The sequence below is a fragment of the Malaclemys terrapin genome, chromosome 1 (assembly GCF_027887155.1).
Source record: "Malaclemys terrapin pileata isolate rMalTer1 chromosome 1, rMalTer1.hap1, whole genome shotgun sequence".
Taxonomy (NCBI): domain Eukaryota; kingdom Metazoa; phylum Chordata; order Testudines; family Emydidae; genus Malaclemys; species Malaclemys terrapin.
In genome coordinates, this window is record NC_071505.1 from 84,775,072 (window position 1) to 84,838,403 (window position 63,332).

At 41.8% G+C, this 63,332-nt stretch overlaps 1 protein-coding gene across 7 annotated transcripts; it reads left to right on the forward strand.

Moving 5' to 3' along the window:
* Nucleotides 1-5,073: 5,073 nt before the first annotated feature.
* Nucleotides 5,074-56,584, forward strand: TMPO (thymopoietin). 7 transcript variants are annotated; one of them, XM_054028625.1, is made up of 9 exons: nucleotides 5,074-5,391; nucleotides 28,895-29,021; nucleotides 33,884-34,042; nucleotides 45,062-45,162; nucleotides 49,000-49,119; nucleotides 49,233-49,328; nucleotides 49,896-50,009; nucleotides 51,303-51,397; nucleotides 54,194-56,584. In XM_054028625.1, exons 1-9 carry the CDS (start codon nucleotides 5,146-5,148, stop codon nucleotides 54,486-54,488), a joined length of 1,353 nt encoding a protein of 450 aa, XP_053884600.1. In that variant the 5' UTR covers nucleotides 5,074-5,145; the 3' UTR covers nucleotides 54,489-56,584. The 7 variants fall into 7 exon arrangements, with proteins under 7 accessions (XP_053884600.1, XP_053884551.1, XP_053884557.1 ...); XM_054028576.1 differs by having other exon boundaries at nucleotides 5,096-5,391; nucleotides 49,899-50,009; XM_054028582.1 differs by lacking the exon at nucleotides 49,896-50,009 and having other exon boundaries at nucleotides 5,096-5,391.
* The last annotated feature ends 6,748 nt before the right edge of the window (nucleotides 56,585-63,332 follow it).

Genomic DNA, 63,332 nt, shown 5'->3' on the forward strand with positions numbered 1-63,332 from the left:
ATAGCTAAATCTTATAAATCAAGGTATTTTTTTAAAAAATCACATTCTTAACATTTAAATTTGAAGCTCCCTGTTAAATGCTTTTCTCATCAGTAAGACATGGTGGGTGAGGTAATATCTTTTTTTGGACCAACTTCTGTTGGTGAGACAGACAAGCTTTCTATTTTATACAGAGCTCTTCTGCATTTATTGTTATCTTTACTTTGCACTTAGAGTTAAATAGAAAAAATACCTTTAAAATTTCTAACAGATTAAATCATCATCCAAAAATCTCCATTGGAAATGCATTCTGAATCATCTTTTAATACACAAACTTAGAAAGTAAAAATCTTATATTACAATGCAACATGAAATGTACTTTTTGTTTTATTCACAATGCTATAGAACAAGGGTCATCAATAAAGCAGAGGAAGCTCCCAGTAAACTCAAGATTTGAGATTATTCAAAAGCTAGTCAGCCTTGGCCCCTCGCATCAAAGAAAAGTCTTTGACTGGAAATCTCTTCTCACTTTCTGGAAAGCTGAGGAATTCTGGTAATTTGGAAGGGTCCTGTACAGAAAGTATTTTTGGCTTCTGCTTTCAACATATTTCACATTTTTAGGCAGGCTTACAGTAATTTTTCAGCAGTTGAAAATGGACATAATCTCACACTTGTATCCCTCTCTTCTGTTTTCCTCTTCTCGTTAGCATATATCTTGACAATAAGTAAAATACAAATACCTGTCTCTCAGGTAGAGACAGTGGAGAATGTGATTATTACTGATTCAGCCCTTGAAAAACAGAACTCACTGATAGATACAAATTTAGCCTTAATTTCAAATAACGTAATGCTTCACAAAAGGTGTCACCAGCCAATAGCTTTGCATTCAATACTCTATAGGATACAAGTTAGCTAATAAACCATGCTGGCAGTTTTTTCCTATAAAAACATTGGAAGCAGGGGGCCATTTGGGCTGGCTTGTAGTGACTTGATATGTTTTTCTAGCTACTGTCTGGTACTCCAGAATCTAAGCTCTCATTTAAAAAAAATAAGGGCCAGATCCTCAGGTGGACCTGATCTTTAATCCCAGAAGTAGCCACAGGCCTTCAAGGCCTCCAGTATAAATTATAATAGAAGCAGGAGATTCTGGACATATCACCTACTACTCTTTCCCTACCCCTGGCATGCCTCTAAACACCCATTACACCTAGGAGATGTAGAGCTGGCTATACCATCTTCATGCCATCCAGGGATTCCCCTGTACAAGGTGCACCTCAGGGGCCAAGAATCTGGCCCTAAGGACTTGTCTACATGAGGAAGTTTTACTGGTATGCATTAGAATGTGATTTAAAGTGTCATAGTTATACCTGGATAACACCCCATGTGGACACTCTTATTGCAGTAGAAGAGTACCCTTTTCCAATTTAGCTTATATTGCCTTCTAAGTAGTTTAAGCTAAACCAATAAAGCCACTCTTATCCCAGAATAAAAGGCATGTCTGCAGGCACTACAGCAGCACAGAAGTTTTTCCTTTGAGATAGGTAATCCACCTACCCGAGCAGCAGAGGAATTTTTCTATCAGTCTAGATGTCTACACTGGTGGTTAAATTGACTTAAATATGGCACTCAGGGGTCTGAATTTTTCAAACCCCTGAGTGATGTGTCTAGGTTGATCTAAATTTTAAGTGTAAACCAGGGATGAGTCCCTGCGTGGGGGAATTATACCAGTATAACTATAGTGGTTTAACCATACTGGTATAATTATACCAGTATAACTGGTATAATTATAGTGTACTAGTCTACACTTAAAAGTTAGGTCAACATAGCAACATTATTCAGTGGTGTGAAAAGTCTACGTTTCTTTTGACATAATTACCATAATTTGGGGAGGTGATGTTCCTACACCAATGGAAAAAAACAATGTCCTGTCGGTGTAAGCTGCATCTATGCTATGGGATGATGCCAGAGTAGCTACTGTCTCTGAGGCATAGATATACCTTGGGAAAAAAATGTTTTGTGCAGGCAATCCCTTAGCCTCTAGTTCATATGGTTGGGGAAATAACCTTCAAATTGTAAATTGAGTGTAAACCAATGCAGTGATGTCTACCATAGTCTATGTCTACACTGCCACTGCAGTTCCCGGGTATGAATAGCAATGCACACCAAAGTGTTGCGCTGTAACTCCCCTGTGTGAATGCTGTGGGCGTGAACTAGACAGGTCCTAGTGCGCAATAACGTAGTGCTCTTCATCCACATGGAGGAGTTACAATACAGCACTGTGGTGCTCACTGCTGTTCACAGCCCATAGTCCAAACTGTGGAGCAGTGTAGACAAGACCTGAGTCTGCAGATAGTCTTCAGAGTAGCAGCCGTGTTAGTCTGTATCCGCAAAATGTTCCATTCTATATGCATCCGAAGAAGTGGGCTGTAGTCCACGAAAGCTTATGTTCTAATAAATTTGTTAGTCTCTAAGGTGCCACAAGTACTCCTGTTCTTCTTTTTGCAGATAGTCTGTAATAATAGCCTTGAGAGGTGTGAAGTTTGCTTATTGACCACAATACTATGTTAACATGGAAGTATAACAATTACAAGTGCCAACATTTTAAACTATTTCACTGTTGGAGGAAGCACACACAGAAAAGAGAGAACCAATGATATTATGAAAATATGCACAGTCTAGTATGAGAAGCAGCTTAATCCTGCTAAGGGGCAGCAGGGGAAACCTAACTAGAGATCTTAAATACAGAAATCATGTTATTGTCTGCACAGACTTTCAATAGTATCAATGGCACTTTTTGTAAGATGAAGGGGTTTTCACTGATGGCTTTGATCAACATTTTCCAAAGACGATTCTCTCCTTGCAAGCTTTTAAGTCAGTGGTTCTCAAACTTTCGTACTGGTGACCCCTTTCACATAGCAAGCATTTGAGTGCGACCCCCGCCCCCTTATAAATTAAAAACACTTTTTTATATATCTACCACCATTATATATGCTGGAGGGAGGGAAAGCAGGGTTTGTGGTGGAGGCTGACAGCTCATGTCCCCCCCGTGTAATAACCTTGTGACCCCGAGGGGTCCCGACCCCCAGTTTGAGAACCCCCGTTTTAAGTAGTGTAACTCTGTTGACATCAGTGAATTATTCCTGGTTTACACTAGTGTGTAAGACCAGAACTAGCTTTCCGACACAGCTTTTGTGCAGTATGCTGTTTTGCTCTGCTGCTGCCTTCTTATCTCAGAGTTAGATGTAAGTCAATAGTGCTGCGTTTATGTATGCTTGCAGTTTTTGAAGCACTTTGAGGTTGTTCTGGATGAAAGATACTATTTACATTTTAAATTATTAATTTTACATTGGGGCAGGGATTCTGTTTTTCTTAAGCATTTCCAAGAACCCATTATGTGCTATCAAATCCGTATGAACCTTGGGTGAGGTTTAATAATGATTTGTTTCATACAAAGATGGAAATGGATGACAGTGGTCAATATACCTTTGTTTAGAAATATTTGCTTAAAGTGCTGTCAATAAGGAAAAACAGTCTCCATCCACAATTCAAATTAATTCTCTTACAAACTGACCTTAATACTGTAATCCTACTTGCTCTGTGACACTCTTTCTTCAATAGATGTGAAATTATTAAGAATGAAGGCACACAATCATAGTTCATTAATGGTTATTTGCACTGCAAGGTAACTGAAGTTCCCAAGCTAGCTTCAGCATGGACTTCATCTGGCACAACAACTGATTCACCAATGGCAGAAAATCTGTTCCGGGGTGGAGCTGTGATGGTGTATGGGGCAGTCAAAACTCCTTCTGTAAAGGGAGTCCTTAGCTGGTCAGCCCTGCCCTCGAAGTAGCTGTTGCTATGTGGGGAGGAATCATGAACAGTTTCTGATTCAGAAATCTATACACAGGTTTCTAAGGAGCCTCAAATGCAATTTAAAACTGACAGCTCTGGGAAACCCCAGAGGAAGATTAGGGGCCTAAAAATTGCCTGTCACATTGGGAATGAATCCACCAGAGTGCAGCAGCCCTCACTAGTTCTGGGAAGTGCAATTTTGGAAAAAGCTGTAAAAAAATCTAATTTAATTTTCATCACAGGCAGCCGCCCCTAGCCCAGGCTGTGGCCCCACCCTCATTCCTTTGAAGCCAGTGGGGTCTGATATAGGGCCAGTTGCATGGAGCTCAGGGTTCACTGCCCCAGGGACCTTGCAATCTAAGGTCCCAATCCTGCAGCCTATTCCCCATGGGCATGCGCCTGGGGAAGTTGTGGTATTGGAACTCAAGTAATGGGCAATGTCCCTTTCAAGCTTTGCAATACACTAGAAGGGATTTCTTTCTTTACTTTTTATATACTATTCACAGCTTTTAATGGCAAGGGCAATGTCTTGGCTGGATTTTATCTCCTCCGCCCGCTCGGTGCCCAGATCAAAGATGTTTCCTGAAGAATCCAGGAAGGCCAGGCCCGCGTGTGAGGAGGCACTTCACAATGCCTCTGAAAGTGACAGTTTTGAAAAGCAAAGGACACACATGGGACAAGCGGTGCTGTGTAGGGCTGATCGCGCCACTGGGGCTGGCTTCAGACGACCTGCCGCGGCCCCACGCGACCAATGGGAGACTTCAGCCGGGCTCTAGGAGGTTCTTAAATGTCTCACTGAAACACTGGCAGCAAAACCCTCTGTGCTCCTCTCCCAGACAGCGACTACAGAAGAGTCGGGCAATTCCTCCCCAGCCAGAGGGTCTCGCCCCCGCCCTTCTGCAGCTGCAAAGACCTCGACCTCCTCTGCGTATGGGCGGGGGGTTAGCGGCGGCGGGAGCATCTCCCCTGGGGGAGGCGTCTAGACCATGGCACCTCCCCGCCTGGGGGAGGGAGACGGCATAACGCCAGCGCCTCTCCCGCCTGAGCCGAATTTAAACTGCGTTACTACTCTTCGCGCAAAGCACTACTGCTGGTGGAGCCCTCGCGCCGCGCCCCACTCAAGCCCGCAGCCAATAGCAGCCCAACTTCGTGACTCGCCCGGCCAATCCGGACACGCTTTATTGGAGGTCGGCGAAGCTCTCGCCGAGCGCGCCGCGAGTTGTTGGGTTCATTGCGCTGGGCAGGGGAGACAATTCACCCCCCCCCCCCCCCCCTTTGTTGGTGTCTCTCCCGGGAGGGCGGCAGAGGCCGGCGATGCCCGAGTTCCTGGCGGACCCGTCGGTGCTGACCAAGGAGAAGCTGAAGAGTGAGCTGATCGCCAACAATGTGAGCCTGCCGGGCGGCGAGCAGCGCAAGGACGTGTATGTGCAGCTCTACCTACAGCACCTCACCGCCCGCAACGCGCCCGCCGCGCTCGTCCAGCCCGACTTCTCCAGCGACGAGGAGAGGGAGCCCACCCCGCTCGGCGCCAGAAGCAGAGGAGGAGCCGCCCCCGGCCGGGTAGGAGACCATCCCCCTGCCGCTCGGGTGACCCCAGCGCTGCAGTACAAAGGACTGGGGCGGACACTGACCGCCGCTCGTGCTCCCGCTCCTCAGCCCTTCCCTTCCCGCGCATGTAGACCCGTCCCCGGGGAGCTGGCCGTAGGCAGGCGGCGTGCGCCGCCTCCCGCTCTATCGGAGGTGCGGAGCGCGCCCTGGCGGCCCCGGCCTGTCTGCGGAGGTTTAACTCGGTTTAGGGGAGAGCTCGGTGCTTTCCTCTCACCCAGAGTTCCTGGCGGCCCCCGCGTGGGGCAACAGCGGCTCTCGGTGGCCGATACGAGCTCCTCGGCGCAGACGTCTTCCCCCGGGGGTCTTCACTCGGCGGGGCGCTCGGGTCTCTGCCCCGTGCTTAGGGAGAGGGGCGCTCTGCCAGAGGGATTTCCTTTCCTAGTAACTTCAAACTAGGACGTACTCCGTTGTCTGGCACAGCCCACTTCGCCCTGCAGCTCGGGGGCTCGCCGAGTGTCGGCTGCCAGCGCAAGGAGCATCTGCGGGACTAAGATGTTTGGCTAGGCTGGGAGATCGAGGTGTCTTGTTGATGCCTCTGTAAACTTTAGTAGTGAAGTTGCTGGATGGCAAATCGTCTGATGGATGCTTATTTATAACATGCAGAATAAAATAATATGGTAATAACTTCTTTCGTGTTTGTAGCATGCCAGGTTCTTATGCTGTAACTCAAGTTGGCTAAAGAAGTTGTCTTTGTGTGTGTTGTTTAAAAAGAAATGGAATAAGTAAGTAAGGTACTAATATTTAGACCAATTTGCCCATGACTTTAATGTCCCGAAACTTAAACTTCATCAAAGAAAGAGAGAGTCGGGCTTCTTTCCACAAGACTGTCTTTGTGATCTAAACAAACCTACAGCTCTCCTACAGAGTTTGTTGCATTGAAATAACTCAGACAAGTGTGAACGTTTCTGTTCACATTGGTGGATTGTTACTAAGTCTATTTTCTTTTCTTTTTGAAGGAAAAAAATACTTAATGATTTGATCTAAGGAATGCTTTAAGTGTGACTGTACTTACCTGTATCTGAGTGGATATGCTATAGGGAAGTGCCTTGTTCAGTGCACGTGTTTGGGTAAGAACCAGCAATCTAAGAAAGCCGGTTCAACCCGGCAAGTATGCATGCAAGGAGAAAGTGGGGTGATGGACATGCAGGCCTTGCCTATACTGGGTAAACTTTATTTAAACATTATTTGAGAGGAAATAATTTTGCTTGTAATCTAAAATACATCAAAATACCATGGGGATGGGCCTCATATAAAAGACTTGTAATAAATAATCAATCGTTGCTAGGTTGAGTTTTGAGTTGTAGTTCTTTTGATGTTTATAATCCAGGTGACTAAAATCCTGTATCTTTTAAAGGTGACTTGTGAAAGGGGAAACAAGAGAGTGTCCAGAACAAATCTATCCTCTTCTTCTTCTTTTTTAACACTAGAAATTCAGACAAGTAGTATAGTGAGTACACTAGTACAGCTTGGGTCAAGAAACTGAAAGCTGAGCAATTGAAAGAGGAAGGGATTTTTATGTGTTAAATTTACTTTTTGTTCTAATGCTGAAGTCAAATGCCTAAGTAGAAGCTGAGAGGCTGTCTTTCTTTAAAGCTTAATGTTTCTTCCTTCAAGAAAATTTCCTGCAAAACCAGGGAAAGCCGGACTTGACGTGCTTCACAATTCTGAGGCACCAAAAAAACCCAGCAGGAAAATATCAAATGTAGACAGATTTTTTTGGTCCTTTCTTGTACATCATAAAGAAACAAACATGTAGTACAGCTTGGGTCAAGAAACTAAAAAACTCCTTTGCAGGTGACCTTTTAAAACAACTGAACACACAGCTCCAATACTTTTCCTAAAAGACCAAAAAACCCCACACTGCTGCCGTGACTACAGTGAAGAATATTATTGCATGGGTTATGTAACAGTTGCAAGAACAATAAACTAGAGGTTTATTGTGTGTCTGATGGTGAAGTACTTTTAGCATAAAAATTACAATAAATTATCTTACTGGGAACTTGTTCCAGTTTGAAAACAGTACAGTTGGTTGTGGCTTACATAGTGGGATTAACACCTCAGTGCTTGGTAACTGATATAGCATGCTAATCTTTCCTTATTTTGGAGGGGGAGCTATTTAAGTAATAGTCTCCTGCTGTTGGGGATTCGTCATGGAGACAACTGAAATGTTAACTGTCTAGAGATAAATAATTGTAGTTTAGCAATCCAAAAAATTGTTGCTTTTTAATAGCATTGGTTAAAAATTAACATCTTAGGACCATGCAGCCTTACTAATATAGTTGCAGAACATAGAGCCCTAATATTAACTCAATAACTCGAGCTCTGTTTAGCCATAAGGGGCAGACTAAGTGTGTGGAAGCTTTCTGCTGTATTCCCTGTTCAAACTTCAATACAAGACTTCAGTTCATAGTTAACATAGTGAGTTTCTGGATCTCTAATGTGCTCTGGGTGCAGGAGTTGCTCTCAAGGGTTTTGATTTGTGTATGATCAGTCAGGTGTGCCTATTCACTTTCTCTTAATACAAGAAGTGGGGGGGCACAAAGTGGAAAGGCAAACTTAAAATATGTAGGAAAAAGAGAACTGTCAACTAATGATGGCTGGTTGAGCAGCACTTGAGAATGTAGATTTAAAAAAAATCTTCAAGGATTTACAATATCAGGCTGTGAATACAGTTAACTTATCTGTGATCTCATTACACTCCTCCTCTGCCCCTTTTCCCTCATACTGTTGCAGTTTGTTTCAAATTAAACTTGGTGTTTGGGGCAGGGATTTTTTTCTTTTCACAGGCCGCTTGTTCAGCATTACCCATGATCAGACCACTTTTTCATTTGCTTATAATTTTGCTGAACTTTAATCAGCTGGGCTGAAATTTTTCATGCTGGATGTCTGCCTCAGGCTGAGAGCAAGGAAACTGTGTCCTGTGTTCTCAGTGAACCTTCCCTAACTTCTGGGCTCAGGCAGTTTGGTGGAAGAAACTGTGTGATTCTAATGCAAAGGGGACAAGAGGGAGGCCTGCCTGAGGGTTGGGAGGGGAGTAGACTGAGACAAAGAGCCTGGAGGATTTTGGGAAAAGACTGGGAACCATTGGGGTGGAGGATAGAGAGCTCTACGAAGAGTCAGGGTATGGGGGGAGAACTGAGACCGATTGAACAAAGACTAGGACAAGGAGCTTGGGGAGTGGGCACACTTAGGGTACGTCTATACTTACCTCCGGGTCCGGCGGTAAGCAATTGATCTTCTGGGATCGATCCCGGAAGTGCTCACCGTCGACGCCGGTACTCCTGCTCGGCGAGAGGAGTCGACGGGGGAGCCTGCCCGCCGCGTGTGGACCCGCGGTAAGTTCGAACTAAGATAGTTCGACTTCAGCTACGTGAATAACGTAGCTGAAGTTTAGTATCTTAGTTCGAAGTGGGGGTTAGTGTGGACCAGCCCTTAGGGCTTGTCTACACTGGAAGTGTTAAAGTGCTGCCGCGGCAGCGCTTTAACATGCCTTGTGTGGTCACTCCCAGCGCTCTTAAAAAACACCTTAACGAGGGGCGCTGCTCCCAGCACTGGGTCAATGTTTACACTGGTGCTTTACAACTGCTGTGCTCAGGAGGTTGTTTTTTAACACCCCTGAGCGAGAAAGTTGCAGCGCTGTTAATTACCACTGTAGACAAGACCTGAGATTGTGAGCTGGTGGGGAAGGGGAATGTAGGTGGGTAGGAGGGTGTGACTGTAGATTGAGGGGGAGACGCATGCACAGGGTAGATCAGGGGTGGGCAAACTTTTTGGCCTGAGGACCACATCTGGGAATATAAATTGTATGACAGACCATGAATGCTCACAAAATTGAGGTTGGGCTGCGAGAGGGGGTGAGGGCTCCAGTTGGGGGATGTGGTCTCTGGGGTGGGGCTGAGGATGAGGAGTTTGGGGTCTAGGAGGGTGCTCTGGCTGGGTTTGGAGGGCAGGAGAGGGATCAGGGCTGGGGAAGGGGTTCAGGTTCTGGCTGGGGGTGTGGGCTCTGGGGTGGGGCTGGGGATGAGGAGTTTGGGGTGCAGGACGGTGCTCTAGGGGATTGAGGGGTTTGTAGAGCGGGAGGGGGATCACGGCAGGGGGTTGGGGCATGGGGAAAGGCTCAGGGGTGCTGTCTCTGAGCACCGCTTACCTCAAGCAGCTCCCAGAAGCAGTGGCATGTCCCTTCTCCGGCTCCTACACGGAGGTGCAGCCAGGTGGCTCTGCATGCTGCTCCATCTGCAGGCACCGCACCTGCAGCTCCCATTGGAGGAGCGGGCCATGCTATGGCTTCCAAGAGCCACGTGGAGTGGCCCCTGACTTAGCACTTGTTCAGTGTATGGCCCCATGGCTTATGGCACACTACTCAAACCCTGCTTCTGAAGACAGAATTATTAATTTCCTTATGGGGTTATCACTGTAGTATCTGAGAATTTCATTAAACTTGAAGTTCTCAGATATTTTCACAATGCACTGTGTGGTGAGTGAGCATTTTACAGATGCAAAACTGAGGCACAAAGACTAGCACAAAAGTATCCACTAACTTCGGGTGCTCAATTTGTGATGTATAGATCCTTATTTTTGATTCCAGAGCGACTAGCATTATATAAAGAACGAGGAGTACTTGTGGCACCTTAGAGACTAACAGGCTTATGTTAAATAAATCTGTTAGTCTCTAAGGTGCCACAAGTACTTAGTCTGTATCAGCAAAAAGAACAACACGGATACCACTCTGAAACCTAGCATTATATAGTACATCTCTACCCCGATATAACCAACCCGATGTAACATGAATTCTGATATAATGCGGTAAAGCAGTGCTTGGGGGGGGGAGCTGCACACTCTGGTGGATCAAAGCAAGTTCGATATAACGCGGTTTTACCTATAACATGGTAAGATTTTTTTTGGCTCCCGAGGACAGCGTTATATCGAGATAGAGATGTACTTCATTTGCAACTGCAAGTGCTCAGCACTTGGGCAAGTCAGACACCCTAAAAATGAACCTCTAACTATTGACCATCTACAAAAAGTTTTAAAAGACTTGCTTAGCCTCATGTAGGAATTCTCCAGCTGAGTCAGGGATAGAATCCAGGTCTCCAGGGTAGTATTCAGCTCCCTTATCTGTGAGGTCATAGTTTCTCTTCCTGCAGTCCCTGCCTCATTGACTATACACTTCAGCAGTAAATGAAGCAGGGGCCCTCCAGGCAAGTCTCTGATTCATCTCCAGAGCAAAATCATTCTTTACACTGAATAAATCAGGGGTTCGGGGTGGGAGGGCAGAAGGAGAGGGAGTATGTGACCATGTAATTAAAGACTGTATAATGATGAATACACACAAGAGGGCTGAATTAAGGTTGCTTGGGTAACCTTAATTTTAGCATTTCCTAACTTTTGAGTGCTTGACTTTACAACTTTATCACACACAAGAATATTGAGAACATTAGAATATGTAAAATCTTTGTACAGTACAGGAACTTATGCCGATTAGAGCCTTTAGGTAATGTTGGTATACAAACAGGGTGAATTTGATTTAAATCATTAGTCAGGAAGACTCTATTTAATCATGGTTTTCTACATAAAAGTGCATTCTTATTGGTTGGTAAACCTTAATTCATATTCTTCACAACTCAGATAGATGTAGGTTTCATTTTTAGAAGGTACACACTATGCATTTTTAAACAGTGATTTGTTTTGAAAACTTTTCAGATTAGTTTTACAGCTGTATCTTAAAATGAATGATTGATTATTTCATTTACCAAAGGTAATTGAAGCAGATAGTTCACCTCCCAATGACTTCATAAATATCTCCAATACAACATGTTAATCATTTAATATTTGGAGGATTTTCTTGATATGCTGTATTAGGAGGAGAACATCACCAGACAGACAACTAAAACAATTTAAATGTCAAGTATTCTAGATTTTTTTTCTTCAACAGCAAACGTATATTTTAACAAAACAAGCATATGTCCCTCGCTTCTCACATTTATCTCTAGACTTCTTCTCCTTGTCCAGATCTATTCTGCCCCGAACAATCTTCTATTCATTGAACTTTTTGAAACTTTGCACTTTTAGAGAGAGGTAAGGGATTGACTCTGTGTACACAAATTTGCAGAGGGACAATATAATTGCTATTTCTCAACTCTATATATTGATTTATTTAAAAACATTTTTGCTGTTAACAAGCATGTTACCTCTGGACACACACATCCACTGTTTGAGAACTGCAAAACTAGGAATCTCCGATGGAATCTTGTAGACTGAGCACTGAGTCCCATTGGGTAAATAGAAAGATTAACCTAAATCTATACAGAAGCATATGGAACTCCATAAAATTGGATCCCTAATCCATGAACTATTGGAACTCATTTACAAAACTTTTCTTAAACATTACATTAATATATTGTCTTGTACTATAGAATTTATAATCCCTATTCCATGATGAGATACGTTTGAGCTATAATAGTTTTAATTAAGATACATCTTAAGTTTTTCCTCAAAAAGCATTTTATCTAATCAAAAAAATCCAATTTTAAATCAAAAATCCAATTTAAGTTTAAAAAAAAAAATCATTGATTTTTATCCACCCTGACAAATAAGTAATGGCAAGGAAATAATTACACCAAGTGCAAATGTAACCTAGAATAATCATTGCTGCAAGGTATTTGAGATCAAGAGCTTAGTCAGACTCCATAAAGGATTAGACACCTTTGGATAAAAACATCCTAGTTACATTAAACAAAAAATATAGGAGGAATACAAATTCACATGCTTCATAGACCAGCCCTCAGTGGTTGTCTCATCATATATTAACATTTTTTGTATTAATAATTCCCAGTGTACATAGTTTCACTTTTGGCAGCAGACATGTGGTGTTGACAAGACTTGTATTAAGAAAGCCCCATTCTGAGTAGTAGTAAAGATGCCTGAGCCTTGTCACTACCAGTAGTGGAGCTGCACCTGTTTGGGATTAAGGCTTTAGAAAATCCTAGTGTAAATGCAGTGTAGCTGTCCTCATTTTAGGAAGAAACCTTCTCTTATTAGCAGGTTATTTCATAGTTGTCCAAATGATTTCTGGCCCCTTTCATTAAAGCATGTGGTACTAGCAACGGTTGAAGACAAGCCATTGGAGTAGAAGAACAACTGATCTGACCTAATACAACAGATCTTAACTCTTGGCAAAATTCTTCTAGTCATTTTATTTTCAACAAGGATCCTGGTAACCAGCAATCTCAGTGTTAGATCTTTTCTCAGCAGCAAAGGTGGGGGTAGGACAACATGTAGAACTGAATTTTTCTCTTTTGCATTCTTTCACCCTCCCCACCCCAATCTTAGTGAGACTAGTTGGTAAGGCTTCAAGGTGAACAGTGACAGATCCTTCAAAAACCTGAAGAGAGTGTGCAAGTCATAAGCTGTAACTTGTTTATAGTGTGGGTGTAAGGCTAAGACAACAATCTTAGGAAAAAATATGTGGAACCACCATTGATTTTAATTGCTTGTTTGGACATTTAGGGCCCAATTCTCCAGTCTGTCAAGTTCCAGATCCTTTGCACAAATAGCTAACGAACATGTGATGGGGCCTTGCCGCTAAGGGTAGAGACTTCCACTTCTTACTTATGGAAGATTGGTAAGAAGTGGATTTTCACTGTGTACTCTTGCTCCTAAAGCCAAAGGTTTGCTTTACTATTATGTTATTGCAATATTGTATACACTTACTAGGTTATAAAAATTCTACAGTTCATATATAATCTAATGTCAAAGGTCTCTCTGCATGTACAAACGGCATCTCGTAACAGCACATCAAGAATCGATGCCATACTTTGTCAAGTTTAATAACAGCTGTGACATAATAGCTTTGTGTTTGCACAGATAAAGTCAGTCCACACTACTTTAGGAGAGGTAGTATTTCTCTCCCCCCCCCCCCCCCCCCCCCCCCCCCCAATTGAATACAACTTACTGCTTGGGACTTTCAGCGCATCTGTCTCTTTATGAAATAAAAATAACATATTACCTGCAAACAACTGATTTTTCTCTCCACCTGTTAAATAGTTCCTTGACAGTCTATTTTTAGTGCTCTATAATATATGTGAGGGCCCCCCTGCTTGTATTTCTGGTATCGCTCTGGAAAGGGTGATGGAGTCAGGATGATCAGATGTTGGATTGTGTTTCTTCTAAATATACAGTAATCTGAGGAATAGTAGCTGCAGTGAGTGGTAAAATTCTTGTCAGGGTCGCAGCTTATCTGTTTTAGTATGCACTACTAAGGATGTAACCAATTCTGTGGATTGTGATAAACATTATGCTCCTATATTTAGTCCATTAATACAAGCTGATAATGTATAGTGAACACTAGTGTTGTACATCTGTCTAGAGCTAGAAAGACCGATTGTTTTGACATGTGAAGTGGAAACACTCCTCTTAAACTGTGGTATTTGTAAGCTATCACTTATTTATATTGCAATATAGTCTAGAGACCTCAGTCAGGTGTCAGGCCCTCATCATGATAGGTCCTATAGAAGAATACAAGAGAAACCTTGTCCTTGGCTAAGGGTATGTCTACACTACGGGATTAATCCGAATTTATATAATTCGAATTTGGGAAACAGATTGTATAAAGTCGAATGTATGCGGCCACACTAAGCACATTAATTCGGCGGTGTGCGTCCAAGTACCGGGGCTAGCGTTGATTTCTGGAGCGTTGCACTGTGGGTAGCTATCCCATAGCTATCCCATAGTTCCCGCAGTCTCCCGCGCCCATTGGAATTCTGGGTTGAGATCCCAGTGCCTGATGGGACAAAAAACATTGTCGCAGGTGGTTCTGGGTACAGCCTCACCCCTTCCTCCTTCCCTGCATGAAAGCAACGGGCGGCAGACAACCATTTCGCGCCTTTTTTCCTGGGTGAACACTGCAGACTCCATACCATGGCAAGCATGGAGCCCACTCAGCTCAAGATAGCAGTCATGAACATTGTAAACACCTCGCGCGTTCTCGTGGAGTTTATGCTGAGCCAGGACCAGAAAAACGAGGCGAGGAGGCGGCGGCAGCGCAGCGACAAGCGTGATGAGGACATGGACACGGACACAGAATTCTGTCAAACCGCAGGCCCCGGTGCTTTGGAGATCATGTTGTTAATGGGGCAGGTTCTATCCATGGAACGCCGATTCTGGGCAAGGGAAACCAGCACAGACTGGTGGGACCGCATAGTGTTGCAGGTGTGTGATGATTCCCAGTGGCTGCAGAACTTTCGCATGTGTAAGGGCACTTTCATGGAACTTTGTGACTTGCTGTCCCCTGCCCTGAAACGCCAGAATACCAAGATGAGAGCAGCCCTCACAGTTGAGAAGCGCGTGGCAATAGCCCTGTGGAAGCTTGCAACGCCAGACAGCTACCGGTCAGTCGGGAATCAATTTGGAGTGGGCAAATCTACTGTGGGGGCTGCTGTGATGCAAGTAGCCAAAGCAATCACTCAGGTGCTGCCACGAAAGGTAGCGACTTTGGGAAATGTGCAGGCTATAGTGGATGGCTTTGCTGCAATGGGATTCCCTAACTGTGGGGCGATAGATGGAATCCATATCCCTATCTTGGCACCAGAGCACCAGGGTACCCAGTACATAAACCGCAAGGGGTACTTTTCAATGGTGCTGCAAGCACTTGTGGATCACAAGGGATGTTTCACCAACATCAACGTGGGCTGGCTGGGAAGGGTTTGTGACGCTCGCGTCTTCAGGAACACTACTCTGTTTAAAGGGCTGCAGCAAGGGACTTACTTTCCAGACCAGAAAATAACCGTTGGGGATGTTGAAATGCCAATAGTTATTCTTGGGGACCCAGCCTACCCCTTAATGCCATGGCTCATGAAGCCATACACAGGCAGCCTGGACCAGAGTCAGGAGCTGTTCAACTACAGGCTGAGCAAGTGCAGAATGGTGGTAGAATGTGCATTTGGCCGTTTAAAAGGTCGCTGGCGATCATTATTGACTCGCTCAGACCTCAGCCAAACCAATCTCCCCATTGTTATTTCTGCTTGCTGCGTGCTCCACAATCTCTGTGAAAGTAAGGGGGAGACCTTTATGGCGGGGTGGGAGGCTGAGGCAAATCGCCTGGCTTCTGATTACGCGTAGCCAGACACCAGGGCGATTAGAAGAGCACACCAGGAAGCACTGTGCATCAGAGAAGCTTTGAAAACCAGTTTCATGACTGGCCAGGCTACAGTGTGAAACTTCTGTTTGTTTCTCCTTCATGAAAACCTGCCCCCTTTATTGACTCATTCTCTGTAAGGAACCCACCCTCCCCCTTCCCCCAGCTTGCTTTCAATCCAAATAAAGTCACTATCGTTTAAAAATCATTTATTCTGTATTAATAGATTAGAAAAAGAGGGAGGGAACCCGGGTGGGGTTTGGGAGGAGGATCAGTGGGAAGGAAAAGGCCACTAAAAAAAGGTTAAAAAAATGACAGCCTTTTGCTTGGGCTTTCCACTGGGGTGGAATGGGAAGGTGTACGGAGCCTCCCCCCTCCCCCCCCCCCTGCGTTCTTACACGTCTGGATGAGGAGGATATGGAACATGGGGAGGGGGGTTATACAGGGGCTGTAGCGGCACTCTGTTTTCCTGCAGCCATTCCTGAAGCTCCACCAGACGCCGGAGCATGTCTGTTTGCTCACGCAGCAGCCCCAGCATTGCATCCTGCCTCCTCTGATCTTCCTGCCCCCACCCCTCCTGTCCTCACGTTGGTCCCTCCTGTCCTCACGTTCACTTTGAAACCGTGTCCTTCCACTCATTCAGATGAGCTCTGTCACTGCGGGTGGATTCCATGATTTCTGCAAACATCTCGTCTCGCGTCTTCTTTTTCCGACGCCTTATCTGTGATAGCCTTCGGGATGGAGTAGGGAGACTTGAAGAATTTGCAGCTGCTGTAGGGAGGGGAAAAAAGAGAGAATTTTTTAAAAGATACATTTTGCAGAACAATGCTTATACTCTTTCACGGTGACCAACACTATTCACATTACATAGCACATGTGATTTCTGTGCAAGGTCGCATTTTGCCTCTTAATACTGAGTGCCTGTGGCTTTGCTGCTAGAGATCACAGGTCCGGGCAACAGAATTCGGCTTGCATGCGGCCATGGTAAGCCATTGTCTTTCGGCTTCTGCGCCCTCCTTTCCCACATACCAAGCAAAGCCCGTTGAGTGCTGCGGTTTTCCTGTTAACACTCAGCAGCAGCAGGAAACAAACTAACCCCCCCCCCCCATCCAATTCTCTGGATGATCGCTTTATCCCTCCCCCCCCCACCGCGTGGCTGGTAACAGGGAAGATCCCTGCTAACCAAACGCGAAAAGCTCAGGGCCAATTTCCCGCCCTGCGCTTGGCTAACTGCAGGGAAGGATTTCTTTTCAGCCACAGGCAAACAGCCCAGTAGGAACGGCCACCTCTGTCCCCTTAATTAAGTTCCCGTATTTCAACCAGGTTACCAGGAGTGATATCACTCTCCTGAGGATTACACAACAAGATAAAGAACGGATGTTGCTTGAATGCCAGCAAACACAGGGACCGTACGCTGCCAGGCTTTGTCAGGCAATGATACCAGATTACTTGCTGCAAGCATGGCGTGGTCAAGTGTCCTACCATGGAGGAGGGAATAAGGATGCACTGCCCAGAAACCTTGCGGCAAGGCTTTTGGGGTACTTCCAGGAGAGCTTCATGGAGATGTCCCTGGAGGATTTCCGCTCCATCCCCAGACACGTTAACAGACTTTTCCAGTAGCTGAACTGGCCGCGAATGCATCCCAAGTCCTCAGGGCAAAGTAATCATTAAAAAACGCTTGCTTTTAAAACAAGTGTTATCTTTTTAAAAGGTAAACTCACCTGAGGTCCCTTCCATGGGGTCATGGTCTTGGATACTGGCTTGGGAGGGTTGGGAGGGTACTTCAGTCAGGCTGAGAAAAAGATCCTGGCTGTTGGGGAGAACGGAGTGCTGGGTGCTCTCTGCAAGCTCGTCCTCCTCCTCCTCTTCCCCATCCGCAGAATCCTCGGGTGTAGCTGATGAGACTATCCCCGACCCGGAATCCATGGTCACAGGTGGGATAGTGGTGGGGGCCCCCTCCCCCTAGAATTGCATGCAGCTCGGCATAGAAGCGGCATGTCCGCGGCTCTGACCCGGAGCGACCGTTTGCCTCCTTTGTTTTTTGATAGGCTTGTCTGAGCTCCTTGACTTTCACGCGGCACTGATCTGAGTCCCTATTGTGACCTCTCTCCATCATGCCCTTGGAGATTTTTTTTCAAAAGTTTTGGCATTTTGTCTTTTAGAACGAAGTTCTGCTAGCACTGAATCCTCTCCCCATATAGCGATCAGATCCAGTACCTCCCGTACAGTCCATGCTGGTGCTCTTTTTCGATTATCGGACTGCATGGTTACCTGTGCTGATGAGCTATCTGTGGTCACCTGTGCTCTCCACGCTGGGCAAACAGGAAATGAAATTCAAATATTCCCGGGGCTTTTCCTGTCTACCTGGCCAGTGCATCAGAGTTCAGATTGCTGTCCAGAGCGGTCACAATGGTGCACTGTGGGATAGCTCCCGGAGGCCAATACCATCGAATTGCGGCCACACTAACCCTAATTCGAAATGCTAAAATCGATTTTGGCGCTTCTCCGCTCGTCAGGGTGGAGTACAGAAATCGATTTAAAGAGCCCTTTATTTTGAATTAAATGGCGTTGTTGTGTGGATGGGTGTAGGGTTAATTCGAATTAAGGCTGCTAAATCCGAATTAAAGTCATAGTGTAGACCAGGCCTAAGAAGCAATTCTGTGATGTGGATCTGAAATATTACGTAGTTGTATGTGTTGGTCATGAGTCCATGCAACCAGATAGCAACACACACAGTGGCTCAAATAACTCTCTCCTTTCTTCCTCATCACCAACTTCTATCGAATGGAGAGGGGTTTTTTTTTTCCTCCTATAAATCTCTAATTTAAGAAATGAGAATTTTTTTATCCGTTCAAAGGTCTAAGAGAAGCTTGGATGAAAAGCCTTCAGATATACATTCTAACTTCAGAAAGGGAATAGCATTCATGCACTCTGTAAGTTAGTAAAATATTAAAAAATAAATAAAATTCTAAAACATGTTTGAAATTATTTAGTGGACCTCTGCTAACCAAGCTGCTGTGTCAGAATTTATGTATAGTTTTATATGCGCTGAAAACACAAAGTGCTTCAACTTTAACAACAAATACTTAATTAGCCCTGCTATGAGCAAAATTCTTTGTAATCCAAAAGAACCTGAAGGAACTAATCTGGAGTAGTTACCTACCTTATCTCCCAATGCCACAGGAAATTCTAAACTTCAGTGATACAGAGCTAGAGATTGGTCCAGACAATGTTAAGGGGCTGGATAGGATCTACAAGAAAGTCTGCTTATAACTGTAACTCATTTATCAGGGTGGATTTGATTTAAATCACTAGTCAGGAAGACTGTATTTAATCATTGATTTCTACATATGTCAAGGCTGTATCCCCACTTTGAACTTTAGGGTACAAATGTAGGGGCCTGCATGAAAACTTCTAAGCTTAACTACCAGCTTAGCTCTGGTCCGCTGCCACCATCCCAAGGCTAATTTCCTCCCCTGGGTAGCCTTGAGAGACCTTCACCAACTCCTGGTGAATCAAGATCCAAACCCCTTGGATCTTAAACAAGGAGAAATTAACCATTTCCCTCTTTCCTCCCACCAACTCCTGGTGAATCAAGATCCAAACCCCTTGGATCTTAAACAAGGAGAAATTAACCATTTCCCTCTTTCCTCCCACCAACTCCTGGTGAATCAAGATCCAAACCCCTTGGATCTTAAACAAGGAAAAATTAATCAGGTTCTTAAAAAGGTTTTTAATTAAAGAAAAAAAGGTAAAAATCATCTCTGTAAAATCAGTATGGAAATTAACCTTACAGGGTAATCAAACTTAAAGAGTTCAGAGGACTCCCCTCTAGTCTCAGGTTCAAAGTACAGCAAACAAAGATAAACACTCTAGTAAAAGGTACATTTACAAGTTGAGAAAACAAAGGAAAACTAACACGCCTTGCCTGGCTATTTACTTACAAGTTTGAAATAGGAGAGACTTGTTTAGAAAGATGTGGAGAACCTGGATTGATGTCTGGTCCCTCTCAGTCCCGAGAGGGAACACTCTCTCAAACAAAGAACACAAACAAAAGCCTCCCCCCCCCCCCCCCCCCCCCCAGATTTGAAAGTATCTTGTCCCCTTATTGGTCCTTTAGGTCAGATGCCAGCCAGGTTACCTGAGCTTCTTAACCCTTTACAGGGAAAAGGATTTTGGAGTCTCTGGCCAGGAGGGATTTTATAGTACTGTACACAGGACAGCTGTTACCCTTCCCTTTATAGTTATGACAACATAAAAGTGCATTCTTGGTTGTTATAAACTTAACACATTCTTTATAACTCAGAGATAGATGTAGGTTTCATTTTTAAAAAGTACACACTATCTATCTAAAGTGATGTTCCTTAAATCATTTTCAACGCAGCTTCCTCCTGAGAAGGAACACTTCTCATGATGTTGCATTCAGGCGACCAGGCCTTGCATTTCTTTGTTGCACTGTTTGCATTTTGCACCCATGCCTGTCTTACCCACAGGTAGAGGAACTTCATTAAAATATTCCCAAACCAGGGTCTCTTTTACAGCCTGCTGCCATTATAGGTTTTCCCTTCTAGTGAGAGAATGGTATGGTACATCTCAAATCAATGAAGGCTATACTCAAAAGACCTCAAGACTTCTGGAATATGCTGCTCAAACAGTTTCACTTTTGTTTCTATTGCCTGTCCCTCCCTTCTCACATTTATCTCCAGACTTCTTCTCCTTGTCCAGATCTATTCCGCCCCCCAACAGTCTTCTATTCATTGAACGTTTTGAAACTTAGCACTTTTAGAGAGAGGTAAGGGATAGACTCTGTGTACACGGATTTGTAGAGGTGCAATAGGGTTGAGGTCTGTTATTTCTCACACCTCTCTCTCTCATATATGATTGATTTTTTTTAAAAAAAAAAGGCTGGGGACTGGGCCCTTAAAGTTTTTCTGACCTCTGTTAGCCAGAAGACTAAGCCTACTAGCAAGGGTGGAAACATGCCTGTGCCACAACTCCTCTCCCTTCCATCACCCCCGACCCATGTCCCAGGCAATGTAAAGGAATTAAAACCAGTATGTGCTGTTACATGCTGCATTGAACTACAGTGTGGTCAATCAACTATTCTCTTAAATGTATTACTACTAGGGCTGGCCAAATGTCGGGGGGGGGGGGATTATGAATATATTTGAATTTCACTGGTATTAATATCTCATTTGGTTGTTAATATTTGCCCAGCTGTAAGATTGGTCAAATAACCCAATGTAATAATTGAAGTGTGACAAATACTGAAACTTTATCTAATACATGAGTAATGTTCAAACCTAATTAAGGCTGTCAAACAATTAAAATCAGTACTTGGACCTGCTAGTGAAGGCAGGGGGCTGGACTCAATCACCTTTCAAGGTCCCTTCCAGTTCCAGGAGGTAGGATATCTCCATTTAAAAAAAAAAAAAAAAAAAAAAAAAAAGCCTACTCTTAAATATCTCCAGAGATGGAGATTCCACAATCTCCCTAGGCAATTTATCACTTGAGTTAAACTGCAATTAATTGACATCCCTAAACCTAATTTTTCTTGCTTCTTTCTCTTCCTGCCATAGTCTACTTTTTTTTTTCTCTCCCTTGCCAATCATAATCATGGCATATCTATCTCCTGAGCTGCTGTCAGTCTGTTTTCTTTTTCTCTGTGTTCAGCTTCCTATCATTTCCCCACTTCTCTCCCAAAAACACCTCTGTAGTAGTTTTTTTTAACTTGTCAGTCTCTTTTGCCCACCCCAATCCCATCTGTGCACCTATTCCTTGGGCTTGGAGATATTACACCTGGTTTTCATAGAACTGGGCCTACTAGCAGGATGCCATAGAGCAGTGGTTCTCAACCAGGGGCCCAGGGCCCCCTGGGAACCCATGAGGAAGTTTCAAGGGGTCTGCCAAGCAGGGCTAGCATTAGACTTGCTGGGGCCAGGGCAGAAAGCCAAAGCCACACTACATGGGGCTGAAGTCTGGGGCCCTGAGGCTGAAGCCTAAGTAACTTAGCTTTGCAGGGCCCCTTGTGGCATGGGGCCCTGGGCAATTGTCCTGCTTGCTACCCTCCCCTAATACCAGTCCTGGCTTTTATATGCAGAAAAACAGTTGTGGCACAGCTGTGGAGTTTTTATAGCCTGTTGGCGGGGAGGGGAGCAGAAAGAAAGGTTGAGAACCCCTGCCATAAAGTCTATAGCCTTGAAATTCACTCTCTTGCTTCAGAACTATGACCCAGAATCCCAGCTTCCCCCCCCCCCCCTTTTTTTTAAGGCTTCTATCATTGATGGTTGCAGAGTAGGGCTATCAATTGATTGCAGTTAACTCACAGGATTAACTCCAAAAAAAACCCCAAAAAACTAATCTTGATTAATCAGTTTTAATTGCACTGTTAAATAATAGAATACCAATTGAAATTTATTAATCAGCATGGACACGTTCTCTGGAATGGTGGTTGAAGCATGAAGGGACATATGATTCTTTAGCACATCTGGCACATAAATATCTTGTGACACCAGCTACAACAGTGCCATGTGAATGCCTGTTCTCGCTTTCAGGTGATGTTGTAAACAAGAAGTGGGCAACGTTCTTTACATTTGCAGAAAAGAAGAGCTATTGGCTGAACAAGAAGTAGGACTGAGTGGACTTATAGGCTTTAAAGTTTTACATTGGTTTTTTGACTACAGTTATGTAACAAACAAAAACCACCTTGATTTGTAAGTTGCATTTTCATGATAGAGATTGCACTACAGTACTTGAATGAGGTGAATTAAAAAATACTATGTATGTAATTCAAAATAACAAGGTGAGCACTATACACTTTGTATTCTGTGTTGTAACTGAAATCAATATATTTGAAAATGTAGAAGAACATCCAAAATATTTAATTTCAATTGGTATTCTATTGTTTAACAGTGCAATTATTTTTTTAATCGCTTGACAGCCCTATTTCAAAGATAACTCTGAAAATGTGAACCAAGTGCAAAATTATGGAAAGAGGTCTGTAGAGGGCATTAAACAGCCCTATGATATGCTCTTCTCATCTGGGTGAGAGGCCAATGGTGTTTTGACTACAGCCATTGAATTTGGTATGTTTCCAAGATGCCACAGAATACAGAATTCTGCTGTCCGTGTGGAATTTGCTATTTTGCTGCAGCCAGGCACCCAACTATTGTGATCTACCTGCAGCTGCCTCTTGCTCTCCAGCTTTCTCCATGAGGGGTGTTAACTGGATTATAGTGCATGCTGTCTGCACTTTTCTGTGGAGGAGGGTAGCAGGGGCTTAGGGAGCAAAAGATGGTATCCAGTTGGCAGTTAGGGGAAAGAACCAGAAAGGCAGCTGGTTGCATATACAAGAGGTCAGTAGCCAAGGCTTGAAGAGTCAGATTTCCAGTGTCTCATCTGCCTGACACCCCCCCCCCCCCTCCTTTCTTGGATCACAGTAGCTAATGATGCCTATGGAGATGGTTCAACTGAGAACACAGGGAAAAAATGATGGTTGTTGGACTAGTTTTGTAACAATTACTGATTTATTTTTGGTCAATAAGCCATAGTTTTGTTTTTGTAAAGGCAGGGGGATGATAGAGCAAATGAACACTTCAGAATTTAGGGATGTTTGCATTGTGCTATGGAGGACATGAAAGATAGGGAAGGATGACTGTTCAGGTGCACAGTTTATGGGAGAAATCAATCCTTGTAGCCTTTAGCTGTTGGGAGAAGACTGAGATTTCCTACAGGGATGCTGTCCTTTGAGCCCTGCTTAGGAAGAGTGTGGGGGGGGGGAGGGGGAGCTTTACTTATGCCTCTGGTTATCTGATAAACTTGAAGTCTTTCCACTCCCCACTCATGTTGCTGGAAGTGGGGGAGAAGGAAGAAAATGTTCTCTTATCCCAGAGCCTTCTGGTTGCCATGAAAGTAGGTAGAGTTCTCACATTACTCCTCCCTAAAGCTTCTGGCTTGTGAAAGGGTGGTATTGTTTCCACTATTTAACTCCCTCTTCCTGTCCACACCTTCACTTGAGTGCCCCTTCCCATGGAATTGCTGTTGCTCAGAAGCTTCCCAAGCTTCTGCGGGATGAAATTGAATTGATTCTTATCAATTTCAGTGCTGCCCACAGAGATCTGAATAAACAGCAATGAAAACTAGCAAGAGTAGCCAGTTTTCACTCTGCTGCAGCTTGTAGAATCTCCAGGATAGCTGTGGAAACGCTAGAACTGGCTGCACAGTTAGGACATTTGTGCACCATTTTAACCTCCTGTGGCTGGAAGGTTTTCCTTGCATCCTTAACATCTTAAAAAACTTTTCAAAATGAAAGCTCTGAATTTGGAAAAACTAATAGCAGTTGCTTGTGGAAGTTTCCTACTTGTCCTAGATGAATTGATATCTGTCCAGAAAAACAGTAAATCATGGTAAATCATGTTTTATTGCTGGTAACATTCTAAAATTTTCTTTGAATATTAAATGTCTGTAATTGTTTCCCTTACACCTAGCTGTACTCCTCTAGCATGCTGAGGTATTTGGTTTTGTAATGTCAGTCTGATCAGTGATGTGGCCAGTGCCTTAACACCACTACAATACAGTACTAGCCTGAACAGATGCTTACTAGAGAATCCAGCATGAGTTTTAACATGCTGACTAGAGTTTGAGTCTTTAATTATTTCATTGCTTTGACCACTAAGGATAAGTAAGAAAAATTGAGCCAATGTGAAACTGGTTAAGATAAATGCCCTGCTTAATGTTACAAACTAAGTGTGGCTGACAGACCAATAAGTAAACTTTAAAAAGGCCTCTCTTATAAATTGAGTTCTTCTATTATGTTGTAGGTTTGATAGATTTCAACTGTTTTGGAACTAGTTATTGAGGCAATTAAAATGTTTATATGGAAAACCAAAATGGGGTACACGTGGTTTAGGGATATGACTAATCCCCTAATTGGATTACATGTGCACACTAATCTAGTCTCCTTGAGATTGCTTGGAATCACTTAATTCCTGAAAGTGTAAAGAGTTGATAGTTTCTACTGAAGATACCTTACCATTCTTGCTGTGGGCTTGATCAGGCTCAAACTAGACATTGAGAAGCTTCCATTTTTGCTTGAGTAGAGAGAGCAACATGCCATGGGAATTTATGGGCTAAAAGAATCCAAGTCTCTGCTCCAGAGCCCAAGAAGATACATATTACTTTGTGGAAAATCCAGAGCAACTGATAACCAGCCAGTTTCAGTTGGGATGCTGATACTATCAAACCCTGGCACTAATGCCCCCTTTAATTTTATTTAAAGTAGTGTGATCCCTAAAATAAGAGCAGATTTGCTTGCAAATTTATACAAAGCTGCTCTGAATGGGCAGCTAGACAGTTGCTGGGACTCTGGCAGAGGGCAGCCTGGCAGAGAAGGCTAAGTGGGAAAACTAGACATTGTCTCCTGCATCTCCTCTGCTGATTAAGTGCTTACATGGAATCTGTGCCTGTTCTGTGGAGACCAAGGCCTCTGAAGTGCTAAGGCAGGGGCAGGGTTTCTGCAGCCTTCCTCCCTGAGTGGGGCAGCTCCCAGAAAGCAGTGGCAGTATCTCAGTAGCAAAATCCCCGAGGCCTGGCACAGATGACCGCATCAGCCTGGGATCAGCAAGCAGTGGCTCCCTTTCTCCTCTCCCCTCCCCCACAGTAGGCTGAAGCATGGTATCAAAGAATCAGCAAAGCTTCCCACCCAATCACCAAAGTCCACATTCTGACACATTGTCTGGCTGCGGAGAAGCTGCGCACTGCTGCTGCAATGGCAGAGAGCTACTGACAGGGATCCAAGGACAAGGTGAGCCTAGTATGGGGCCCCTGAGCCCAATCCCTTCCTCCATTCCTACCAGCAGTGTAAGTCCATTGCAGCAAATGGACCAAGGACTCCCTTTGAACGTCCATGGTCGGAGCCTGGTACCCATCACATCTCCAGACCACATGAAGGAATCTGACTTGAACAAAGCATGAGACCCTGGGAAGCCCTCTTTCTGACCCAGTCCAGCACAAACCTCCTCTTTTTCAGGAAAAGACAGCTCTGCAAAAGAGTAACCACAAGGACCACCCACTCCCCTCCCCAACCCCCAGGAACCAGAAGTCTGAAGTTTCTCTCTCTCTCTCTCTCTCTCTCCTGAGGAGGAGGAGGAGGATCAAGGGGAGGCAGAAGAAAGTGGTCTCTCAGGTGTTCAGATCCCCCTAGTTGCCCCAACATAAAACACTCCAAAAAAAGAAAATGTTCTCTTATCCCATCTTCTGAAGAGTCGGATTCATGGGATTCCTCTAGTTGGCACACAGTGAAATCAGTTTCCCGCAAGCTGCATAATTCTGCAGAGGGCAGCAGGGCAAATAATACTCAGCACCTGGTTCCCCTGCTCACGTCCACGGAGTATAATGGCAGATACAGTCCTCCAGAGAGAAGCTCGCCACCTGATGCCTTTGACTGTGCATTCCTTTTGCCCATTTGCTCCCTAAACATCAAAGTCAAAATGGAATGTTGCGGCTGACTGCTCCGAAGGCAAAATTAGATAATTGAGAATGGGAACGATTGCACTCTTCTGGTAAAGAAATTCTCTCCGCAGTAGCTCTATTTGTCTCCGACTGGAATCACAAAGTTTTAGTATTGTTCTCTTTCTGGTTGGTTCACAACCACGGCAACAGATACCTTGTTGCAAAGATGATCAAAAAGTTCCTTTTTATGCCTTTGCCCCACTTTTCCTCTCCTCACCAGAATGCTTAAGGAGAGAAAGTAGCACTGGTAATTCTGCTATCCCCAGTCTGGCCACGGAGAGCTGGTTCTCTGATCCCCTTGACAAGGTATAAATACCTCCCATGTGCTTTCCATTCAGAAGAGAGATGATCTTACAAGGGCTACTGGATAATAAAGTACAAGAGCATTTGTCTTTCTAACCTGACCTGTGTGATGAATATGCACTTTGAGAGGTCTGGATCAGAATCCAGACAGTCCTAGCCTAGCTTCCTGGTTCTTGAGCAGAGCCTCTGAGGCCAAAGAGATTATTTAGTGTGCCAATATCCACAACTTTAGCTTCCAGAAAGAAATATACTAATTCAGCATATTTATGGACCCATTTGAGGTTTAAACCACTGATGCTAGGACAACAGCGTTGTCCCCCATATCTGCATCAGTACCACATTTTCTCAGATTTCTTCAAAATGTACTTGGATTAGGCCTGGCACTTCAGGCTCTCAGAGGTCAGGTTGCTGCTTTGTCTAGAATCCTTAGTGTAGTAGATAAGTAGTGAATTTCATCGTCACCAGATGTCCAGCATTTTAGCACTTTTTTTTTTACGAGAGCAACATCTTCCCGATTTGCATAAAGTTCTCTTACTGAATCTTACGTGGTGATCTCAGTGCCATTATAGACCTTAATGAGTGGTTCAAATGCAGGGTGTCTCATTACTATCTAACCATTAAAGTGCCCCCCCTTTTTTTTTATGATGATAGTCTTGTCTGAGCACAGGATAGCTGACTTAGGAACTCCGACCAGTTCCGTTGTACTCCAAAGACAAATTTTGGTATATGGATGTCTCCAGACCTCTCAAGTGTATATTCATCACACAGGTCAGGTCAGAAAGACAAATGCTCTTGTACTTTATTATCCAGTGTCAAAGGGAAAGCGGTTTTTTGGGGGGTTGGTTTTTTGTTTTTTGGGGGGGGGTCCCCCCCCGGTGGCTGAGATGCTGCATCTCAGACGCATAGCATAAAAGTCAAAAAGCCTAATTCTATTTTCCAGTATCAGAGCTCACTCCACTAGAGCTGTGGCACTTTCATGGGCAGAAATATCATTTGCCACATACAAGAAAATCTGTAAAACTGCTATCTGGTCATCTTGTTCATATCACCTTTGAATTCTACAAGCTGGACATCCAGTCATTGGATGCTGGTTTGGTAGATAGTTTTTGTGACATTACAGTGAGGAGCACCTGTCAGGAAAGGGTTATCCCCTCTAACATCTGTACATAACAGTATATGGTCCTCTTTCCCACCATCTGAGTGGACACCGCTATAAAATCCTTGTTTCGCTGATCTGCCATGTACTTTATTGCATTGCATTACATTCATTCAAGCAAGAATAGGAAAATTTATCTATATCTTACTTGAAAACTTTCTTTCTTGGAGTAAAGAGGTCCACACATCCCACCCACCCTGAATGGGCTATTCGTTGGAAAAGGATAGCGAATTTATTAATTGGCATTCAGTTAGTTATTCACTGAAATCCTTGCTTTGCAGGAGGCTTTTTCTGTTTAGTCTTAATACTTACTTTTCCTCCTGGATATAGAGGAAAACTAGCTTTTCCTAGGCTATGGAAGTGTAACAACTGGCAGTTTCTCAGAGGTGAAGCCACACCTCTCCTGCCTCTGACAGGTTTGGTCAGTCTCCAAGGCTGCAGAGAGCAGAGTACCCAATGCTATGGATCTGCAGGCTTCGTTACTCCAAGAAAGGAAATTTTCAGGTGAGACGTGAATAAGTTTCCTATTGAGGAATAGTGCAGCTTGGCAGAGAGTTATAAAAGTTGTAGACTGTGTTTGCTGATTGCCCCTGGCTTTGTCTGCAGTGACCAATTTAGAATTTCACCAGTGGTAGCAATAGTGGCAGCAATAATGTAGATAGGATTTGGGTGGGGGGGGGTGTTTGTGGTGTGTGTGGTTTTTTTTTTTTTTTTTTTTTTTTTTTTTTTTTTTTTACTAAAATGTATGCAACTCTCCAGAGAATGGTGAGGAGTGGCAGGAGCAGAGGAGCTCATGAGCCCATTACTACCTTAAGAGGAAAGAGGTGCTCAAAGGCCCAAGATTTCCTGTGTGTCCACAAGGGTAGTGGAGATATGCCACTAGAAACTAAATACACACAGAGCTTGTGGGGTGTGATGGCAAAGGTATTTTTCAGCTTGGTGGGCTAGTAGGTGTAGTCTTCAGGCAAATAGGTGTTGGGGAAGTTTTCAAACCTGATCTATCCATTGTAGGAAAGATAAGACTTGTGATGGCCTGTGCTAGTCTCAATCCGCATAGAAGATAAGAAAAATGTGTAGGATCTGATCTCTGAGGCTCTTAAAACACATTGTTCTTTCATGACAACTGGCCTATGTTCATTTAAGACTTCCATGCTGGGTGAAATATTATTATCTGGTATTGATAAAGGTAACACTACTAAACAAAAATGAGTGAATATCAAAACTGCTGTCCTCTGTTGCTTCAGTACAGCCCACATGCAGTCTCTCTACTCCTTCAATAGGGACAAAGACTTTGGTTTTGTAATGTGTGGAGAAATGGTGTAATTTTTTTCCCTTTCTTTCTTTTCCCTTTACAGAAAGCCACAAAGAAAACAGACAAGCCCAGGCTGGAGGAGAAAGATGACCTAGATGTAACAGAGCTCAGTAATGAAGACCTTCAAGAGCAACTTGTAAAATATGGAGTGACCCCTGGTCCAATTTTAGGTAGGTAAAATATATCCTATACTACTGATTTACTATGTATAATTACATACAACTATTGCATCACATAAGTAATATATGGTCTGTGCTGCAGAGCTCACAGTGTAAAGAGCTAATACGGTAGTCTAAATTTTCTGTGAGAAGTATGATTTAAGTAAAATAAAATACACTTCTGGTTTTTTATCAGAAGGTAATTGCAACAACCATTGCTAAACAGAGTTTGTACTCCAAACAGGTAATTTAACTTACAAATATCCATACACGTAAAATTAAACAATTTACATTAATGAGAAGACTAATTGTACAACCTTAGAATTAGTGGATTGATTTTAAATCAACAATTAGCATACCTTGATTTAAATCTATTTTAATCTTGTTTTGCTTTTGTACTTTAGTTACTTCCCTAAAAAGAGGCTAATTGGTTGTAATCATTAAAACATGATCTACATTGCCAAGAGGCCTAGTCAAAAAAATTGACAATGGTTAGGCTCCTGGTGTGCTGCCTCTCATGCTGACCGATATTGTCTCATTTCCTTTCCTTGCCCGGTCAGACTCTCACCATCTTTTGGTGACTGATGTGTTATTTACTAGATTAATTTTTTACTTGTGATTTGTGTCAAGCTCTGTTTGGATGAAAACTGGAATGCAATTAAAAATGCACAAAACCACAGTATTTACTTTTTTTGTTAAAAATAAAGCTACTTTAAATGTGCTGGATACACAAGGTAAAACAAGTTTATCAAAACGTATCTTATATTTAAAACTAACTGACTATAGTTACGTGAATTGATTTGTTTCTGGTCATCACATCCTTCCAAGATTTTTAGAACTGTAGCTCTCATCCTTTCCCACCTAGTTCATGTTTGTAGTTTGGAAGAGGAAGATAAACTTTCCTGCTGTTTCAACTCCATTTCAGTTTATTCACTTCAATTACTACTTCAAAGCTGACAAATTCATGAAGAGAGCATGTGCAGAAGAGGCTATTGCTGTCAAAAGATAGTTCAGTACTTCAACAAACTCTGGTTCCAAGTGCTTAGCCAGTGACTTCCACCAGGTCAGTCGTCTGACTACCTTGAAAACTTCAGCTTCAAACATATACTGCATAATAAGTAGAACATAAACATAAGAACAGCCGTACCGGGTCAGACCAAAGGTCTGTCTAGCCCAGTATCCTGTCTACCGACAGTGGCCAATGCCAGGTGCCCCAGAGGGAGTGGACCAACAGGCAGTGATCAAGTGATCTCTCTCTCTCTCTCTCTCTCTCTCTCTCCTGCCATCCATCTCCATCCTCTGACAAACAGAGGCTAGGGACACCATTCCTTACCCATCCTGGCTAATGGCCATTAATGGACTTAACCACCATGAATTTATCCAGTTCTCTTTTAAACACTGTTATAGTCCTAGCCTTCACAACCTCCTCAGGTAAGGAGTTTCACAAGTTGACTGTGCGCTGTGTGAAGAAGAACTTTCTTTTATTTGTTTTAAACCTGCTGCCTATTAATTTCAGTTGGTGACCCCTAGTTCTTGTATTATGGGAATAAGTAAATAACTTTTCCTTAGCCACTTTCTCCACATCATTCATGATACCTCTATCATATCACCCCTTAGTCTCCTTTTTTCCAAGCTGAAGAGTCTTAGCCTCTTTAATCTCTCCTCATATGGGACCCATTCCAAACCCCTAATTATTTTAGTTGCCCTTTTCTGGACCCTTTCTAGTGCCAGTATATCTTTTTTGAGATGAGGAGACCACATCTATATGCAGTATTCGAGATGTGGGCATACCATTGATTTATATAAGGGCAATAATATATTCTCAGTCTTATTCTCTATCCCCTTTTTAATGATCCCTAACATCCTGTTTGCTCTTTTGACCGCCTCTGCACACTGCGTGGACATCTTCCAAGAACTATCCATGAGGACTCCAAGATCTTTTTCCCTACTCGTTGTAGCTAAATTAGTTTGTATGTATAGTTGGGGTTATTTTTTTCCAATGTGCATTACTTTACATTTATCCACATTAAATTTAATTTGCCATTTTGTTGCCCAGTCACTTAGTTTTGTGAGATCTTTTTGAAGTTCTTCACAGTTGAGACCAAAGCAGACTATCTTGAGCAGTTTAGTATAATCTGCAAACTTAAATAATATTAAAACTTAATTTACATTAGATAAAATATTATCTAAGTTAATTATAGTAAGTTTAGGCCTAAACATAGGTTGCATACCTTCAAATTTAAATTTAAATAGGCTTATTTTTATAAAAATATTTAATTCATCTGATTTTTAAGTCACTTTCATCTACCTTTTTCAGAATATTTTTTCTATAGTCTGAACAAATACAATTCATGGAGTAGGTTTGAGAAACTGGGCATTAGACCTCCATGTAGCCAATAATTTATATACCTTTCTGTGGCTCATGACTTTCATAGGTCACCTGCACACCAGTCAGGAAAGAATTTGCATTACTCAGCAAGCTGACTTGAAGAAACATGATGCACAGTAATGTTAGGGAGCTGTTGGGAAAGCAGAGGTGGAATCGCAAATATAAATGCTTTCACACTGCAATTCCCTGTTAATAGGTTTTTGTTTGTTTTTCTTCCCTGTCCCCGAAAAATCCCTTTTTGAGTATGCATCCCCAAGACTAGTAATCGCAGAATGTGACTGCAGTGAGATGGTGCCAGTAGTCTCTTTAAAACACCAAAGATTGAACTTTCCTACTCTAAACTGTTTGCTATTGGACGACTCCTTCCCCAGTTGAAATAGGTTCAAACATCTAAATTGCTGGTGTAGGTATATACTTAGCCTGTTTCGTATCCTCTGCAGCAGAGCTCTAATGGAACTGTTAGCTACAGAGATATGTTAGTCCACGTTGCCTGTCTCAGATTTTTCTGTGCTGACTTTGGGGCAGAAAGTATGCATAAACAGCCAGTGCAGAAACGTACATAAAAGCCTTAAAGTAACACTGGAGGAAGAGCCACCTACAAAATCCAAATGCTTAACCTATAATTGGGAAGATTCCTTAATTTGAATCGGAACAGACATGGTGACCTACCAAAAATGGATCACACGGTCTTGAGAAAGACACTGCCACTCCCTCCGAAGGAAAACTTGGTAGGCTCATGCTTGAGTAGAAACAAAGCAACATCCGCTACTTTCAGGGCATTGACAGCCTTCATGGGGTTTGCATGAGCATCTCTGATATGGAAGAGATGCACTTGATCTCATACATCTTCAGGCTATAAAATTTTTGTGAGTAGACTCCACTTTGAAAGATCTCTGTAGTTACAATAACGTCCGCTGCCTCTTTAGGTATCCTGTGTTTCATAGCTGGAATAATAGACTACAGTGTTGTCTTGTATTTATACTATACCTAGTGGAAGTGGGCATCCAGGCCAAACAGTTGGCACCACTAAGTATTAAGTGGGAAAGCTCTCTGGACAAGAAGTTAGGAAGGTCCTAATGTCTGAATCAATACAAGAAGAATATAAGCCATACTCAAAATCCTATAAATCCAATAGTTCTAAAGTTTCTTAGCAAACAAATACAAGAGAACTAATGCAACAGGGGTAAATAGATTCAGGGCAAATTCATAAGATGCCTGCTAAATTCCTTAAAGCAGACAGAATGATTTGCTAGTATACTTCTGTTTGCAGAAAGCTGGATGCTTACCACATTAGATGAATGACTTCTGGATATAGCCCAAAAGGAATATGAGGAAAAATTGATCAAAACTCCCAGATGCAGATTTAAACTTTAAACAACCCATTAAAAAAAAGCGAGTAGGAAGGAAGTAATGCTACTTTTAGATATCTCTAATAGAAACTGTTTTCTTGCTTGCTAATCTTGGTTCACAATTGATCGTGTGGGAAGAGAAATAATTTATCTGAATTACTTTTAACAAGCTTCTGAGAGGCAGACACTAATGTACACCCTAGTAGCTATCTCCCAGAGATTTTTCTCACCAATAGACCTGAAGGAGATATGTCTTACATACCTATCTGTACTGCTTGCAGGAGGTTCCTTCATTAAACAGCATTTGTCTGTCTAGCCACAGCTCGTTGAGTACTTTCATAAAGGTACTGATATTTCTGATAGTGGCACCTGATAGGAAATGATTTGTCTGTCCCTCTTATATAAAGTTGTTTACTTAAGGTCCCCTCCAGAAACTAGCCAATAGCTGCCAACAGTGTACAGACCAGATCCTGGAGAAGCTAAAAACTGCTATTTAGGAGATCCATGGTTCCTTTGATTATTGTGCCTCTAGGGGTTGATTTTGTGTATGGATACCTAACAGTAGACCAAATTCCTTTTGATACTTCCACACTCTCTCCTCTTATGCCATGGATGTCAGGCATTTGCCCAAGCGGCATTCTTTACTTCCAGTGACTAATTCTGGGGGCAGAACCAAACCTGTGAGCAAGCTGAAGACTGACAGGCAGATCTGTGTGCCTTACTAGTTGAAGAAAAGATATTCTTAGCTCAGCATTAATACATTTTCCTTTTAACCCACCAACAACTAAACAATGAAACTAACCTGCCACTTGCATTGATTGGGGAAGGGACACTTATGGCTCAAGCAAAGATCCAGCATGCTCTCTTCATATTATAGGAATAAAACAGGTGAGTAGAATGCTCTGACTATTTTATTATTATTATTTATTATTATTTTTAATTGTCTTAAGCAGGCACATCCTGTGTTGAGTAGCTTTTTACTTTCTAAACCTGTTTGGCCAAACAGAGGCAAGTCATAAGAGAAGTAGCCAGTAAGACCGCTAAGGGTCTGTAAACCAGGAAGGTCCAACATTGGAGTCAAGTAAAGGTGCACAATCTATCTTAATTCTTTGAATATATTTTCTGCCTTGTTACAGCTACTACAAGAAAGATCTATGAGAAAAAATTGCAGAAAATGAAGGAACAAGGCCCAGAGTTGGGGTCATCGACACTTCTACCAACAGTTTCTTCATCAGCTGAGAACACCAAACAGAATGGAAATAATGATTCTGACCAGTACAGTGACAATGAAGAAGGTAAAATTGCTTGAGTTAAGTTAAGAATGAGTACCGTATATACTCTCTCATAAGCCGGTTTGCTTATAAGCCTCCTTCCCCCACCCTCCGAAGATGGATAAGTAAAAATGGAAAATGTTTATAACCCATTCATAAGCTGACCCTATAATTCAGGGGTCAGCAAACTTTGGCTCCCAGGCCATCAGAATAATTCGCTGGTAGGTCGAGATGGTTTGTTTACCTCAAGCGTCTGCAGGCACGGAAGTAAACTTAAGTAAACAATGTGTCCCGGCGCACCAGCTACTTACCCTGAACAGGGGGGAGAAGCTGGAAATCAGGGGAGTAACCCTTGTGACCACCCTCCACGTGACCCACCCCTAGCCCAGGACTCCCTCACTCTCCCCACCCCATCCCTTCCCACCTTATCTGTGGAGGGCTAGGGGAGGATGTCTCCGACCTGGCTGGAGCTGCTCCAGCAGGCCGGGCAGCGCGGCCGCGGGCTGGGCTGGAGCTGCTCCAGAGCTGCAGCTGCTTCGGAGGCTGGAGGGAGAGCAGTGTGGCCAGAAGCAGAGAGACTCTGGTTCCGCCTCTTCCCTTCTGGCTGTGCTGCCTCTCCTTGCTCCCTCTCTATATCCTTATGAGCAAGAACAAAACATAGCATTCTTTCACACTAATGATGTGTTGGAGACAGAATTAACTTTTCTCAAAATTGGGATGGGCTCTGAACTTGAGCTCACCAATATTGACCCACTGTATCAGGGTTTAAAAAAAAACTTGGTGTATGGAGTTTGGACATACGAGTGGGCTGACTAAACCTAGGGAGCAGAGTTGCCGGCTCTTTCCTCTTTGGGAAGTTATCAAGCCAGGCAACAGAGTAGCCCAGGAACTGCTCCTTTGAGTACTAGCTGTGAACACAGTATCTCAGACACTACCACTTCTTCATGAGGAAGGAGGAAAGCCAGAAAATAGAACAGCTGGCGCTGTTACTTGCCGTGGATAAAGTGAGCTAGGAATCTAAGCAAGCCAGATACCGTGTCTGCTTCCCTGCAGGAGTAAGAGGGGACAACAGGAGTGAGCCTGTGTGTTGATGGGTGGAGGAGGAGGAAAAGAGAAATTTGTCAGAGGAAAGTGTGCAAACCTCTAACTGAGGAGAACTAACCACTGGAATAAATTACACTTCTCTACAGCCAAAATACTTCTGAAATAAAAGTAGTCAAACTTTACTAATTCTGGGTCTCTGAGAACGAAAATGATGCTTAAAATTGTTGATTGGCTCTAGTTTTCAAGATATGCTATTGGGTCAGTATATATGACGCTTGACTTGGGAATGGTGGAGGATAAGTGAGTTATAAAGGGAAGGGATCTCCGTTTAAACTAGAAATGACTAAAATACATCTTTGACGGGATCTATGAATAAATCTATGACTGGGTTTGGACAGTACTTGCTTTTTAGGCAAAACAATGAATGATGCAATCTGAAGCTGGTATTGCGTCATACATGATATGAATTTCATCACGTTATTCCTAGAAGTCATGGATGATGCAATCATAAGGAAGCTTACATCACTCTGCTGAACAAATTGCCCTATATCAGCTCTAGAAATCATACAGTGTCGTGCTCTCTGATTTTGTCAGTGTTTGATTTTGCAAAGGGACACATTTCTGTTTAGCCAAAGTGAGCAGAGATGCCTTGTACTTGTGTGAACAGTGCAGATAACTTCTGCTATGTTTGTGGTGAAGTGACTTTTGCATCACAAAAGCGCAATATAACCACTATGGTTCAGAAAGCCTATCACCTTTATTATGGCTGCAAAATTGGAGATCAGGACAAGAGGTGGGCCCCACACATATGCTACAACACAACAAATCTTTGCCAGTGGTTGAACAGGAAAAGGAAATCTATGCCTTTTGCAGTGCCAATGATTTGGAGAGAGCCAACAGATCATACCAGCAATTGTTACTTCTGCATGGTGCCTCCAGTTGGGAAAGGTGTGTCAATGAAGAAAAAGTGGACTGTGCATTATCCAAACATTCCATCAGCTATACGCCCAGTACCCCATGGAGAAGGACTGCCGGTTCCTAATGCACCAGAATCATTCTCATTTGAGTCAGACGAGGAAGAGGATGAAACTTCTGGTCCTGAACCATCAATGTCACAGGACCCACATTTTCTCCCATCCTCCTCCTCTGAACCACACCTCATAACACTAGGTGAACTGAATGACTTTGTCAGGGATTTGGAACTACCCAAGAGTAAGGCAGAGCTGTTGGGCTCTAGACTACAGCAGTGGAATCTCCTGGCAGGTGATGTTAGGGTTTCCATGTTCCATGACCGTCAAAAGGATCTTGTCCCATTCTTCTTCATGGAAGGTGATCTTGTAGCCTGCAACAACATCGATGGTGTGATGGCAGCCCTCAACATCGTTCACGATCCAGATGAGTGGAGACTGTTCATTGATTCATCGAAGACGAGTCTTAAAGCTGTTTTACTGCATAATGGCAATGTTTTGCCATCCATTCCAGTTGGTCATGCAGTCCATGTGAAGGAAACCTATGACCACATGAAACAACTTTTGAGGTGCATAAACTATGACCAACATCAGGCAGCTCTGTGGCGATTTGAAGGTTGTTGCTCTCTTGCTTGGTCTGCAGACTGGATACACAAAGTACTGCTGTTTTCTCTGCGAATGGGATAGTTGTGCAAGAGTCCCACTACATCAAGAAAGATTGGCCACTCCGACAGTCATTGGAGCCTGGGAGGAAAAGTGTTCAGCATTTACCACTTGTTGAATCAAGGAAGATTTTATTACCACCCTTACACATCAAGCTGGGTCTGATGAAGAACTTTGTCAAGGCCATTGACAAAACATAAGCAGCTTTCAAGTACCTCCATGGAAAATTTCCAAGGTTAAGTGAAGCTAAGATAAAGGAAGGTGTCTTTGTTGGTCCTCAGATTCGTGAACTTGTTTGAGATGATGCATTTGGCCATGCAGTGCATGGCAAGGAAAAGACGGCATGGAAAGCCTTTCAGTTACTGGCAATAAATTTTCTCTGAAACAACAAGGCAGACAACTACAGGTTGTTGGTGGAAAACCTCCTCAAGGCATACAAAAGCCTTGGTTGCAACATGTCACTAGAGATCCATATTTTGCACTCCTCTAGATTTTTTTTTTTTCCACCGAACTGCGGAGCAGTGAGCGACGAGCACGGTGAGTGATTTCACCAGGACATTGCAACAATGGAGAAACGCTATCAGGGCAAATGTAGCCCATCTGTGCTTGCAGACTATTGCTGGACAGTGACAAGAGATGCTCCATTTAATGAGTACAAGAGACAAGCCAAGAAGCGCCGAGTAGACACTGAATAGTACTGAACTATGTACATAATAGTTTTTTGCCTTTTTGTTTCATAACAAATTTTATTTATATAACCCTTTTGCTGATTTTTAAAGTGTTACATAAACAGGACAGGTGAAATACCATGTAAAGCAACCATAAACACATGAAAAGACCTAGGATTACAATTTATGATTAAAACTCTATCTACACAATATACATAGACATTAAGATATTTAAGTTTTTACATTTTAACAGTAGCCAATCAGTTGTTTTAATTGTCATATTTGAATTCAGCACATCAAAATACCTAATAAATAGCACATTTTATCTCTGAAGCAGACGTCTTCTCAAAAATTGTAGACCAGTGTTACCAAGCAAGACGGTAAATTTTTCATCCCTGAGATACTGATTTTTTTAAAGATGATCTGGTTCAGCCACAAGTTATTAGGCTCATTGCTGGAATTACTGAAATGCAGGAGGTTAAACTTGATCTGAATTGTCTCATCCAGTCTTGAAATCTGTGGGAAAAGGAGAGCTGGAAAAGATAAGTGAGATGTTGGGGAAAAACGCAATATAGAGTCTTCCCCCGCCCCCCCCTTAAGCCTGGTAAAGACATGCTTTCTCTTGGAGTTGATTGGTGGAAAAACTCCACAAAGGTTAAAGACGAATAGCAGTTATTTGTCAAGTATATTTATTCCTTAGACATAAAGACACACATTGTCCAGAATGAAGGGATTGCAGTTCTGTAAGTAGAACACGATAAAAGCTTCCAGTCTGTTAAGTAGTTAATACTTATTGCTTTTCAGTTCTAGCTCTCAGAGCATTTTACAAAGAAAGGAAGTTTAAATATACCCATCTTAGACTTGGGGAAACAGGTCACGTTACCAGTCAGCTGCAAAGTCAGGAATAGAATGCACATCTCTGAACTCCTGAACAGTATTGCTACGCCCACTTTTGTATCTAGCCTTGGATAGATACACACTGATAGAAGTACTCTTTATTTAAAGCACCTAACCCTTTAAAGTCTTGCCAGAACAGTCCAGACCTGCTAAAAATATTTATACTGACGTTGTTGGACAGGAAGCAGGGTGTCTCTTTAATTCAGAATTCTATCCATTTAAATTGAACTTGAACTATTTTCTGTGGCTCTCCCACAATTTTTCTATCACTTTGATCCAATGAATTGTCATGATTTTACAAGCATAGGTTTGGGATAGAAAATTCAGATTTTTGATTTTATAGTCTTAAATCAGAGCTTTTTATTTCTGTGAATTCTTCCCTTTCTGGGCTCAGCTTATGACCTTTTATATTTGTAATCAGCTATCAAGCTAAACTTCTGTCAGCATCTCAGTCGTAGTGTCACTGTCACTTCTCCAACATTACCTTCAGTTGTTTATGTAAATTCAGGACCTCTGATAGAATCCTGTTGTAAAGTGTACGTTATGTTTTTGATCAGAGTCCTCAAGCTCAGTGCAAACTTCAGTTTGCTTACATCAACTGGATACAGATATAGTGATTACATCTGAAACTCCCAGAAAAATTGTCACTAAGAAGCTATGGCATCCATCCTCCCTTCTCAGGCAAATCTGAAGTTGCTGAGGGCGGTGAAAGAATTTATGAAGTTCTTGTATTCTTGGGATGTGCATAGATCTCTTTAGTTTGCTGCTTAACCCTTGACAATATTTACATTTCAGAAGAATTTAGTTCTCACCGCTTCATTTAGTTGAATAGTTTTCTATCACCTCAACTTAAGGTTTTTTTTGAGTCAGTAATTTATGCACGGTTTTGGAATCACTACTAACCTGGGTACAATTAGAATGGAGTCTTGTGGGCTCTAGGATGGGTAAGGGGAAACTTAGTTTGCTAGAATCTTGCCTGTAATAAAATCTTTCTACAGAAAGCTTACTACCTCATAGTATTTCTTTCTGTCTTCACTGTTGACTTCACTGGGTGGTGGTTTCTTATTCTAACATTCATATAAACTCACTTTTTTTTTCTAGGAAAAATAAAGCTTCAAGCTGCTTTTTAAAAAAAAAAAAAAAAAAAAAAAAAAAAGCATAGATACTGCTTAGCTCATATGTGTTTATTAGCAATATTAGCATATGCCTTCAGTCTTGCCCACTCCCTACCTCTGCTAAACACCTACGTCAGCACAGGAAGATGGACTCCTTGCTTTACTAATGACCATCCACCTGCATTGTTAGCATACATTTCAGTAATTTGGCCTGGTAACTGTAGAAATAGGCACAACTCTTCACTAATCATTCTATCATCTTGTACAGTTGTGCACTGTTTATCAATAAGGGGGCATCCAAAGTCCCAAGTGTTTATGGAGGTCATTGGACTTTGTCCTGAACCATTTCATGATTCATGTCGTTGAGGGCAGCATTAACTACAAAAGCTTCAACACATAAGCAAACTGGTGCACTTTCTGGGTTGCGGTTATGGGGGTTTGGAGCCTAAACTCTCTAAACCGTAATCTTCCAATGGATTTTCAATGACTGGGCAAGCAGCCTGCAGGCTGGCCTAGACTGATTTTGTGTTTGACTAACAATGCCTTTCTTCAGGATTGTGACTCATAAGGTAGGGGTTCTGAGGACAAAGTTTTTGGTGGCCACTCTCGCACTTTTTCCTAAAATACTTAATTAGCTTTAGGAAAAACAAATAAATATGCACATGTACATGTCCAAATCATTGTAATTTATTTATTGATAGCTAGTAAGTCCGTTGTGAAATACGATATTAACAAAGATACAAGTATTACATTTCACAGCAGATTTAACTTGTCCCCAGGTATGGCAGGACTGAGGATGCCCTGGATGGGGGGGCAAAGGAAGGCAGCAGGAAGCCAGAGCCTGTCACCCCAGGGCTGAAGCCCAAAGCCTGAGCCCCACCGCCCCTGGGAAGGTGGGGAACTCACTGGCTGCCATCTCCTCCAGCATTGTGTCTCCTGAGGAGGGCAGGGCCCACCCCCTGCTGGCGGCCCCAGCAACCAAGATGGTGCATCTAGGACCAACAGGGAGGGGCTGCTATTTTGCCTGCTTTCCCCCCTCCCCCCAATCATAGCCCAGGAGGCTGTGGTCACAAGAAAAGACCCTGGTGGCTGCATTTGAGAAACATTGCTTTAAGGTATGCTTTCCTTCCTTTGGTTCTCTGCTCAGTCACTGCTCAAAGTCAGACACAGTGAAATCTTCCTATTGTAGTGCTGCTTAATTTCAAGACGAGTGACACTTCCTCCAGTCACTTAGTGGAGCAACAATCCTGTATGGAAGCTTTTCTGCCCATAACTCCTGCATTAGAGACCAGTTCCCTTTATACAACTAAAACTGACTTCTCAAGTGGAAGGATGCGTTTACAACCGAGAACTTTTCTTGCAGTTGGTAGGCAGAGTGCCTCTCTGTGGATGGATAGCTATTAAATAAAAAAGTTATTTTTTCATTCAGTGTGAAAAACCCTCTCCTGTTCACTGCAATAGGTTTTAGGGCTTGTCCACACTTGAAAACTAACGTGGATTAAGGTAGGGTGTACATTTATAGTGCTTTTCCTTAATAACTTCATGTGTGTACACCTTTTACTGGTCTAACCAAAGTAATGACTAACTGAAAGGTGGGTTGGAGGACAAAATGAAATCGCCTACTGGTATCTATACTCATCGTTTCTTCTTACCTAGTGTTTCTTCTAACTAAGAAATGCTCAAATGTGGAAGGAGAAATTAAAGTTGGGCTCATACACACAAAGTTTTTATAGCTCTTTGGCATTCAAAACAGCTGAGTGTAATGATGTATGGGAGCTGGAGTAAGAAGGCAACATATGATAAAAATTACTAAGGCTTTGTCTACACTGGCAAGTGAAAGACAATTTTGTCATTCAGAGGTGTTAAAACCACCCTCTTCCTGCCCCCCCCCCCCCCCTCGAAAGACCGAAGTTTTGTCAATGACAAGCACTGGTGCAAACAGCACTTTGTCAACAGGAGCGCTAGACGTCGTAGAGTACCTTTTCCAGACTTAAAGAGCTCTGTATAGCTTGGAATCCTCTCTCTCTCTCACCCACCAATGGAAGTTGGTCCAATAAAATATTCTCACCCACCTTGTCTCTCTCATAACTTGGGAACAAGGCTGCAAATAGTAAATTATTTCACTGGACAGTATGTAGCTTACATTTTTAAATAGGGAAATTAAACTAGAAGAGCAGATAAATGAACCTCTCCAACACTGTGTAACTTACTTATTTTATCAATAGATCTGGATATGGTATACAGGCCCTCAAGTGAAATCTTAAGTATCAGAGGGGTAGCTGTGTTAGTCTGAATCTGTAAAAAGCAACAGAGGGTCCTGTGGCACCTTTGAGACTAACAGAAGTATTGGGAGCATAAGCTTTCGTGGGTAAGAACCTCACTTCTTCAGATGCAAGTAATGGAAATCTCCAGAGGCAGGTATAAATCAGTGTGGAGATAACAAGGTTAGTTCAATCAGGGAGGGTGAGGTGCTCTGCTAGCAGTTGAGGTGTGAACACCAAGGGAGGAGAAACTGCTTCTGTAGTTGGATAGCCATTCACAGTCTTTGTTTAATCCTGATCTGATGGTGTCAAATTTGCAAATGAACTGGAGCTCAGTAGTTTCTCTTTGGAGTCTGGTCCTGAAGTTTTTCACTTTAAGATGGCTACCTTTACATCTGCTGTTGTGTGGCCAGGGAGGCTGAAGTGTTCTCCTACAGGTTTTTGTATATTGCCATTCCTGATATCTGACTTGTGTCCATTTATCCTCTTGCGTAGTGACTGTCCAATTTGGCCAATGTACATAGCAGAGGGGCATTGCTGGCATATGATGGCATATGTTATATATGTTATATTGGTGGACGTGCAGGTGAATGAGCCGGTGATGTTGTAGCTGATCTGGTTAGGTCCTGTAATGGTGTTGCTGGTGTAGATATGTGGGCAGAGTTGGCATCGAGGTTTGTTGCATGGGTTGGTTCCTGAGTTAGAGTTGTTATGGTGCGGTGCGTGGTTGCTGGTGAGAATATGCTTAAGGTTGGCAGGTTTTCTGTGGGCGAGTACTGGCCTGCCTCCCAAGGTCTGTGAAAGTGAGGGATCATTGTCCAGGATGGGTTGTAGATCACTGATGATGCGTTGGAGAGGTTTAAGCTGAGGACTGTAGGTGATGGCCAGTGGAGTTCTGTTGGTTTCTCTTCTGGGCTTGTCTTGTAGCAAGAGACTTCTGGGTACACGTCTGGCTCTGTTGATTTGTTTCTTTCTTTCCTTGTGTGGGTATCGTAGTTTTGAGAATGCTTGGTGAAGATCTTGTAGGTGTTGGTCTCTGTCTGAGGGGTTGGAGCAGATGCGATTGTGCTTGGCTGTAGACGATGGATCGTGTGGTGTGACCAAGGTGGAAGCTGGAGGCATGAAGGTAGGCGTAGCGGTCGGTGGGTTTTCGGTATATGGTGGTGGTAATGTGGCCATTGCTTATTTATACGGTGGTGTCTAGGAAGTGGACCTCCCGTGTAGATTGGTCCAGGCTGAGGTTGATGGTGGGGTGGAAGCTGTTGAAATCATGGTGGAATTCTTCCAGGGTCTCCTTCCCATGGGTCCAGATGAAGATGTCATCAATATAGCGTAGGTAGAGAAGGGGCATGAGTGGACGAGAGCTGAGGAAGCGTTGTTCCAGGTCAGCCATAAAAATGTTGGCATATTGTGGGGCCATGCGGGTGCCCATAGCGGTGCCACTGGTCTGGAAGTATATATTGTCACCAAATTTGAAATAATTGTGCGTGAGGATAAAGTCACAGAGCTCAGCAATAAGTTGTGCTGTGTCATCATCAGGGATACTGTTCCTGACAGCTTGTATTCCATCTGTATGTGGGATGTTTGTGTAGAGAGCCTCTTCATCCATGGTGGCTAGGATGGTGTTTTCTGGGAGGTCACCAATGCATTGTAGTTTTCTCAGGAAATCTGTGGTGTCACGGAGATAGCTGGGAGTGCTGGTGGTGTAGGGTCTGAGTAGGGAGTCCACATATCTAGACAGTCCTTCAGTGAGAGTGCCAATGCCCGAGATGATGGGGCGTCCAGGATTTCCAGGTTTGTGGATCTTAGGTAGTAGATAGAGCCCCGACCGGGGTTATTCTAAGGGTATGTTGATTTGTTCCTGTGTTAGTGTAGGGAGTGTCCTGAGTAGATGGTGCAGTTTCTTAGTGTATTCCTCAGTGAAATCTTGTAAACTTCTCCTTGTACTTTTAAATGTAACTACAAGATAATGTCATATCATAATTTGAGGCAAACATCTTTGATTTTTTTATTACTCTGTCCAACAGAGCAAAGACTTTTAAAGGACACTCTGAAAATACATCATTTCAAACAGTACTCAAAGTGTAATTACAGGCTTTATAGGATTTGTCTGGACATTTAAAGTATGTTCTTGCTAGCTGGAAGGCATGTGGTGGAATGTATTCACACCCTAAACACTGTTGAAATAATGTTCGCTCATAAGGCATGTCTTGTACAATCATTTGAAAACTCATAACTTGCTGATTACTAATGACAAAATGCATGTATAGCAACACTTATATAAACTTACAAACATCCGCTGAAATCATGACTGAAGTGTGTTTCCTAGATAAGTCTGGGAAGTGGCTAAACCAGTTTCTCAAAGACAGAGGGCAAACTGACACCCTGGCCAGGTATCAATAAAGCTGATAGGCCATCACCCATCAAGTGGCCATTCTTTGGTAAGAGAGGGGAGCAGGGACAAAAATATCCACATCTTAGCAAAGAAACATCATGAGGTCTCCTTCCTCCACTTGATCCCAAGTCTCTTGGTTATCAGTTGGAAATACTTTTCAAAAAGGGACTGAGGTGGATTAACTATGCCAATGGGAGAGCTCTCTCTAGCTGGTTTAGCGTCTTCATTAAATGTTTTAAGTGTAGACTTGCTCAAGAGGAGGAGGAGTTAGACTTTGGGAGAGGAGTCCTGACCTGAAGAGTTTAGTCAGTAATGCTGCTTGGAAGTGTATGGTGAGAAACTTTTTGCTTTGAATCTAATAAATATAGTTTAAATTGGGTACTAGAAAGCACTCTCTTTTTTTAATCATTTCTGACTTTTATGCCTCATTGCTGGTTCTCAAAATCTATCTTTTTATAGTTAATAAACTTGTTTTAGCTAATCTAGCATGTTTAAGTGGAAATGTGTAGGTAACACCATTGAAGGTGGCAAGTTGTGTGTGTATATTCCCTTAAAGGAATAATGGACTTTGTATATTTGGACTGCCCAGGAGAGCTGGGCATACAAGACATACATTTCCTGGAAAATCCAGGGCTGGGAGCATTTTGGAGTCCTCTTGTAGTAAAACCATGGCTGGTGAGAGCAAGGATCAGACTGGCAGGCTGGGGTTACACAAACCCATCTGGGAGTGACCTGCATACTGGCAAGTGGTATGTCACAATGCAAACTTGCCCATATTTGTTATATTAAGAGAATATTACAAGTTATAACTCAACCATTCTGGCAGCTAAAATGGTCTATTTTAATAAAGTGCATTATTTGGGTTAAAAGCAACAGAGTCTTTGGGTTGTTATGGTCTTGACAGTTACTTAAGATGACCCCTTTTTTTTTTTTTTTTTTTTTTTTTTTTTTTTTTTTTAATATTCTAGGTAGAATGTTTGATTTTGGCTCTTTCAGTTGCCAAAGAGTAATGGTGACTGATTTTATTCTCAGATCCCAAGGTAGAGTTCAGACTTGAGAAGAGAGAGCCACTGAAAGCCAAGACAAAGACTCCAGTAACACTCAAACAAAGAAGAGTTGTTGAACATAATCAGGTATTGTTATTTTAATGGCACTTTCTTATCAACTTGTAATTGTGAGTATACTTGCAGTAGCTGAATTTTTCCTATTGCACTTGACTAATATTCACATGGTTAATATTTTAAGTGGGCTAAACTGTTTATCACAAGTTTTCCAGGAATCATGTAGAAATTAAACACAACCCAAGTTCTAGCTAATCCTGGAGCTATTTTTTAATATTTTGCCTACTCAGTAACACTTAACTTTAGCAAAATATAGCTGCTAATCTTAGCTTTTGCTTTTTTCTATGATATTGTAGGCAGCACTGCTGTAGTTAAGGTTGCATAACACTTTCCATTATAAAACCATTTTCAGTGACTTATACATTTGCCAAATTTATTGAAATTTCCTTGTTGAATGTCTCCAAGAAACATGTTTGGAACCTTCAGCAAAACCAGCTCTGTAAAGTTCTCTCAGAACAAAGTTAGGGAAAATAATTGTTTGCTTAATTAAAATATCCTGGTATCTGCTTGAGAGGCTTTAGTGCCTCTGTGCTTTAGAGTGAGGACTTAACCTCCCCACCAATTTTATCCTAAGAGAAGAACATATTATGTGGGGGGAAAACAGTCTTCAGTTGTGGGGTCAAATACTATCAATGCATACACATATGGGCACTTACTAACTTTTGAGTGCCTCACTTTGAAATGCTAATACACTAGCTTGCTTAATGAAGGCTTTTTGTGTTTGGGTTTTAGGGTGTGTAGATTCATTTCTTAAAAAATGAGTTGATCATGTGGACTTCAGGAGTTTGATTTATCAAATACCTGTAGCTAATCAACCCTTGTGAAGTTAGCATATCAATGTGAATATCCTTTTGTCCAGATTAGTGTATTTCATCAGATGATCCAGTTTTGGCTGGTGGTAGTGTAGTGCCCTGACTAACATTTCTTTTTGCTGAAGAAAGGTAGTGGAATCCTTGTGGAGCAACTATTTGAGTAACTGGCTTTTGCAGAACTTTGCAATCACCTGTGCTATGTTGATGAGAGTGGGCTAGCAGTATGAGGGGACAGAACAGAAAAATTTCTTTTAAAATGGTGTTTCAGCCACTGATACTAGTGCACGCTGCTCTGAATCTTTCCTTTCTCTGGAATTTGTCACCAATGGCTGTTTCAGAAATGGTGAACTCTTACTAATTTTGTCTGTTTTGAAACCGACATCCAAGTACCACTTAATTTTGTCTGGGCTGGGGCATATATAGACATATGCTAATGTAACTTATTGTCACACTGTTCCAGTTCACTTTGATGGGAATCAAAATCAAGGAGTCATACTGAAACACTTCTGCTCTTTCCAGTTGAAGCAAAAATTCAAAATTGTTGACTGCACAATATTATTTTAAAGGATATTTAAACACTTAATCAGCCAAGAATCCTTTTTAAATGAATACTTCAAGTTAGATTCCTAAACAAGTTGCCTGATTTTCCTCCCTCCCCCCCACCCCCCCCAAAAATATTGATGCTCTTCCAGCAGTTCCCACTGATTTCAATGTGTCAGATGTTGGCGTGTCCAAATCTCTTGAAAAATCAGGCTTCTATCCTGGAGTGTGCATATATTTTTCAAGAGAGAGCACACCAACATCTCTGTCTTGTTGAAATCAGTAGCATCCTGTTTTAGAACCATAATGGGAAACAAAGTTAAGACAGAGTGTTGTGAAGTCATTGCTTTAATGTCCATTTTATTAAAATGTGCCCCTTGAATGGACCCACTTGGCAAAATAAACATGCCTGTACTCTGAACAAACCCCTTCTCTCCCAGGACCCCAAGAGATCAAATAGACCTTGCAGTGTCACCTGAAGTCTTTTATCTTAGCAGTTTGTCAAACCAACAGGAGAAATATATGTGAAAGAACACCCTCAGAAAACAACCTGCTTTCACAACCTCCTAGATTAAACAAATAGATGTTAATTTGACTTTCTCGCCTGATCTCTTGAGGTAGCTAGGACCTCAAACTAAGTATTTCAAATGTATATAGTCTGCCAAAATAGTACTCCACTGAGTCTGAAATCTGCACCTATATGACCCAGTGCTAATTCAGCTGGTATCTTATCCAATTCACCGGGTTGACTCAAAGAGAATAGTAAAACTCTTCATACAACTCTTTCAAAATGATGAATAATTACTGGTTTAAACCATAATAACCCTCTCTTTAGCTAGGCTGACCTGGGCCCATTAATATTCTTTAAAACCTAGTAAATGGAAATGCTAAATGCCTACAGTAGAAGCTGAAAGTACTGTGAGTGGTTAAAGCTGCAAACAATATAATCTAAAACCTGTAACAGGCAAAGATTTATGAATGACCTTCAGTAAAGTACAGTAAACTTTCAAAATTATCCTTCCTTTTTAGGAAAGGAAATAATCCAAAATTTCTGGGGGGAGAGGAGATGGGGTTAGATTTGGAAGGAAAGAATTGTTTAATTTGAGAAGAGTTTTTTCTTACAATTTAAAGAAATATTGCCAACAGTTTAGGCTCAGATTTAGCCTACTCCATGAAATTTAGGATCTAGTGGGAAGTGATGTTTTTCTCAAAATCCAATTTAAAAGTTCACCACTTAGTCTCCTAAACTTTTCAATTACTATAACTTGTCTTACCTACATAAAAGCTTGTACTCCTTCTACTGGATTTGTAGCAACCATAAACAAGCAATCTTTTTTTTTTTTTTCTTTCTCTCTCTGATGTGTTAGGAAGAGCTATCTTATAAATGATAACAACAAACTACCAAACTTCCTGAATTTATTAAAAGGAAAACATGCACATTACATTTGTTTTGTTACTCACTTCAGATTATTGCTCACTTTTTTTACTAGTGTAAACTTCTTTTCCTCAAAAATAGTTTGTTTTTAAATACAGTGGTAACTCTCTAGTTTTTTAACTGTTTAATATTGGCTATCTTATGGATTTGGGATTTTTAATTGTGTTTCAAGTTGCTAGTGTAAAACTGCAGCTTTTTATGCTGCTTCTGTAGATTTGGGGTCTTTCCTCACTCTGAGACTTAACCTGAAAAAGATGGCCCCAGTTACTTAAACCCACAATACTATTATTACTGTGGTGAATGACCTCATTCCTCCACTGGATATAAAGCCATTGGAAAACTCCTACGTTAAATCTTATTCTAATACTAGTATGACACTTGTTTTTAGTATCTAATGGACTGGTTTAGGTTTGACCAATTATGTCTCAAATCTTGGCCATAAGGAATGGGCAAAGCTTAATTTATGGATATAAAACTTGTTACAATTATGGGGGAGACTTTCAAAGGCACAAATGGTATTTAGGGAAACAATTGCTGATGAATTTCAAACTGCTGTATGTATCTTTGGAAACCTCCCTATCTTGTGTTCAGAGGAGATAAAACTGCATCTGAGTAAAGGGTTTTGGTAACACCTGTTTCCACAGATGCACAAGAGGTTTGTTTTTTATCTATGCAGAGATATCTGGGTTAAATGTAAAATGGCATATCGGCTCATCAGTGGTTATCCAGGTTCAAGCCAGAGATGAGGTTTTAGCCAGTGACGATGTAAACCATTTATACTCTACACTTACTGGAGATGGTAGCTGTCACTTTGTTCTGATTATCAGAACACATTGTCTGTTCAACTCCATATAAATAGGAATCCTCTTAAGGATAGTGTTGCGTATAATCACTTGATATCCAATATTAATGCAGGTATTCTACAAAGCAAGATATTTGGAAAGCAAGTGTGCTACACACCTACATCTGGAATATGCATGCTTCTATGGCTTTTAGTTATGGACACTTCAGTGTTGGGACATGACTTGTATATGCTTGCTAATGTATTTGATGCTTGAATAGAACTATTCTCAAGATGGAGTTACTGAGGCTATCTGGACAAGTGGATCTTCAAAAAGTGGACCTCTTCAGGCAGTTTCTAGGGAGTCTACAAGAGTATCAAGAAGAACACCAAGGAAAAGGGTGATGAGAGGCTTATTGCAATCTAGACTCATTTTACTTTTTCCTGAGATTGTCAGGGCCCTAGAGACTATTTTTTACACTCACTGTTTTTGTTTTGTTTTTTAAACAAACAGGTGGAAACTACAGCACAGTTGCCTGTAGATGATGCAGTAATGTCAGAGGGTACTCCCATAGCTGAAACTATAGTGGCTTCAAGCAACGAGACCCTAGTAAATATATCTAATAAATTATACAAGTGGTATCTTTCTGTAATGTACCTTTTAACTTACACTAGAAAGCGTTTTTACTTTAAACAAATCTAACTCTACTTGATAGCCCCCAATACTTAATGTATTTTTACTTTCTGTCAGATATGCTTCCCTCTCCATTTTATCAGTCTTATATGAGCATATGTTCTTGCACCAACCCCTGAAGCCTCCTGCTGCTGGTGTGGTCTGAGCCAGTATGATAGTTCCTGTCTTCTTAAAAGTGGAAGATTGGAGAACTTCGGTACCACAGCCTTCATGGAGGGTCCATTTTATTTAATATGTGCAACAAACCTGCCTTGAGGGTTTGTGAGCTTCTGTCACTAAACAGCTTTAAGAAAAAAATATTGAAACTATGTCGCTAATGTATTTAGAATGTTTTTTCCAATGTAGCTTCTCTTAAATCATCTATTTTTTTTTTTTTCCCCCGAGTGGTAACTTTTAGTATCCAAATGTTTAACAAAGATTTTGTCTTATTTTTGTTTTTCTTTTGTATTTTGGTTAATTGAGTCTGAACAATTTGAATCTCAGCAGGTTGTCAATAGGGTGCCTGGAAATTTCAAGCATGCAGCTCCTACACTGTCAATCAGTGAATTCTCAGACTTGCCCAGAAGAACACCAAAGAAACCATTGATGACAGCTGAAGTAAATGAATTAAAATTTAGATTATCATTATTTCTGGACAGAGTTCTTGTATTTATTCATTCCTGCAGAAGTGGGAATGAGGGTGTAGTTCTCTAACAAGTGGCATGAGGATATTCAGATCAAACTAGCATTATATCATGGCTTGACTGATGAATGTAAGGTTTAAAAGTTTGGCCAATAAAATACCTGCTTAGTTTTGAGCCATTCTGCATTTCTGGGATCATGTTTGCAGTTTTTGTGCTGCTTCTGTCATCAATGTAGCATGTTGGGGGTTTTTGTACAATTCCTTGTCAAGTTAGTTGAATAGAGAGCGAGTACATGGCTCTCGAATTTTGAAAAATTGATCAAGTCTGTGGCTTAATTTAGAGCATCAAATAGCAGGATTATTTTAACCAAAAGCCTCCAATGTAACATTACTGGAGTAGATCTGCCTCTTCTTTTAATAGCTAAAATGCCCCTGCTTCTAGAGTGTTTGACTATATTATCTCTGGAAACCCTTTTTTTTTTTTTTTTTTTATGCTAAAAATTTTAGACCTGATATAGTATGCTATTCTGCAGCATTTCTATTTTCCTAATAGAAATCAATAGGATTTATCACTTTTGCATTGCTCATTTTGAGTACAACTCATTCTTAAAAATAGATAAGAAATCTTTAATTAAAAACTAGTGGCTCTGCTTTAAGATGTGTGTCCACGTCTTCATGTAGTATGTGAAATGGGCTACCTCATTTGCTTACAGAGATGATCTGACATCATGTTGGTAACTGAGCACTGAGCTGATACCCATTAAATTTATTAAAAACAAGTGCTTTACTGTCTCAAACCCAATAAGCCTTTGCAGTCAGTGTTTTGCTATATTGCAGCACTTTCGCTTACCAGAGCAAGAGGAAACAGGTCGTCCTCATAAACATACTATTAACATTGGTCACACACAATCCAGTGATCTGCTCAACACAGCCATGATAGAGGTGATGACTAGTCCCTTTTGATCATCTGTATTGTTGTCTGATTGGTGTATAAGTACTGCATAAGTAACAACAAAGTATTCTTCATGTTGAAGGAAACTGAGGACAACGCTGAATACATCTGGACACCAAAAATCACTAGACAGCTGCCAGTAACAAAGCTTAAACCAACAATTAAAATCCAGGAAAGACTTCTTAAAATTCACTGGGTGAACCAAATTCTCTCTTTCAAATCACCTAGGGTTATGGTCACTCTAAATATCTATACTAGAGGGGAAAAAAGCTATTGAGTTTGGTAAGGTTTATAATTCTTCTATTTGTTCCCGTAGGTGGTGGAGAAAACACTAGCAGAAGAACGAAGAGTAGAAAGAGATATTCTTAAGGAAATGTTCCCATATGAAGTATCAACACCTACAGGAATTAGGTACAATTAAAGTATCTTATGTTTTTATCAATCATGATAGAAAAAGACTTTTTTCCCCTGTGTTTAATTAGGTTGTATTGCTAAGAAATCTCTAAGAATGAATCCATATTCTGTGGTTCAACCTCAGAGCACACCATAGAGCTAGATGGCATGCCTTTCTGCATATAACTGTTAAAATTAACTTATCCCATTAGATCTAAAACTGAATTTACCTGGGCTCTAGTATCACAAACATTATTGAAATGTGGTGTGATTTAGGCTTCAGATACTACAAGTGAATAAGCCTTTTATAAACAGAATTACTTCAGATAAGGGATCTTCTTTTTAAAATGACACAGATTGATTAAACCAGTTTAATTTCTTCTGAAATGAAGTCCAGTATTCCACCATGGAATTTTAAATAATAAAAATGGTAAAACTTTTGAGGCTAAAAATATCCTGTTAGCTTGTGTTCCAGGCAGAAAGATATGTACATTTTTTAAAAGTACTGCTTCAGCAGAGCACTGAATTCTGTAGCCATAATCCGCTTAATGGTCCATATAGAGACCAGACACTGGACTGACACTGGTCAGTACCAGCTGCTTCAAAGGAAAGCGCCAAAAAAAAGTATAGAAAATTATGGAATAACTTGTCCATAACTTTCCTTTGTTTTCTAATCTCAGTCAATTAGTGATTTGCCTTATGCACTGAAGCATGAAGGTATAGGCATCCTGTTTAATGTAACGAGATGTTCTTATCTGTATAGAACTTCCAGTCCTAAATCCTATTCTAAATTTTTTTTTAGCTTTTGGCCACAATATCTTGAGACAGAGTTCCCTAAATCAGTAGGTGTGGTGTTTTTTGTTGTTGTTGTTTGTTTTTTGTTTTTGTTTTTTTTGGTTTTGGTTTTTTTAATTTAAAAGGGATTTTACTCTAAAAGCATGTTGCCTTTTGAATTCCATTAAATCTCCTTTCCTTCTTGTATAATGTAGGAAGGTAAAAAGAAATGTCTGACTTGACTTCTCCATACCATTCATTATTTTGCATTCTTGTATCATATTTATTTTATAAACTAAGTAACCCCAGTCTCTTTCAAGGTTCAACATACCAAAGACTTTGTTTGCTTCCTGATTCCCATCACTTATTTATATACTCTTTCTCTCATTCTTCAGCATCCAAACGCTTTGTTTTTGATCTCCGCTTGTTCAACAGTAACTCCTAAAGGCCAGAGCCCTATTGTGGTAGTAATCTTACAAACACATAACAAAGGTGGTCTGTGCCCAGGAGCTCTTATAAATAGACAACACTGGCAACTGCACAAACTGGAAGTGTAAGATGATAATGAGATCATAGTAACAGACTTTCATTGAGCTACCTGCATTGGTGCCCATGTCTTTTCCTTAAAGAATGGTTGTACAGGAAAAGCTTTATCTGGCATATTGGGGGAATGGGGGGGTCCCGGTTAGTCAAAAATCCCAGTTAACTAAGTTATATTTATCAGTGGCAGGAGGGAGCTTAGATGTGGGAGGGGGCTCAAGGATGGGGAAGGAAGTTTTGGGGGAGGGAGGGGACATGGGAGAGGGTTCGGGGTGCCAAATCTGGCGGTGCTCCTCTCAGATGGCTGCCTGCAAGCGGCAACATGTCCTTGCAGCTCCTAGGTGGAGGCGTGGCCAGGCAGCTCTGCGCACTGCCTCTGCCCACAGAAGTTGTCCCCGCAGTTCTCGTTGGCTGCAGTTCCTGGCCAATGGGAACTGTGGAGCCAGTGCATGGAGCGGGACAGGGGCAGCACACGAAGCCCCTGTGGCCGTTCCTCCACCTAGGAGCAGCAGGGACGTGTTGCTGCTTGCGAGGAGCCAGGTAGGGAGCCTGCCGGCCCCGCACCAACTGGACTTTTAATGGAAATATCAGACATGCCAGTTTCTAGAACTTTATGGTTGGTGAAGTGCCTGATAACACAACTTTTACTGCACTTCATTGAAATGAAGTGTTGAGTATTCACTGCTGGTTTGCAGAAAGCATTGATATTGTTATTGGAATTTAAAATGTCCCAACAGAGACAATTTGACGCACATACGTTCTAATAGTTAGGAAATGATATCCGTGAATGTCTGCACCCATGTCCCTAAAATCAGGGACTTCCTCTTTATCAGTATGGAATCGTCTGCTTGCTGTGGTACCATTGTAGGGCAAGGAGAGTAGTCCTGCCCAACGCAGCTTTTCTTGTTTTTTGGACTGCTGGTTTGACTAACTCCACCTCTTTACTCTTCCTTCCCCGAGTGATGAGAGCTAAGATCTCTACCAAAGTTCTTTGCTCCTTAAGTAGAGGGGACACTAATCACAAACAAATCTTTTTGCCAACCCCTGGAGCCTCATCCAGACCACCTTGGCAAGCATTCTGTGTAATTAAAATCAATATATTTGAAAATGTAGAAAACATCCAAAGATATTTAAATAAATAATATTCTATTATTGTTTAACTGTGCTATTAAAATAGCGATTAATTGCAATTAATTTTTTTCATTGTTTGACAACCCTGCTTGATACCTAAGTCTGGCTATTTGTGTATCCTATCAATCTTTCTGCATATAGGGTTGAAAGACACTCTTCACCAGTGATGGGAAAGAGAAAGTAAAATGTGAACTGTATGCCTGAAAGCTTACCCATGGGCAGTAGAGAAATCTGTCCTTAATATCTTAAAACAGAGTATCTGATGTGCATTCTGATCCTTAACAGATCCTTAATCCGTTTAAACTAAAACTTGTATGTACTTTAGATTGCCACTTAATCATGTGACTAATTATTCTTTTTAATTAACAGTGCTAGCTGCCGCAGACCAATCAAAGGAGCTGCTGGCCGACCTATAGAGCTCAGTGACTTCAGAATGGAGGAAAGCTTTTCATCTAAATATGTTTCAAAATATGTTCCTTTAGCAGATGACAAACCAGAGAAACCAGTAACAAAAAAACGCTCCATTCCCATGTGGATAAAGATTCTGCTGTTTGTTGTTGTGTCAGTCTTCTTGTTTGTGGTTTATCAATCTATGGAAACCAACCAAGGAAATCCTTTTTCTAAATATCTTGGTGTCCCTGAGGCAAAGATCCAAGCTGATTGATCATCTCCTATGGCACACCCAACTTGATCTGTATTTTTTAATTGTAGAAAAAAAGAACTCTTCTTCCCTACTGTTGTCGCAAGGACTGCTTACAACTGTGATTGCAACTTGACAAATTGAATAATGAAGCATAAATAAACAAGACAGTATAAATGGACATCAGTAACTTTTTCTGGACTAGTAGGAGATAACTTTGTGCCATACGAGTAACATTTTTTAGATCTCTGGGACTTTTTGTAGTCTTTATTTTTTTAATGTGGACATCTTTAAATTCATTTTTGAGAAACTATATTGTTTTTGCAAACTTGGAAGCTGAGAAGGGCAAAAATGTAGTAAAATGTGAAGCTGTGTTTAAATGCTTTGACTACGTACAGAAAAGAGGTTGTACTTTTTTTCTCTACTACACAATGTGGGGGTAAGGAGGGAGGAGATATTAACCTGACAAAGGGAAATGCATCCTTGGATGCATTTTATTGTAACTGTTCAGCTGAATTTGATATATTGTAGCTTGTAGGGAAAGTCTGGCAATAAACTCTTCTGTAATACTGTAACTTTTTAGTAAATGTAACTGTACCCCTGCTGTATTCATTTCTGTAAGGTCTAAGTAACTTTAGTAACTCCACTTAAGAATAACATCATTTTTTAATTGTAGCTCTTAATTTTAGTGCTTAATACTGTTGTAGGAACCTAATAATTACAGATCTAGTTGGCAACAGATCTGTCTTTATAGAGGAACTTATTTATTAGTAATCTGTGTGAAAATAAAATTTGCATCAAATATAATTTGCTACCAAAATATTCTTTGAATCTGTTTTTTGTTTGTTGAAGGACTCAAAGTCTAAAGCACTGTGCTACACCTTAAATCTTTCACCAGCATGATTCAGACTGCAGATAAAATTACTGCAGGGCTAGGTTCTGAAAACAAAATTTGTTCAGTCTTTCCCACAGCTTAAGATGATACTCCTTGCAGATGTTCACGTAAAAATGCATTGCTTCTATAATCATCTTGGATACTCCCTATATCATGAAGTTTCATGTTTGATGTGAAGAGGGCATTGTTATGCTTTGACTTTTAATTTAGGTTAAAATTACTCATCTTGGATTCAGTTGATTATTTTCTTTTTTCAATGGAAATATGTCTAAACATTCTCAATTCCATAACTTAGTTACAGGCAACAGATTTTTCCACAACCAGTGAAGTCTGAAATAAAAATAGAATATAAAGTGAATGTATAAAATTGGTGCACTTAAGTCTGCAACATATTGCATATTCTATTCAAAATTACAATTGTAACCTTATAAAAGTGGTACTTTAAAAAAAAAAAAAAAAAAAAAGCTTAGGATATAAATTAATATAGTCGTATCTTTTTTACTGTAACTAGATACAATGTAATATTTAGTTCATAGTTGCTCTTATGGAAACTCTTACTTGCTATGTACTTGAGGCAACTATTACTTATATTTGGTAGCAAAGCAATAGTTTTTTGTCTAAAATAAATGCTTTAATTCTTTTAATTTGTTTTTAATCAAATAGTAAAACTTGTGTTTCATCCTCTAGAAAATTGTAACAGACAACATTAATTTTTTGGTGTCAAACTGTGGAAAAATAAAGATGTAATGTGTACTTCAGTGCTTATTTTCATAAGAACTGAAATGAATTAATTTTAATGTGCTGTCTTGTGGTATTGCTAGAATGTATTCTATATGAAGGGCTTTGCTTTTGCTTTTAATCTAAAATGTGTAGAAATATATAATATTCTAAAGTTCTCTGCCACTGAAGTAAAAAATTTTAAACATTCCCAAAATAAAATTTCACTGTGTAATAATCATTAACAGAGATTCCAGTTCCCTCTTTGTTTTGGGAAAATGTCTTGTTTACAGTAATTCTTAATTGAGCCTATTTTTCTCTACCTATATGTACCAAGATGGGCTTTGCTCCATTTTGCTTTTACTGAACCGAGAGGTTTAACTAACTTCACTTGCTGTGGCATAGAAAACCTATTACGGCTCGGTATAGTTTTACAAAAAGAAATATTGTGTATTGACCTGTCTCCAAACTGTTAATTTGTTGACAATTGAATTGTACTTTCAGTGAATGTTGTTTTGTTTCATTCAGCTGTGCTTGCTTTAGAGATTTATATATACCTTCTAAAGCTACAGCAGAAACAGCATAACTGTACATTTTATTGGATTAATGGCACTCATTTATGGCATTATGAATGAATCCTTTCAAGTATTAAGAATTGTTTGCCTTCTATAAATACTGAAGTATACTCACTTTCACCTACAGAAAGGAGTTGCCCTTTATCTGATAACTTTAGCATGGAACCTTTCTAAAGGTGCTGACCATGTGCACTTTCAAAGGATTGCAGGGAAGTTAAGGTCCCTGAGCACTTATGGGAAAATAAGCCATTAGCTATCAAAGGAGTAACACTTATACTGGTCAACTTCATCTTATTTCTCCAACATTCAGGAGTGGGCTATTGGCTAGATCCATAAAGGGCCTAAAGTGCTGCAATGTTGAGTTGCAATGCCTAACTTGTTGGAGTCTTGCTCTCCAGTAGAATACACAGACCTCCTTGCCCAATGTAGGGAGAGATTTAGGCACCCAAGAATGAGATTCATAAGAGCCAGAACACTGACTGGGAAGTCACCTAAGGTAGCCAGTAAGAAAGGGCTTGGACCCCATCCCTGAGGAAGTTAAGCACTTACTACATCTTGGAATGCTTTAGTCATAGTTAAGGCTACTGAAGCATGTAATCTGGCCTGTATAGTACAGGCCACCAACACTGCCCAGTACCCGTACACTAAACCAATGATTTTTTTTTTTTTTTTAAGGAACTTTTAGCCCGTGGTTAGAGTGATGTGGAAGACTCGGGTTCCAATCCCCATGCTCTAATTATTTAATACACTGTGCAACAGGAAAGAGTGAGGCCTGCTCCATTATACCCTCTAGCCCAGTGATTAGGGTACTTTCCTGAGGGGGAAGGGAGGAGACCCAAATTCAAATCCTTTATCCATATCAGACAGTGGGACAATTGAATCTGGTGTCCCACCAGCATGCATGTTCTAACCCAGGGGTTCTCAGACTGGGGGTTGTGAGCTTATTACATGAGGGGGAGGGGGTCACGCCTGTCAGCCTCCACCCCAAACCCTGCTTCACCTCCAGCATTTATAATGGTGTTAAATATATAAAAATATTTTTAATTTAAAATGGGGTGGGTCGCACTCAGAGGCTTGCTTTGTGAAAGGGGTCACCAGGACAAAAGTTTGAGAACCCTGTTCTAACCACTGAGGTATAAGGGAGGCACAACCTCTGGCTGTTTTGTATGGGAATGGGCATGCTTGCATACTACCTAGGCAGGGGAAACACTGAATTTGAGGATTCTGCTGGGATGTATGCATGAGATGGGCACCTAAACTGAAGTAGCTGTGTGCATGCTCACTGGCAGAAACTTTAGTGCCATAGAATTCTAGCTGCCTTCAGAGTTAGTAGCTGAGAGGGTGTTTTGAGGATCTTGGTGTCACCTAAAGTGGCAGGTGCCTACATTTTTCTTGGTAGATCTGGCCCTCAGACTTCTTAAATTACAAGCTTTTAGGGAAAGTCTTTATCCCAGTAAAATTTTCAGAAGCAACTATGTGATTTAGGCTCCTCAGACCTATTGACTTCCAAGAGGTATTAGGTGCCCAAGTGCCATTTTCAAAAGGGGCTTAGGGTAAAATTTTCCAAAGCAGCTAATTTACTAGGCTCCTAAATCTATTGCAAAAATATATATGAAAGGAATTTAATAGGGCATCTTTCTTGGGAGTCCACCACTTTAAGGTGTGGCATTCATTCATTCATTCATGCATGACAGTGTTGGTCACTAATGATTGGCTAGATCCCACAGCTCCCAGCCTGAAACGTTATATTCAGACTTGTATTGAAGCCTAACTACTTTGTGGACTGCTACATTTGATATAGGGTGGCTAATAACTTTAGGGGTGTGGAGATTTGCCTAGTGATCAGTACTCTACTATTCCAAGAGGTCTCCGATCAAATCCCATTCTGGTCCTGAAGCCTTGAAGGTATTTGTCAATTGCAGGGTGGGAGATTAGTTCCTTAGGCTACTTGTTAGTATACTGTATTGTCATACAGGACACCCTCATTTCCTGCCTTGATCTGTTTGATCGAGTGGGTAATGTACCACAAAAATGTTTAGGGTACTAAAATGTAAATTTTGATAAGTAGCTTATACTAGACTGCCTCTTCTATAAAGAAACACTCAATAGAGCAGCAAAACTCTTTGCATAATAGTACATAAGAATGGCCCTACTGGGTCAGACCAAAAGTCCATCTAGCCCAGTATCCTGTGTCCAACAGTGGCCAATGCCAGGTGCCCCAGAGGGAATGAACAGGTAATCATCAAGTGATCTATCCCCTGTTGCACATTCCCAGCTTCTGGCAAACAGGTACTCAAAGTCAAATAAAACTGGAATGAAAATGTCAAGCATAGAATAAAGTGACTGCCTAAGATAGGAAGTTGCCCACGGGAGGTTCTTTCATTTAGTCTTCAGCGTGTATGACAGGGGAATCATAGGACTGGAAGGGACCTGAAGTGTCCAGTCCCCTGTAGTAATAGCAGGACTAAATATTATCTATTCCATAATCACAATAATTGCTGCTATTAATAATTCCACCACTAAGTCACTCAGGGCTGTGAAAAATTGAATCCCCTGACCACCATAGTTAAGTGGACCTAACCCTCTGTGTAGCCGTGGCTAGGTTGATGGAAGAATTCTTTCTATCAGCCTACCTACTGCCTCTCGGAGAGGTGGATTAACTACATCAATAGAAAAATCCTGTCCTTTGATGGTGGAAGCATCTTTATTACAGAGACACAGCTGCAGCACCATAACTCTGCTGCTACAGATGCTATATTGCAGATGTGCCCTTAGGCAACATGATCCAGGGGTGTACTTAAAGAAAAACAAACAATCTCATATAGACAGCTCTATATTACACTGACTATAGATGCATTTAGGGGATAAAAACCCTTGAACCATATAATCCTGTATCCTTTTGAATAAAAAGATGACTCAATATAGGTTATACAGTTAAAATAATTTAGGCACCGTTGTCTATATCTTTTTGAATTATTTCCCTCTGAAGTACTCTAGTTTCTTGGCATCCTTGTATAGTAAAACAAAAATAGAAAAAACTAAGTACTATTTTGTCTGGATTGTCTTACATATTTTAGTTTTGCTTACATTTATGTATTTTACCTGTAAGGTTTTATCAGCGCCACAAGAAGCTATTCTCTGTCCATCCTTGGAAAAGCAGGCATGGTAAACTGCATCTGTATGGGGATAATTTTTGTATGAAGAGTTAACAATCACCTACGTGGTAACTTGTTGCTCACTAGTAGTGCACTTTCCTTCCAAAAGCATATTTAGAACAAGTACAGAATCACAGAAGTGCAGGACTGGAAGGGACCTCAATAGGTCAGTTAGTCCAGTCCCCTGCACTCAAGGCAGGACTAAGTAATAACAAGACCATTCCTGGCAGGTGTCTGTCTAACTTATTCTTAAAAACCTCCAATGACTGATATTTCACACCGTCCCTAAGCAATTTTTTCCAGTGCTTAACTACCCTGACAAGAAGTTTTTCCTAATGTCCAACCTAAGCCTCCCCTGCTGCAATTTAAGCCCATTGCTTCTTGTCCTATCCTCAGAGGTTAAGAACAACAATTCTCCCTCCATGTAACAACCGTTTATGTACTTGAAGACTGTTACGTCCCCTCTCATTCTCTTTTCCGGATTAAACAAACCCAATTTTCTTCAGTCTTCCCTCAGAGGTCATTTCAGGGAGGAAACACCTTGTAAAATTGAGAGCAGATTTTTACAAACAACAAAAACCCTGTAGATAAAAGCCATGTGATTTCTCAAAACATTGCACACTAGGTAGGCCAAAAACCTAGGTATAATCAGAGCAATTTTTAGGGCAGGTCAAAACTGGTGTTTGCCAATTTGTTTCTGGTTTTAATTCTCCATGGGAGGTTGGATAACACCTACATTGCTGAAACTTCAATTCCATAATGTGAGTCCACTATTAGTTAATATTGGTTACCATCCTGATTTAATGACATGACTTAAAACAATCACAAAGAAGCCCTGTTATGCTATTCCTTAATAAGCAAAAGGATTGATCAGTCCAGTAAATGTTACATATTTCTCCTTTCTGCTACAACTTCGTATTTTATCTGTAGGAAGAAAGCTAGGGTTGCTTTTTGCCTATGCAACAGCAAGTCTTCACAGATGCATAAACACAGTAAAGGTATAACTTAGGACTTGTCTAAGTCTAACTGACTTTGAAATGGCCATAAAAGTGGCACAATAGAATACCTATATGCTTCATATAAACATCTAACAAACTTTATTTTTCAAATTACTAGGGATGGTCAAACTCATTTGCGTAACTTTAAAACTCTCTAACATTGTTGGTCCAAAAGCTTGACTTAAGGTATAACAGTCTTGACTTTGTATGCAAGCTAGGCAAGACTCCTTTTTTTTCATGGCGGAAAATGCAGAATAAAATTAGGGAGGAAGATGAAGCAAGAAGGGTGCAGAGTAGGAAAAACAAATACAGAGAAACTCATGAGGTGGGAAAACTAGGAGCAGAGGAGAGAACGTCTAAAAAGTATTTATACAATAGGTGAGGTGTGGGCTACTTAGGGCAGATAGATTTGAATGCATTGCACAGAGCTCCTTTAACAAGAAAATCACGTTCCTTTGGAAGAAAAAAAAGTTTTAAAAGGAGGAAGTTTGCAAACTCACGTGTTTGGCAAAGCCCACAATGTAAGATCTAAGCTGCAAACTCCGCAAGAATTCCTCTTTCCTACTGACATCTATGATAAAGAATAGTATTAAATTAAACCAATTATATATTGTAAATACTGATGTCCACTTTTTCCTAGTCATAGATCCACCAAACTGCATAGTGCAATACATAATATTCAATGTAAATACATTAAAAGTAATTTGAATGTCCTTTGCAGTTGAAATATTACCTCTACTAATCAGAAGACAAGTTTATGGAAATCTACATGTACAAAATATTAAATGATATTGGCCCTGCTCATTACATAGCTGAATGGATAAAAATAAAATTTTGATTTAAATATAGCTGCTCTCACTGTGAACCTTACTGCTTTTGATATCACAAGTCAATATGTTTTCATGTCCTCATCACATAAATAACTACCTTTGCTCTGTGTGTAAGAAAGCAAAGAATAGTATGGATTTTTTATAAAGCTCAAATTACAACTTTCTAGAACACTTCATATTTTATCAAATCAGACACTAAATCTGAGTGATCATGGACAAAATTAATCTGTTTAACAGGTAAACTTCCCCTAATAAATTAAGTGGATCTGGTTTGGTTTGTTTTATCTGTAACTTATAGAATCACAGCCCTAATACTCATTACAGTTAGCAGTTACTAAACCATTCCAACGTTTTGTGAGTGAGAACATCAGCATTTCCCTGTTGGATAAAACTATGTTTCCTAGAGTTCCTGGGATACACGTGACTACACCAGGACATGCAAGAACTCATTACAGGATAGAAGAGTTAATTTCAAAGTTTTCTTTACCATGTACTTAGAAACAAAACCGCCTGCTGTATTTTAAACCTCACAATCTGAATTGCATGTCACGCTCTCCCCCTGCCACGAACTGAACTATGCACAGAATGCAGCTGTATTTCAGCTGACCTTGCCTTACTTGGAGCACGCTGGAGCCTGCCCAATCTGCTTCACTCAAGATAGGCTTGACACTACCACGTTTTCTGGCTGGCTGTTCACCTACACGTCATCTTGCTCAGGCAATGCAGTCTGAATTTGCCCTGAAGTTACGGCACTTCTGAGGTAATCAGGCTGCACACTGGTAGGGTTACCATATTTTGAGCCTCCAAAAGGAGGACACAACACCGGCCCCCAGCCCCGCCCATGCCCCCCCGCCCCAACTCCGCCCCTTCCCCAAAGTCCCCACCCCAACTCCGCCCCCTCCCCTGCTTCCCGCGAACATTTGATTCGCGGGAAGCCTGAAGCAGGTAAGGGGGGGTGTGGGAGGAGGAGGCACGGCCCAGGCTGGCCCCCCCAGCGTTTCCAGCCTGGGTCGGCTCGGGCCCTGGGGTGCCGGCCCCAGGCCCAGCCCCCTGCCGAGCACCCCCGGCCCGCCCAGCACTGCCGGTCCCCGGCCCGGCCCCCGGCCGAGCACCCCCTGGCCCCGCCGGCCCCCGGCCGAGCACCCCCGGCCCACCCGGCACTGCCGGTCCCCGGCCCGGCCCCCGGACCCCCGGCCAAGCACCCCCCAGCCCTGCCGGCCCGCTCAGCACCCCCCGGCCCGGCCCCCGGCCCCCCGGCCGAGCACCCCCCGGCCCTCTCAGCACCCTCCGGCCCTGCCGAGCACCCCCCGGCCCCGCCAGCCCCCGGCGCTCGGTGCCCGCGGTCCCCGGCACCCCCGGCGCTCAGCCCCGCTGGCCCCCGGCCCCCCTGGTCCCAGGCACCGCCGGTGCTCGGCCCCGCTGGCTACCGGCGCTCGGCGCCCCCGGTCCCGCCGGCCCCCGGCCCAGCACCGCCGGCCGGCATGTCCCGATTTTCCCGGACATGTCCCGCTTTTTGGGATTTCCCCCGGACGGGGATTTGGAGCCCAAAAAGCCGGACATGTCCGGGAAAATCCGGACGTATGGTAACCCTACACACTGGGAAGTTCCCCGGGAGCCAGTGAGATGAAGGGATCTTGCTGTAGATTGGCAGCAGAGCTGTGCCATTGCTGTTACTACACCCTCAGGACTGCAGCAGCT

Excerpts from the sequence above, each read along its gene's own strand:
- TMPO (XM_054028625.1), top strand. The coding sequence starts at position 5,146 with ATGCCCGAGTTCCTGGCGGACCCGTCGGTGCTGACCAAGGAGAAGCTG. Across the intron at positions 29,022-33,883 it reads GACCCCTGGTCCAATTTTAG|CTACTACAAGAAAGATCTAT; the intron begins GTAGGTAAAATA and ends GCCTTGTTACAG. Across the intron at positions 51,398-54,193 it reads TCAACACCTACAGGAATTAG|TGCTAGCTGCCGCAGACCAA; the intron begins GTACAATTAAAG and ends TTTAATTAACAG.